The sequence below is a fragment of the Petromyzon marinus genome, chromosome 7 (assembly GCF_048934315.1).
Source record: "Petromyzon marinus isolate PM22_M1 ecotype Great Lakes invasive population chromosome 7, UKy_Petmar_22M1.pri1.0, whole genome shotgun sequence".
NCBI lineage: Eukaryota > Metazoa > Chordata > Hyperoartia > Petromyzontiformes > Petromyzontidae > Petromyzon > Petromyzon marinus.
The window spans coordinates 13,172,161-13,232,231 of record NC_133673.1 but is presented as its reverse complement, the minus strand read 5'-3'; the positions used below and the strand labels follow the sequence as shown (position 1 = coordinate 13,232,231).

The 60,071-nt window shown below is 53.0% G+C and overlaps 2 protein-coding genes and 1 long non-coding RNA gene across 3 annotated transcripts in view; 2 read left to right on the top strand and 1 right to left on the bottom strand.

Annotated features, from left to right (window-relative positions):
* The window catches only part of LOC116940106 (uncharacterized), a 67,387-nt gene extending 64,678 nt beyond the window's left edge, over positions 1–2,709 (top strand). Inside the window, exon 13 of the mRNA XM_076065493.1 lies at positions 2,665–2,709. Within this exon, the coding sequence (XP_075921608.1) occupies positions 2,665–2,709 (45 nt within the window). The remainder of the gene's footprint in view (positions 1–2,664) is intronic.
* Positions 2,710–15,206: 12,497 nt separating this feature from the next.
* LOC142924033 (uncharacterized) lies at positions 15,207–48,384 on the top strand. The gene is made up of 4 exons (XM_076065417.1): positions 15,207–18,482; positions 33,527–33,664; positions 39,646–39,783; positions 48,205–48,384. Exons 1-3 carry the CDS (start codon positions 18,118–18,120, stop codon positions 39,776–39,778), a joined length of 636 nt encoding a protein of 211 aa, XP_075921532.1. The 5' UTR covers positions 15,207–18,117; the 3' UTR covers positions 39,779–39,783; positions 48,205–48,384.
* Positions 48,385–49,469: 1,085 nt separating this feature from the next.
* Positions 49,470–51,983, bottom strand: LOC142924032 (uncharacterized). Its single transcript, XR_012941175.1, has 2 exons — positions 50,248–51,983; positions 49,470–50,029 (listed from the first exon to the last, which is right to left on the bottom strand). It is a non-coding gene; the product is annotated as an uncharacterized LOC142924032 (long non-coding RNA).
* Between the last annotated feature and the right edge of the window lie 8,088 nt (positions 51,984–60,071).

Here is a 60,071-nt window from a genome sequence, read left to right as displayed (position 1 = left end):
ACCTCCCGCGTAAAACGCGAGTAACAGGCCCGCTAAACGTGAGTGAGCCACGTGCCGAGCGATGAACGTCGCCAAGTTACAAAATCCTCGTCCGCCCGTTCAGTTTCAGTTTCTTTCTTTCTTTAGTTTATTTATTTTGGTATAGCCCTGTGAGCCATTCGGCTCTTGATATCGGGTGCAACCACAACAAACAAAAATACGAACAAGAAAAACATCTTAAAGTGACTATGTGTGACTGTGCAAACAGAAAATCCATGAAAAAAAACAGCTAAATATTCCTGAAAAAAGCACCGTACACCAACGCTGTGTGCAAAAAATCCCAGTGGGATGCAAGTCAAACAACAACAACCACAAGAAAACTTAGATTAAGGCCATCAGTCTAACTCCGTACTACAACAAAACAAACATGTCCAAACCAAAAAACGTTTTCGAAATCACCAAAAAATAAAGCCATAATTGCAACGTAACAGTGATCATAGGGACTGTGACCGGATTTTTACAATAAAATACATAACTAACATATAACACCAAATCCTAGAGCCATAGCTGGCTGCATCAGTTACTCCACAACAACAAAAGCATCAGTCGGAGTATAAAAATTTTCAATGCACCTTTAAGATCAGCACGCTAAATCAAAATACAGATAATACTTTGCTGCGTCATCCGGAGCGAAAACATTTTATTTTATTTTACGCCAATGAATAGCAGTGGCAGCTAGGGGTGTACAACTCCTCTAGAGCAGTTTTGAGAGAAGATCTCATTGGTAGCGATTCAAGTTGCAGTTTATTGGCAATAGCATTCCAGACCCTGGGGGCATCAATAGCAAAGGCCCTTCATCCAGTTTTTGTACGGCTATAGGGAATGTGAAGCTGATAAATGAGCGAAGACGTCAGGTCAAATTTGTTCTTTGAAACAGAGAGGAGATCCAGCAGCAGGTAGTCTGCGGATTTTTTTATAAGTACATCGTGAATATAATAAGACCTGGTGCACAAGCCGTCGAACATTAAGAGATGTTAAGTTGACGAAGAGGTAGCAACTGGGTAGACACCCCCCCCTCCCACCTCCTGCCGCTGCCGTGCGGAACTCTCCCATTCCTCGGCGAGTCGAATGAATTCCGCGCGATAATTAAGAGAGGGTGTTATTTATATATTTATGTGTGTGTGTGTGTGAAAAATAACCGAACCACCCCTCCCCCCCGACTTGCAGCAGCAGCAGCGAGCGCGCGCGCACGCACACAGATAGCAATGCAATGATGCAGGGGGCGTGTTTGGTAATTTGCTCAAGGCCATGTCTTTGGCTGATACGAAATGCTGTCAGATATAATAATACCCTCTTTTGTTCACTCGGGTAGAAATCCTCCTCGGCGAGTGTCAAGATTTTTTTTTTTTTTTTCAAATATTACTTCCTTCCCCTCCGAGTTGCTCCTCCTGTTGCCCACTGCCGCCCACACCGGCAAGGTGGACAGTGCCCATTAACGAGCGGTTGGAAAATCCTTCCGGTCAAGGGCCATCAACTTAAACCATTGCCGTCGTCGACGTGATACTCCGCTCGGGATAAAGTCACGACGCACGTCACAAGTCAACTATTAAAAGACCCCCCCCCCCCCCGTAGCAGGAACGTGGAATGCGCTGACGGTAATTCAAGACGATGCCCGATAACAAACAATAAAACAACAACAACCCATGTACCAGCTCGTCCTATGATGTGGGGTGAAATCTTCATCGGCAATGTTTTTTTTTTTAATTTTTGGCCCACGGTCAAATGTCATCGGTCGCAACAGAGCTCGCTCGCCGGCAAATGCTCACGGTCGGTGTAACCGATATTTGCACGCTGGCCAAGGCGTCTTGTAAGGGGTGGGAGAGTTCTCACGAGTCTGGCCCACCACACGCGACCTGCCGTGCCAACTCACCGTGGGCCCAACCCGTTCGTCCTGCTCGATGGACAGAGGCGGTGTGTAGCGGCGATTTTAAGAAACTCGTGCCATCGCCTCTACCGTTCACACCGGGCGACTGAATCGAACTGGCCGACCCCTGGATTGCGCTGCTAACCACCACTCCATTACGACGAGGGATAACAGTAATCGCAAATAACAACAATGACGACGACAAACGAGAGGAGCGCGAGGCGGTAGAGGAGGAGGAGTGGTGGTGGGGCAGCGTGAGACGGATCACCGGCGGTGATAATGAGCACTGCGCTCCCCACGCACGCGACGCCGGTCACGCCCCACCACTCCCGGCCAGAGCCGTGACGGCATGCGACGCTTTACCCTCTCTCCCTGTAGCCCTCGCCACACACACCCCCAGCCCCCACGCCATCCCCGACTCGGGATGCGTGAAGCGTCCCAATGCCGACTTGCTTCTTGAGAAATCGGGGGGGGTGGGGAGGGGTGAAAAACTCAAAAGTAAAAACGCGCCAGGCCGCAGCTGATCATACGATTGCGATAACCGAAGATTGTTTTTGTTGGCGAGAACCCGCCGAAAGACTTGCTGATGATTCTGAGGTTTGGTGGTAGGGAGGGGGGACGGGATCCGGCCTCACGGATCGGTTGCTTTCCCTTTCGAGTCGCGGTTGAAAATGGCCACAGGGTTAACCCGGGTTTTGGGGTGGGGGGAAAGCCTGGCCTGAATCTCAAGGATCCTTCGTTTTCCTGTTTATTTATTTCAGGAGGTAGCTGGGAACCCGCTTGGGAGCCCTCAGGCCAATTTGTGACCGAGCGTCCAGGCCGAGGGCGCGGCGAAGAGGTTTCTATTCTATAGATTATCTTGTTCTATTGGTAAAGTAACTTTGAAGAGGTTTTTATTCCATACTGTCTGATTCTTTTGATAAAGTCACGTGGAAGAGGTTTTTATTCTATACCCTTTGAGTCTTTTGGTAAAGTCACGTAGAAGAGGTTTTTATTCCATACTCTGTGATTCTTTTGGTAAAGTCACGTAGAAGAGGTTTTTATTCCATACCCTATGATTATTTTGGTAAAGTCACGTAGAAGAGGTTTTTTTATTCCATACCCTATGATTCTTTTGGTAAAGTCACGTAGAAGAGGTTTTTTATTCTGCTTTTGGCGCGCCTCGGAGCCCGGCGGGTTAACGGCCGCGTCTCGCCAAGACGTGATGTGTCAATTAACAGGAACGAGACGGCAATGGGTTTTCGTGGCCGTGCCGTCACCGCTGCTGCCGCTGCCGCTGTCGCCGCTATCGCCGCTGCATATTAAGAAACAACAAAATAATGATGCCGGGCCCAAGTCCCCAGTTTGTCGCGCCTCTGTCCCTGAACGGGCCCCCCCCCCTTCCCTTCCGCGCCGAATCCTCCACCCGACACGACCGCCCGCCACGTTCCAGAGCGGCGGCGGAGGGGGAATGCGTTTTGCTCCTGAAGAAAAAAATATATTTTTAATAAAAAAAATTCGCATTGGGTAGAAAACCAATCAGAATGATAAGGCTTTAATGAGACATCACACTGATGTGCCGCGCGGGAGGGTGCGACTCCGGGGAGTTATCCCTCTCAGCCACCACCCTCCCACCTCCTCCGTCTCCTTTCACGAGACTCCCCCCTCCTCCTCATTCTCCTCCTCCTCGTCGTGCTACTAATGTCGCTGCCACTTAATAAATTCGCCCTCTCCTGCGATGTTTATTTCGCTACACGAGGCCGCGAACAGTAATTAATTTGAATCTTCCCCACGCCTGAATTCCACTCCGCTGATAATGGTTCATATGCGTGCGTGTGTATGTGTGTGTTGGTGTGTGCGTGTGTCCGTGTCCGTTCGTGCATGTGTGTGTGTTCGTGCATGTGTGTGTGTGTTCGTGCATGTGTGTGTGTGTGTTCGTGCGTGTGTGTGTTCGTGCATGTGTGTGTGTTCGTGTGTGTGTTGGTGTGTGTGGCTTAGCTGTAGTGTCGCGGTTCGCGCGCCGCACGGCAAACCCGGCGGCCCGAGTTCGACTCCCGCTCATGACCAAGAACAGTGGCGAATATTTTCTACTGACTCAGCCTCCGCTAGGTTGACTCAGCCTCAAATGAGTACCCGGTGCGCTGCGAAGACATCGCCACACCTCCCCCTTGTGTGCGTGCCGGCCTTCATAGGTGCTCGCTAACAGCACTTGCCCCTACAGTCTGTTACAGGCTATAGTGTGTGAATTTGTGAGTTGGCACAGTTGGGATCACAATCATTCCGGTCAGTCAACCCATGGCACCTGGGTCTGTCCCGTGGCCTCTTGCCAGCGAGCATTCGACACGTCACGTGGCCTCAAGGCACAAGCGCTGGGGTGATGTGACCGCTACTTGGTGATGAACAGCGCTTGTTGTGATCGTGCTGCGTGTGTATACCATATCAAACATTGTTGGTGTTGTTGTTAAAGCGCTGCTCTCGTATATAATAGCTATACATCTCATGTATGCTATGTATCATAACTGCGGAGTTTATTTATTTACTAGCCTTTTGCCCGTCCGAGGGCGGAAGCTGTAATATTTACGTAAATAAACGTCTGCGTAGCGTTATTTATTTGAGTAACTTTCAATAAAGAAACGTCAAATTTAAAGCGAATTTGCGTTAAAAAAATGTCTTTCTTATGAAAGTATTGACGGGGAGGGGGGGGGGGGCTCTTTTGCAGTGATGTCACGTACGGATGTGGCACTGTGCTGCGTATATTTATTTTTGAGCGTCACTTTCTGTAAAGAAACGTCGTCATATTTGAAGCGACTTTGCGAAAAAAATATCTTCCCACTCGACCTTCTTCCGCGTGAGTGTAAAAATCCACCCGCTCATGATTATTTTATTATTAATGACGAAGGGGGGGGGGGTGGCATGTGGAGTGACGTCACGCGCGTTACACACATTTCTGGGCCATTATATATTTATTTATTAACGCACTGCTGCACTACGAATCTGATGACCCGAGTTTGATTTCTGGCCAAGGGCAGCATCGGCACCGCCCCCATCAACCCCCTGTGCACTGACCAGCGTGGTGAAGTATGGTCAAACTGACTGGATACGGTGTGGGGCAGACCTTTTAACAGTGGCGTGACAAAAGTATGTACATCAATATTTGACACCCACATTAGCACGACAGGCTATTCATCAGAAAGACATGGAAATCTACATTGGTGTGACATTTAACTATTTTCTGCAAAAGCCATTACTTAATTCAAAGTGCAGCAATTACTTCTCCCTGATTAGAAGAACCCACACATTTAAACTCATCGAGGCTCTTGTCTGCATCAAAGGATCCTGCCAAAGATATAAATTACATCCTTAAAATACGCCCCGAAATCCCTTTAGCCCGCCGTTGCGATAAGTCAGCGAGTCAATTGGGCAGTTTTATCAGCAGCGCGAGGGGCATGTTTGTGCGCGGATATTTCGGGGGTCAGAAAATGAATTTGTGAGGCTCGATAACGGCGGCTGGGCGCCGAACGCGCCGCGGCTACGGTTTATTTACAGCCGATGCCATGGATTCCTATTGCATCTGGACAACAGAAAGAAGGAGTTTGAGGGCCCACTGCGGCCACTGGAGGCGTTACCATTCGTGGAAATGTTAACAAAAAAAAACATCTTAAATTAAATCGGGACAATTCATGGAATCGCTGGGCTGCGGATGGGAGGTGGGGGCTGGGGTGTTTTGATACGGCAGCCGCTGGCAACACACAAATCTGAGATTTTATTTAATTTGTTTTTATTTCTCAACGATGGACAACAATAACGATGCCTGCTCACGTGGCGTCGCGATTACACGCAGCGCCGCGCACACACAAAGAGAGAGAGCAGAGACAAAGAGCACCCGGGCGTAGCCTTCGACGGACTGTTGGCGATAGAGATATTGGCGAGCACCTATTAAGTCCGGCACGGCGCACGGGAGGTGGGGGCGGGCGGGGGTGGTGTTGTCGCCGGAACCACGCCCAGGTGCCTATTTATGGCTGAGCCGACCTAAAGGGAGAGCCAGTACCGGTTTCGGACGAAATCTCTCACCGATGTTGGCCGTGGCCGCGTAATCGAAGTCGGTTTCGCGGTGGTTTCGTAAGCGTTGAGTAAAGCGCTAGCGCGCTAACCGCGATGCCCGGCGCGTGCCCACGTGCACGCGTCTTCACGTACGGCCGTTCGGTCGATGGGCTCGGCCAACCAACGGCCCGCCGACAAAAACCGCCCTCAGCTGCCGTTGCAGCGCATTGCTGCTGCAACAAAAACAAACCAAAAAAACCCACCCCGGGCGGCCAGGCAGGCAGCGAGCAGGCAGGCAGGCAGGCAGCGAGAGTCGCATCATTTGTATGCCGCGTGGCGCGCCCGCGGCCACAACGCGCGTGGTGATATTACACGGAGCAGACATCCGTCAAAACAAACATCTGAACAGGGCCGGTTCCGCAAATTAGGCGACGCCACGGGCTAACATTTATGAATCGCTCTCGGGAGAGGAAACTCCGCACAGGTGGATTCAACGATCTACCGCTGTACCGCCATCTCCCGTGACAACCTCGCGTAGGCCGAATCCTGCAATATCTGCGATTCCCAGGCAGTCTCCCATCCGAGAGATAGCCAGGTTCGAGCTCGCTTAGCTTGCGCGAATGCGATGATATCGGCCAACGGATTCCGGGGCGGTCTGCTCCGTAGGCGGTTCTCGATTCTCTCTGCAGCAGCGAACGGGGGAGGCCTGGGGGGGGGGGGGGGGGGGGTTGGTAAGTGAACATGGAGGGACGGGTTCCAATCACCAATTCAAAACGAGCCTCTTAACACTGACGCGCCAACGTCACTTTGAAACGCAATTATCTGCAGCTTCGGAGTACGTGGCTTATTTACGGGAGACGCTCATGGTTTCACTCGCTGCACGCGAAACGGAGACGGGAGAGGAGAGAGGGGAGACGGGAGAGTGGACATGGGAGATGGAAGAGGGGAGAGTAGATATGGGAGAGTAGATATGGGAGAGTTGATATGGGAGAGGGGAGATGGGAGAGGGGAGATGGGAGAGGGGAGATGGGAGAGGGGAGATGGGAGAGGGGAGATGGGAGAGGGGAGAGGCGAGATGGGAGAGGCGAGATGGGAGAGGGGAAATGGGAGATGGGAGAGAGGAGATGGGAGAGGGGAGATGGGAGATGGGAGAGGCGAGATGGGAGAGGGGAGATGGGAGAGGGGAGAGGCGAGATGGGAGAGGCGAGATGGGAGAGGGGAGATGGGAGAGGGGAGATGGGAGAGGGGAGATGGGGGAGGGGAGATGGGAGAGGGGAGATGGGGGAGGGGAGATGGGAGAGGGGAGATGGGAGAAGGGAGATGGGGGAGGGGAGATGGGAGAGGGGAGATGGGAGAGGCGAGATGGGAGAGGGGAGATGGGAGAGAGGAGATGGGAGAGGGGAGATGGGAGATGGGAGAGGCGAGATGGGAGAGGGGAGATGGGAGAGGGAGAGGCGAGATGGGAGAGGCGAGATGGAAGAGGGGAGATGGGAGAGGGGAGATGGGGGAGGGGAGATGGGAGAGGGGAGATGGGAGAGAGGAGACGGGAGAGGGGAGATGGGAGATGGGAGAGGGGAGATGGGAGAGGGGAGATGGGAGAGAGGAGACGGGAGAGGGGAGACGGGAGAGGGGAGATGGGAGAGGGGAGATGGGAGATGGGAGAGAGGAGACGGGAGAGCGGAGATGGGAGAGGGGAGAGGGGAGATGGGAGAGGGGAGATGGGAGAGAGGAGAGGGGAGACTGGAGAGGGGAGATGGGAGAGAGGAGACGGGAGAGGGGAGATGGGAGAGGAGAGAGGGGAGAGGAGAGAGGGGAGGGTTGAGACACGCAGGTGCACAGAGCTGTCTCCAAGCGCCGCCGCCGCTAATGAGCTCAAACTCATTTCATCGGCCGGGGAGCATCTCACATTTTTTCACAAATAAAAAAAATGTCCCGATGCGGATTCTTAAAAGAGATTCTGCGCCGGAGTAAATTGCGTAGAAAATGAAGCCGGGGACAGGTGAGTGGCAGCAGAGGAAAGGGATATTTTGCCACGTCTGCTGTTGTTTTGTTTCGTCCACACGCAGGACTCTGTATGTGTGTTGGACTTCTTTCGCACCGCACGTAGCCAACCGTGCTAATCGGAGGTGCCGACGAGTGGTGACGTCGCTCACTCGTGGCAGATGAAGCTGCCGTTCATTCCGTCAGGGAACGAGCCACTCGTCTCTTCTCTCTCCACGTGCGTCGGTTTCTTGAGATGAGCCACAGTCGCTCGACGCATCACCCACCGCCACCACCACCACCATCGTTACCACCACCATCGTCACCACCATCATCGTCACCATCACCGTCACCACCGCCACCACCACCACCATCGTCACCACCACCAACACCACCACCACCATCGTCACCACCACCATCACCATCGTCACCATCACCATCATCACCCACCAACACCGCCACCACCGTCACCACCACTACTGGCACTACCACCAAAGACAAAGATCCCCCGCATAGCCTTAACAGGCTGTTGTGGTAAATGCTGTTAGCGAGCAGCACCTATGAAGGTTGACACGGCACACGAGGGGGTGGGTGGCCAACACCGCGCCCGGCCGCCTTTGTCTCCCCCAGTGGCGATGTTTACTACACACCGCACAGGGTACTCATTTGAGGCTGAGTCGGCCTAGGGGAGACCCAGGACCGGTTCAGATAATCCTCACCGGTGGGAATGGAACTCGGGCCTTCAGCTTCGTAGCGTAGCACTAACCGCTACGCCACCGCTCCCCCCACACACACACCACACACACATACTTGGAATCGTTCCCTGTCCTAGCGTGGCTGTTTTTTTTTGTCCCCCGGGTGAGCCCAGTCTTGTTCCTCTCGACACGAAGCCAAACTGTCATTAAAATACATTGTCAAAACACAGAGCGGGAAACCCTCTTTAAAAAATATAAATAAAACAAATTTAAAGGAGGCTTTGGCTCGAATATATTCGCGAGTTGTGCATGGCGCCGTTGCACATAGACGCTTTATAAATCCAAAGCTGCAGCTGCATTATAAATGACACCAACGTTTGCGACTCTGCACAGGCCCAACACGCCTTGCTATATGTTTTGGTAGCGGTTCAGCCGTTTGTAAAACACAGCGAGAGAGACAGAGAGAGCACCAGGGGTTGGCAACCAATATAACAAGAAGAGACATTTGTTTTGGAATTCGTTTAAAAACATTTTTTTTTCAATATCTCAATAGCCGCAGTGAACGTGAGCACGAGTCGGTGGTGGTCCTTAATAAATAAGCGGTCAAATTTTGATTTAAAGCTTTCGTGACTGCAGGGCTTCATATTCTTGGTTCTTTCGGTAAAGTCACGTAGAAGGGAAACAATAAAATTTTATTGTTTGATATTTTTTATTATTTTATTGTTTCCCTTCTACGTGACTTTACCGAAAGAACCAAGAATATAAATAAGCGGTCCTTAAAGAGGGGTGCATGTCCCTCTGGGTTGCCGATCGCTGCTCTCGGCCGCACGCTACACGTTAAGACCTCCACTACCGATACTGTTAATATGAATCGCTATCATCATCATCAGCGGCGGCAGTGGCGGCAGGCAGCAGGCATGATCTATCCACTGCCGGATGAAAGACCATCCGTTGCGACCATCCGTCTGGGCGGCTGCGACAATCCGCACGCGAGCCGATTTCATCTCCTCCGTTGGCGTACGTCACAACAACAATAATAACAGCAATTGCCCACCTGTTGCTCTTTAACGACTTGTCACCTAGCTGAATGAAGGACCACAGGTGATACAACAGGGGAGGTCGTGGGGGAAAGTGTCACGTGCCCGCCCCGTCCCCCTGCCCCTCCCCACAGCTTAGGAGGGTGACCAAAATACTTTGAGCCCCCCACTAAAACCCCTAAAGCCTTCAGGACAGCGGGGGGGGGGGGGGGCTGTGTTAACAATCTGCATTATGAATACGCGCCCGTTTACTGTTCGGATGATAACAAAAAAAAGCATCCCCGTTGCAGATGACGAAGCGCCGCTCAGCAGCGTGGGAGAGACACTGAAGCCGAGGGGCGACTTTGCGGAGCGCAGCGCAGCATTGCGAGCCGTGGCACGAGTCGTCCGCGCGCCAAAGGAAGCTTGCCCTGTGGCCTTCCCCTCGGCTACAGCTCCTCCACGCAGGAGATTGCTTTGCTTTTTTAAAGATTAAATATAATAGCCCCCCCCATCCCCCTCGGCCGGCCCCCTCCCGTGCCTCTCAGCACCCCCTGCAGAATCAGTTTGACCCCCCCCCAGTACTTGTAAACTGGTTGCGTGACCTCTATAAAGGGCAATACTGACAGAAGAAACACTACTAATAGCAACAGCAATAATATACAGCACTTATAATAAGTCTACCGCTTCTTTCTCAATGCCAGAAAATCCCGCTATTGTGTTGGGTTGGCTGCACGGACTTTCTTTCTCCGTGAGCTTCCATTCCGTGCCTCCTTTCTCTTCATGTGCACGCTCCTCGCATCTCAATCCACCGAGTCTGTGGGTCTCTGTGAGAGTCTGTGGGTCTCTGTGCGAGTTCGTGGGCCTCTGTGCGAATCTGTAGGTCTCTGTGCGAGTCTGCGGGTCTCTGTGTGAGTCTGTGGATCTCTGTGCGAGTTCGTGGGCCTCTGTGCGAATCTGTAGGCCTCTGTGCGAATCTGTGAGTCTCTGTGCGAGTCTGTGGGTTCCTGTGCGAGTCTCTGTGCGAGTCTGTGTGTCTCTGTGCGAGTGTCTGTGCGATTATGTGGGCCTCTGTGCGAATCTGTGGGTCTCTGTGCGAGTCTGTGGGTCTTTGTGCGAGTCTGTGGGCCTCTGTGCGAGTCTACGAGTCTCTGTGCGATTCTGTGGGCCTCTGTGCGAATCTGTGGGTCTCTGTGCGATTTCGGTTGGTCTCTGTGCGAGTCTGTGGGTCTCTGTGCGATTCTGTGGGCCTCTGTGTGAATCTGTGTGTCTCTGTGCGAGTCTGCGGGTCTCTGTGCGAGTCTACGAGTCTCTGTTTCGAGTCTGTGGGTCTCTAATCTCCACAGCCCTTCTAATTGCATCGTCGTCGCTTCTCAACGCCTACCCAAACCAGCAAAGCCTCGCCTCCCTTAGCTGCTCGGCAATACGAGTAACTTCCTGCTCCGGCTCTAACCTCCCCACAGTTCCTCCTTTGCCGGAGAGACGTTCCCAACATCCATCTCAGCATGAATGTTTACCTCCGATTAGCACGGCCGGCTACGTACCCTTCTTTCCTCTCTGAGTGCCCACATCTCTGCACCGCATAGCAGTCGAATTGTCGTAAAAAAAAAATCGCGGATCTCAACAATTGTACGGTAACAATGATTCTACTTGACAATAACAATGATGGTGAAGATAATTTCAATTCCAGATATCTAATTCGGAATTCTGACGACAATGCCAGTCACTCTAATAATAAAACGAAGATAATAATAATCGCATGCACACAGGGAAAAAAAAAGAGAGAGAGAGAGACAAATTCGTTCAAATGCAAATTCAACTTTTGGTTCATTTAATCGGTTAATGATCAGCGCCTTGCAGAAATTCGTTCCGTCTGCCGGGAGTGCGTAATTCAATAATTGCCGCTATGCGAGCATGAACATTGGGTCTACCCTAATTAACGCCTAATGCCCCGCGCTTCCAATAATTACGGCTCGCGATCGCCGGCGTCTGGCGACCGCATTTCACGAGACCCCCCCCCACTCCCCTGCCGCCCCCCCCCTCCTCCTCCTCGTCCTCATCCTCCGAGGCATCGGAGCGATCGCCAAACTCGGCATCGCGAGCCAGAGAGTTGGGCCGAGCCGTGCCCCGACATGCATGGGCGAGGGGAGGGGGGTGGGGGAGGGGTCAAAGGTCGAGCCGTAGCAAGGTAACGATTAGACAGGGATAACAGGGAGCGACGCAATACATCTGCCCACGCGACTTCCAATCGCTGGGCAAATAACGTCGGCTCCCAGGCGGGACTTTTCTGAGTATATTTCAGGGTTCCGCTGTTAACGTTAGCTATAATCAGGATCAATCCACTGCTGGATGAAACCCCCCCCCACCCAAGCCAAGCCGTCGGCCTTCTTGTCACGGTCCTGCGATACAATGGCCCATCCCGTGCCCATTGCAAGCTAAGGGAACGGGGTTTTCAACGTCTTCAAGAGGCGGAATTTAGCCAAATGACGTCGAAAGTGAGCGTGACGACCTGTTCCGTGCCACTGTCGGTGTCCGGGCCCGAGGCCACAAAAGTCGCACAATTTGAGAAGCCAGTTTTATCACGGGCGCCTGAAACCCAGATTCCAACGCAGGGTCTCGGCGGTGCCGGCTCGCTTTCTCTGACCCCTGACCCACTCCGTATCTCTGACCCTTTGACCCGCATGGCCAGCTCAATTAGAAACGTCTTTAGCGGGCCCCACCGCCCTGCCCACTCCCTCCCCCCTCCTCCTCTGCCCTCCCCGGCCGTGGGATCCATTCCCACTGCGAAGTGTCGCCGAGCCAATTTTACCGATCTCCCGTTCTTCCCAACGATCGCTGCCCTCCCTGGGGTAAACCTGCTCATGGTGGGGCGGGCGGTGGGTGGGGCGGGGGGGGATGGCCGCAAGGCCAAACAGCGCCGCCCGATCGATGCCGAAAGTTATGGTCGCAGTGATTTACCCATGACCCTTTGCTTCGGTTGGGCGGTCTAAGCAGGCAGAGCCATTGTCCAATCCTCGCCATCTCCCTCAGGTCCCCCCACCCCCCCCCCCCGCAAACATGCTCCGTCTGGTTAAGCAGAACGTTGGGGCAAGTTCTTGTTAGCGAGCACCTATTAAGGCTGGCGTGGCGCGTGACGGGGTGGGTGGCCAGCACCACGCCCGGCCGCCTTTGTCTCCCCTGTGTTTGATGGTGACGCACCACACCGGGTGCTAATTTTGAGGCCGAGTCGACCTAGGGGAGGAGCAATACCGGTTCATAGAATCGTCACCCTCGTGTTGGCCGTGGGCGGGAATCGAACTCGGGTCGCCGGGTTCTGAGGGCACGACCGCTCCCCACATACAAAGACAAAGACCCCCACCCCGTATAGCCTTAACAGACTCGAGGGGCAAGCGCTGTTAGCGAGCACCTACACACACACACACACGTACACTCGTATACAAGACACACACACACACGTACACTCGCATACAAGACAAACACACACACGTACACTCGCATACAAGACACACACACACACGTACACTCGCATACAAGACACACACACACGTACACTCGCATACAAGACACACACACACGTACACTCGCATACAAGACACACACACACACGTACACTCGCATACAAGACAAACACACACACGTACACTCGCATACAAGACACACACACACGTACACTCGCATACAAGACACACACACACACACGCGCATGCACCTTGTTCACACCTCCGGTAACCCGCCCGCGCCCACTGAGGAGGAGGAGGAGAGTGGGTGGGTTGCAAGGGCAGCCCGTGGGAGGCCAGGGAAACTGGATTTATGTCACCCGCCCTGCTCCCAGCTATCAATTATCGGCATTGGGGGACCTCTAAAGAGAGACATTAACGCAAAATGCCTGGACGGAGGCCGCGGGCACGGCTAGCGCGAGGACATTAATGAGCATGAAAAATGTAGAACCCCCCCACCCACACCGCCGTGCCCCCCCCCCTCGCTCCCCACCCCCACAACCCCCCCCCCCCCAGGTCTCATTCCCCCGCCCCGTCTCCCCTCTCTACGAAGTGGCACTTGGTGTGAGCGATCAGTTTGGACCTCGGCTGCGCGGCATGATGACGGCGGTGGTTCTCAACAGTGGCATGGGAAGGGGGAGAGGGGGGGCATGGGGCAAATCACACCACGTGGCCCCAATGCCGGATTAAGCTAATGCGGGGCCTGTAGCAAATGTTATAAAGGGGCCCTAAATAATAAAAAAATATGTAAATATTAAAACACAAATTTTTTACTTGCATAGGAAAGTAATTGTATTTTTGCATTTGCTATACAGCAAGATAATACGACAAATCGCTAACCTTAAACACCCAGTCGTTTGTAAAAGTTGAAGGCGATATAGTACTATAGTAATAGAGCAAGTGCATAATCACCGAACCGGGATTGATAGCTTGAAAGCGTTTGGCGCGGGGCCCTTGAAAGTGTGGGGCCCGTAGCTACGTATGTAGCTACTTTTGCTAACTAGGATAATCCGGCACTGTGTGGCCCCCCTACCCCACCCTCCAGACACCGTCAAACTAAGGGCGCCGCAGTGGCGAGATGTTAGCTTCCTCGCCTGGTATACAGCAGGTCGTGGGTTCGATCCCGGCCCTGACGCCTGCTGTATGTTTGGAGTTTGCACGTTTTCTCTCCCCGTGGCCGCGTGGATTTTTCTCCGGGTCCTCCGGTTTTCCCCTCCACTTGTAGAATCAACGTCACTAAGCGTTTAGAATATTGGCTGCTGTCAATTTCTAAACGATGAGCCCCCTCGTTGAGCTGCCATTTGTGATAGCCAGGCCGCTTCTGAAACAGAGATGTGTCGCTCAATGGGCCTTACCTGGTAAAATAAAACTAGTTTAATTTTAAACCAAATGTATTACATTGAACACCGTGACATCGAAGTGCAGCCCCCCCCCCCTTCCCCCCAAAGCACGGGGCCCGGGGCAGTCGCGCCGATTAACCATACCCAATGGACAGCTCTGCTTGTTGGCCGTGAGCGGGAATCGAACTCGGGTCGCCGGGTTCGTAGCGCAGCGCGCGTGGGCACCCGCACGTGCGCGCGCGTGCGAGCACTTCCACCCAGTGTGGAATCAGAATCTTCATTTGTCCTGGAGAAATCCGATGAGCTATGAAGCTCTTTGCCCGGCACACGCGTACCGGGGGGCCCTGCCGCTAGCGGCTGAAGCAGAACAAACGGACGGCGGCGGGCATCTTACGCTCCATCACGGCCGTGCATCTCCCTAGGCACGTTTGTTATCAGCGTTATTTATTTATTTTGGAAGTAAATAAATATATATTAAAAAAATCTTGGCACGGTCCTGGGATAATGAGCGGAGCGCGGCTCGTTTGCACGGGCGGCTCTGCTCGTCTTGCCGGGGGTCGCCTTGTGCCGCTGGGAGGGTTAATTTGGCCGTGACCCCATCCCTCCCCCACTAACCCCCACCCTCCACCACACCCCAACCACCCCCCCCCCCCCACACGGCCAACGATGTCCTACATTTGCGTGGAGCAGCTTTGCACGTTCCGGATGGAGGTGGGCGAACGAGCGGGCGGGCGGGCAAACGGCGAAGCGAGCGGGCGAGCAAATAGGTGAGCGGGCGGGCGGGCGAGCGGGCGAGCGAACGGGCCGGCAGGCAGGGGAACCTTTGATAATTCCCGCAAGGCGGCCGAGACACTATTATCGCCGTCGCAGCCGTCGCTGCTGCTGCCACCGCTGAGGTGGCCTCTGGGAGTCGGCCACGGCCCCCGTCACATCGCGGACTCCCGTTGGTTCGTGGCACCGCGCTGACGCTTTGCCTCATCGCTCTCAGAGAGGGAGGCCGTCCCTCCCTCCTCACCTCCCCAACGCTGATTTCTGAGAATCTCAAGATCCCCGTCCTGGCTGGCCGAGACAACGGAACGCCATTGAGCAACAGCAATAAGAATAATAAATATATTCTGGTGATAATGTGTTGTGGCATTGTCGCTGAGACAGGGGCTGGGAGCGTTGTCACGTGCTGCCGTGCGGTCACGCGGGCAGTGTACGAGCCGTCACGGGCGTTGTGACTTCCCCTGCCGTTTGTGAGCTACCCCACCCCGTTGGGCCGTGCTGTTAAACTCCGATGCGTTTGGCAGCGGTGCACAAGCACACGCAACGACAGAACAAAAAACACTCAACACAATCCGTCGATATCGTTGCCCGATAGCAGGAAAATGTGTGGGTTTAAATAATGGGCGATGCAATGGCCCTTCTTCATCGTGGGGACATCTCGCTGGTCAGGGTGTCAGTGACTCGCATTTCAAATTTAATTGATGACCAGAAAACTAAAAAAAAACGGATGGTGGCAAGTGACACAAACATTTGATCTCTCTGCTATGAAGAAAGGGGCATGGCCCAAAACTTCACCTGTAATTTATTTTCCTCTTTAGGGCCAGGCTATTGACGGGCGTGCTGATGCTCTGTTGCCACGTGCGCCTCATTGTACCGTCTTGTAAGCCGCGGGAACATTATTGTCATTATTATTGTTGTTGTTGTTATTATTGTCTTGGCTTCGCTGTTGCTTGGGTTGGGCACGAAGGGCACAGCCGATGTCTTGCGCAACAATGCAACGCGACTAAACATTTGGGGCTGGCCTTGCTGGAATGGAAACTAACGAAGGGTGGGCAGGACGGCGGGGGGGGGGGAGATGCAGGCGTGCTTTGTTCCTCTCTTCGGTCACGTGGAATCCACGCGAAGTGCCGGAATAGCCGCAACGCAGCGTGAGCGATAATTACCCCGAACCACGATGCCTCGACCGCCGACTTACACGGTGGCATCAAACGGCTTCAACAAAGATGCGACCGGTAAAAGATGTTTAGATTTTTTTTTTTAAACCCGTGACAAAGCAACGTCCCTTAAAACAAATCTAAATTCTACGGCTATTTGTTTTTCTTTTAAATGGCAATTAAAATTGGGTGGCTTAGGGTACGGATAAAGGAGCAGACCTGCAATTCCTGGCTCATATCGCAGTTGGTGGGAGGAATTCCCACTATAAGAAGCTCAAAGAGACAACCACCTCCTCCCCCCCGGTGACCACTTTCCCTGGGGGGTATTGTTGGTGGCCTCTTCCACGCTGGGCCGACGTCTCGGAAGCGGTGGGAGTAGCTACCAACGCTTTTGGCTGCACCGCACGCGACCGGGCCGATCGCCCGACAGAGGCGAGGTCATCACGGTACCGCTGGGTGGGCCTGGGCGGTGAGAGGGGCGTCTAACAATTGTGCCCAATGATTCAACCGTTGCAAATAATGGGTGGCTTCGTCGAACTGAGCAAAACGGACGAAAGGAAAAAGGCCGAATTTTTCGTCGTTTTAAAAACAGACCGGCCTAATAAATTGCATCCTATATCTCACGTAATATTTCGCTATCATCGTAATGATTTTTTTTTTGCCGTCGCCATCCCTCGAGGTTTTAGTTTTTTTTCTTTTTTGACAAATCAGCCTGCACACGCGCGACGCGAGGCAAAGTGTGCGCAGCATTTCAACGGGACAACTGCACCGAGGCGACAGCCAAATTGTCCCGCGTCGCAGCGGCAGGAAGCAAATAATTGCTCTGCCTGCAAGGTAATTGCGCATCCCCGGATTATCTTTGAAGGCGAGCAGATGCGTTTCTTTATTTACAGATAACGGGGTTGGGCGCGGTGGGAGGGAGGTGGGGAGTGGAGGCGGCCACCGCCGAAGTGCTGCAGATTGGAAAAAAAACCGGTGGGGGTTGGTGGATCTCAAGGAGACTGGGGTGCGCCACCTGCCGAGACAGATTGGCGCTTGACAGGAGGGCAGAAGCGGTGGGGAAAGCGGACGTGTCTTTTGTGATACCGCAGTGGACGGGCGCAAATAAACGAAAACAACAAACGCTGCCCATAAAGGAATACAAGGCAATGTCGAAACAACCGTTGCGCAATTTTGCGTGTACATTGAACTTCTTTCGAACCGTACGTAGTCAACCGTGCTAATTGGAGGTGCGGGGGAAGGACAACAACACTAAACATGAAAAGCAGTTCTAAGGAAATTAGTTTTGAATCTAGATTTAGAAGTGCATGGGAAGGAAGAGCGTTCCAGACGACAGCGTAAGTGCATCTGAAAGCGCGCGATGCAGTGCGACTATCTTAGTTCAATGGTTAGCAAAAAGCCGCCGCTGTTGAGAATTGACCGGAGTTCACGTGATGGTTGATGCTCCTTGACGAGATCAGCACGCGACGCCCAAAACTAACAAAAGGCTTTTTCACCTCTCCACCGCCACTTGGCCCGTGGGTGTGGAGCGGGGGGGGGGAGATGCTGACATACAGACGGTTCGCCACCAAACCTACTTGCTGTCCTGTCTTATATAAGCGCCACCGGTGCTGCTCCAGCAGGCGAATGTGTTCCACGCACGATGGCTCGACACGCGCGTGGCTTGACGTGAGCTCCACCAGACGACGGGTGATGATCGTGACGGTGTGTGGGGAGGATCCATCATCATCATCATCACTGCCACATGAGCAGAGTTGCGGCCACGGCAAACAAAAAACTTTCCGTTGCTTCTCACCGGCAGACGGTGCGCGTGTGGTGCAGCGACACGGGGCAGTGCCTGCACACGTTTCATGCCGGTGCCCCCACCAGCGCCACCGCCGCCGCCGTCGCCGGCAGAGCCTCACTGGACGGCGGCGCAACGGGCAGCGACGCGTCACGCCGGGCAGCGCCGCCGGCGCTCCGGCGGCCCTGGGCGGCGGGGGCGGCGGTGTCTGCCGTGAGCTGCGCCGGAGAGTGGCTGGCGAGCGGTGCCGGCGCGACGCTCCAGGTGCACCACCTGCCCACGCGCCGACTCGTGTGGTCCTCAACTGCCGCCGCGTCGACCAAGCAGTAAGTCGCCCCGGATGAAGTCAAGGTGGCTTCCCGCTCGAACGAGAGAGTGAATGCGGGCCCCGGATAGCGTTGGAAATTGCATGTTTAAAAAAAAACTACAAGCAATTTTTTTTTTATTTGACCCCGCTGAGCGATACAGCTCTCTTCCAGAAGGCGACCTGGCTATCACGGATGACAGCTCGACCAAGTGGCTCATCATCCTGTGGAACATTATAGCAGCCAAATAATCTAAACGCGTGGTGATGTTGACTCTAAATGTGGAGGTAAAAACCGGAGGGCCTGGAGAAAAATCCACGCGACCACAGGGAGAGAGAGACTCGAAAACTCCAACTATACAGCAGCAGGCGTCATGGTTGGGATCGAACCCACGACCTCCTGTATACCAGTCGAGGTTGTCAACATCTCCTAGCCACCGTGACACCCGCACGGTGGTGACAGACAGTGGACAGCCACTGTTGAATTCCCACAAAGTGGTAGTTGTTTTGTGGACCCTGAAAGGATGATGTGTCGAGTCAGAACCCCGACTGAGATTTGAACTCGCGACTTTCTGATTTCTCACTGGGCACTCTAACCAGTGGGAGGTCGCTCATTCTCCTCTGCTGCCCCCTTAGTTTGGAACTGCCTCCCCCCCCACAGCCATCCGTGCTTTCGACTCAAGGCCTTGCCTTTATCTCCTATGCATGTGGAACTTCTTTCATACCGTACATAGCCAACTGTGCTCATCGGACGTGCGGGGGAAAGGGCAACAAACTAAACACAAAACGCAGTTCTAAAGAAACGAGTTTTCAATCTAGATTATTTAAAAATGCACAGCTCCACGGACTTCCTAATATCGGAAGGAGGAACGTTCCAGACGGCCGCACAAGCGCATCTCAAAACGAGCGATGCGGTGACCGTCTTTGGTCGACGGCTAACCAAAAGCCGCTTCTGCGAGAATGTTTTCCGGAGTTCGCTTGCTGATGGTTTATGCTCCGTGACGAGATCAGCGAAGTGCTGCGGGTCATTTGTGGCGAGAACTTAGGCATTTCCCATAGGCATTGCCGCACTGTTATGAGCGCGGCAATGCCTATGGCCGATTGAGCGCCACTCTCTCTCTCTGCCCTACGATTTCTGTCCAGCGTCTAGAGACGCAGTGCCCATTTAAACAGCACATAAATCAATTTTGTATTGTAAAGTACAGAATCGCACAGAGACCCATAGCCTCACAGAGGCCTATGACTGACCGCCCCCCTCTGTGAAATAAATATCCCCGCTGTGTCCGCACGGTGTCTTGAGATTTAGTCGCGTTTGGACGCTACATCAATCCACATTGTAATTGTGTTGTGTAGGCTCGCACGGAGGAGACCCATAGACTCACACAGACTCACATGGAGACACGATGACTGATTGCCTCTCTCCACAATATACAAATGAATATGCCCTCTGTCTTGAAATGAAGCGGTCCCACTTCGACAACTATATCCAAATTGCGATTGTATTGCATGTGAAAAATGTGATTTATGTGTCGCATTGTAATCCATTCATATTCTATTCTTGCTCATGATGGCAGTGTGTTCAGGGGCTAAATACCAATGTCGAGGTCTGCTGGCTGCGACGAGAGGGCTTCAGGAGAGAGAATTATAGTGATTTTAATGTGCCTCCTCCGTTGAAGGAGCGCAGACTCCATGGTTTGGATTGCACGGCCAAAGTCGCATCACTGTGGCTTGCCTTTGTAATCTGCTGATAATACTGATATTATATAAAATAAAACATTACTTCGTTTTTCAAAATACAATAAGGACTGCAATATAATCAGTCACCTGTGCCCCATCACCGTTCGTAAAATTCCCACCGTGCGCCGAAAATCCGCCGTGTCTCGGTGGAAGGGTTCGCGTGGAACATTGTCATCTTCTCCGCGACGTAGCGAGGCACCGTCAAAACACATTAAACGCTCACCAATCTCGTGAATGCACAGCCACACCTTTTGCACTTGGAGCAATTTACCTTCTGACAAAAATAAGCGGCTGTAGATTGGGGTGCGACGTGCATGCGTGCGTGCGTGCTTGCGTGCGGGTGTGTCTGAGCGAGTGTGTGAGCGCGTGTGTGTGTGTCGGTGTGAGCACGTGTGTGTGTGTCGCTATGAGCACGTGTGTGTGTGTCGCTGTGAACACGTGTGTATGTGTGTGTCGGTGGGGAGCGGGAGTGTAGCGGCTAGCGCGCTGCGCTTCGAACCTGGCGACCCGGGTTCGAATCCCGCTCACGGCAAACACCAGTGACGATTATCTGAACCGATACCTGGGCCTCCACTAGGTCGACTCAGCCTCAAATGAGTACCCGGTGTGATGTGAAAACATCGCCACTGGGGAGGCAAAGGCGGCTGGGCGTGGTGTTGGCCACCCATCCCCTCGTGTGCCGTGCCGGCCTTTATAGTTGCTCGCTAATAGCACTTGCCCCAACAGTCTGATGAGGCTATACGGGGGATCTTTGTCTTTGTGTGTCGGTGTGAGCGATGTGGGAAGCGGTAGTGTAGCGGTTAGCGCGCTGGGCTACGAAACTTGGCCACCCAAGTATCGATTCCTGCTCAGGGCCAACAACAGTAACGATTATCTGAACTGGTCCTGGGCCTCCTCCCCTATGTTGACTCAGCCTCAAATGAGTGCGATGGGTGAACATCGCCACTGGGGAGACAAAGGCGGCCGGGCGTGGTGATGGCCACCCACCTCCTCGTGTTCCGTGCCGGCCTTCACAGGTGCTCACTAACAGCACTTGCCCCTACAGTCTGTTACAGGCTATATGGGGGATCTTTGTCTTTGTGTCGATGTGAGTGATGTGGGGAGCGGAAGTGTAAGAGTCAGCGCACCGCACTTCATACCTGGCGACACGAGTTCGATTCCCGCTCACGGCCAACACCAGTGACGATTATTTGAACCGGTCCTGGGCCTCAAACGGGAAACTGGTGTGACATGTAAACATCGCCACGAGGGAGACAAAGGTGGCCGGGCGTGGTGCCGGCCATCAACCCCCTCGTGTTCCGTGTCCGCTGTCATTGGTGCTACTCGCTAACAGCACTTGCCCCAACAGCCTATTCAGGCGATATGGGGGATCTTTGTCTTTGTGTGCATTGTGAGGCAGGGACAGACGGTCACAGTCTCAAGAGTGACGAGTTAAGACCTTTGGAGGTAATGAATCCATTAATTGCTTCAATTAGTTTGATAAGTGTTACGAGCCATTATTACCGAACATTATCACCGAGAGGGGAAAAGCAGAAAATTATATTCTTGCTGGGCCGTCCGGCATGATGAAGGTTATTGTAAAAAAAGAAAATGCACTGCCAATTCTTTATCCTATATCGTTCTACACGCCCGACTGTGTACAGGGCTCGGTCTATGAGTGACCGAGACAGCCATAGGAATGTGGAATTTCCACCCACGACCGGCTTACGAGCGTCAGCCAAGACAATTGGGTGTTACGATGTATAGATTCCAAGAATCAATGTCGGTTCTGAAGAAGGTGATTCACGCATTTAGAGTCGATAATTTTTTTTAAATAGATGTTGTATGTAATGGATTTACAATCGGGGCTCAGTGGTAGAGTGAGCGGCTCGCGATTGGAAGGATATGAGTTCTAATCCTGGCCGTCGGGGGGGTTGACTTTAGCCCATAACCATCATCATTATCCCTACATGGTCGATACATTGAGGACCACTTTGTAGGAAATCAATAGCTATTAAATCTTGACTTAAAGCTTTCGTGATTGCAGGAATTCATATTCTTGGATCTTTCGGTAAAGTCACTTGCGTTGCGATCGAAACGTCGTAGTTTTCTGTTATTTTTTATTATTTACTTTGAACCTATCTACGTGACTTTACCGAAAGACCCAAGAATATCAATAGCTATTGTGAACGGTAGAGTGGACAAGCAGCGGCGGAAACGGAAAAGCCAAATTATCAGTAAAGACCCCCCCCCCACTCCGACACCCACCCACCAGCCCCATCACGTCTCATTTGGCTTCGAACTTCAGGTGGCTAAATTCCAGCTCTGAAAACTGCAAAAAAGTTCAAGAGTAGAAACAAAACAAAAAACAACGGTCCCTCCGTCATGGATCTCGCGCCAGAGCGGGTGGCGAGCACGTGCCCCCCGTTCCTCCCCCCCCCACCACTCCGCTTGTCACGTAGCAGATATAAACACCACTCAGAGAGTTTTCAAGAAGAAGACGTTCGCCACCCTTCTCGGACAAGCGGTGGGCGCAGCTGCTCTGTGCGATTTCCGAATGGATTCCAAAAAAAATCTCGCGGAATGACCAGGCGTACGGGGGGAAAGAGAGGCAAGCGAGAATTTAACAAAAAAATGTTTCATAAAACAACAACAACAACAACAACGACATGTTTAGAGCAGAGTGTTCGGGGCTGATCTCAGAGGTCGCTCGCGTGTCTATCTGACTGTGCAGCGGCTGCGGGGTCTGGCAAAGGTGCGGGGAGACGCGTTGGCGATGAGCTCGCGGCGAGAGGGCATCGGTGGCTATGGGCAGCAGGGGCTCGGCGATTTCGCGCGCGCAAAACAGAAGAACGAACGAACGAAGGAAACTCGTGAATGCGACGCGGGAAAGTTGCAACGAAAGATAAATGACCATGCCAATCAGGAAGAAGGGGGAAAGGAAAAGTGGAAAAAAAAATCCATCTCTTACTGCAAAGGGGACAACCTCCAACCCCTCCCGCCGAAACAAAGCCCCCTGAATACGAAACGCGGCTCGATGGCGTTGAGACGTCTTCCAAGAGCACTTTCGATTAAAGCAGTGGCGCTCTTAACTCTGCCAGGGCCTGTCCTAGCTGTCTCTTTGAGTCTTCCTCTGCCAGCGCGTTTAACGATTATTTTACTTCTGTGTCAATTAGCTTTACATTCTATATTTCAATTGCGTATCACTTTCGGTTCCCGTAATCATTTTTCATTCCACTCAAACCGTAATTACGTTTCCACGCCCTATCGCCTCCGCGTATTTACTCGGCACGACTGCCGCGCGGGTTCAGAGGTTAAGCCGAGCCAATCGAAGCTCACGTGTGCGCGCTGGGACCCGAGTCGGCTGCAGGGTGCCGGCGTGAACGGGATCCCTGGACAACAGAGATTAGGCAGGGGAGCTAATTGTATGCTGTCGCGGTGCAGCGGTCAGCAGCGCACTGGACCTGCAAACCCAGAGGTCGCCGGTTCGCCGGTCCGAATTGTTGTTGGATCAGAATTGTTACAACGGAGGGACCAAGGGACAGGAGGGGGGGGGGGGGGACACGTGGGATCTGAGAACCAGCGCGGGTCGTAGGCAGCGCCGCGTTGGGCTGCTCGGAGAACATCAGAGAGGGGGCTTTGGGCAGAGCGCGCGGCGGGGTGGAATTGACGACAGCGGTCGGACGAGACGGAGCGACGGAGTGAACCAAAGAGGCGAGATGTTAACTACCTCACCTGGTATGCAGGAGGTCGTGGGGTCAATCCCGACCCCCGATGCCTGTATATTTGGAGTTTGCATGTTCTTCCAGTGGTGAGATATTAACTACCTCGCCTGGTATACAGGAGGTCGTGGATTCGATCCCGACCCCGATGCCTGCTGTATATTTGTAGTTTCCATGTCTCTCACTGGATTTTTCTCCGGGTCCTCCGGTTTTCCCATCCACACCTCCGATTAGCACGGTTGGCTCCCGTACGGTTCGAAAGAAGTTCTACATACATACGTTTAGAAACATGCATTTAGAGTATTTGGCTGCTATAAATTTCCATGTGATGAGCCGCATCGTTGAGCTATCACTTGTGGCCAGGTCGCTTTTGAAAACGACCTCTATTTTAGTTTCAGTCGAAAGTGTGTTGCAGGTTTCTTAAGTCCTGCCGCATCTGTCTACCCAGTGGCATAAATGGGGCAGGCCACAAGTTAGTCGATGGGCAGGCGGCATATAGTGGGGCAAAGTGTGGGTGTTTGACAAAACGCTGTGAGTTTGCATTGTATGAATGTTGAACTTCTTTCGCATCTCACATAACCAATCGTGCTAAGCGGAGGCACAGGGGAAGGACAACAAACTAAACACAAAAAGCAGTTTTAAAGACGTAAGTTTTGTAAATGTATACGATTTAAAAGTGCATAGCTCCGGTGGCTTCCTAATATCGGTGGGAAGAGCGTTCCAGACGGCCGCAGTAGCGCACCTGAAAGCGCCGCGCGATGCGGTGAGCGCCGTCTTTGTTCGACGGCCGAGCCAGAACCTGCCGCTGCTGCTGCTGCTGCGAGGATGACGACCGGAGTTCGCGTGACGGTGGTTTACGCTGTGTCCGATCGTGTGCATCTCGGTCAAAGCTCTGTTTTAAGCGGGTGAATTACCCACTCGTACAGTCCGATGCAGCTTGGACGCACGGATTTCACGTGGTGTCTGGCATGCGACTGCATGTCCAGCCGGTGCACGCCATAGTTTGACCTATGCAGCATCAGCAATTGCAGCAGCAGCAGCAATCTCTTTTTGCAAGGGAGCCCCTGGGTAATGCGAGAGAAAATGACCGGTGAACAAGGCTACAGTGACGCGCTCGGGGCTCGGCTTGTGTGGAATGATGCATCACATTGTGGAGATCAAACGAAACTAAACAATTTTATTTACCAGGCAAAGCCCGCTGAGCAATGAGTTCTTTTTTGTGTTTGTACAGGGGGCGACCTGGCCACACATGATAGCTCATCGAAGTGGCCGACGTCACATGTGGGAATTGTAGTAGCTGCTGCAGCAGCAGCCCGATCATCTCAAAGCGTGTTTAATATAAATTCGGAGGGCAAAACCGGTCGCCCCAGAGCACGATGCACGCGCCCACCACGGGGAGAGAGAGAGAACACGCATATACAACAGGCATCGCCAGGGTCGGGGATCGAACCCACAACCTCATGCGTACCATGCGAGGGAGATAAAATCTCCTCGACACCGCGGCGTGCAAGTCGAGTCACGATCAGCGATGAAATTTGTGAATCGATCGTCATAACAGAGAATTATTTGGCGACGCTGCGGCTGCCACTGTGTTGGTAGCAGTGCACAAGCGCAGCCAACAACCAAAACTCAAGACATTCGTCGATAGCCGGCAATAGGCGACGTTTTGGGCAACGGACCTTCTTGAGTCACGCGCTAGACAATAGATACGAGTTAATATGTTGCATATGTATCGGAGGCATGCGTGTCATCTCTGCAGCAACTGCAGAGGCGGTTACCATCCACAGCAAAAATGATACATTTTATGAATAAACACATCTTCCTGGATTCCAGATGTCGAATCGGCAAGGGGACCGAATCGGCTCCATCTTACTTGTGACCAATGCCGTGTCTTCGTAATTTAGTTTAAAAAAAAATCGACATTTAAGAATTTAGCCACGTCGTTTCGCCACGTTAATCACATTTTATTTCGGGGGCAATCTAATTTGAAAATCACCGCATCCGGTCAGTCCGCTCCGTCGGTGTGGATCCTTCCTCGCGCTCGCGCCGTGGGGCTTGTGTCTCCCGCGTGCTGCGGTTTTGCTCCCCAACACGGAAGCCGCAGATCCCCATGGAGCAGCAAACCTCGTTCCGAAAAGAAGTCTCTCTCTTTCTCTCTCTCTCGGGCCTCCGTTGTGTCAACAGAACTACCGGAGGGGCGTCGTGCTGCGGTAGAGCCGACAGCTCAGTGTGTGAGCGGGTTTGCTGCGCTGTGAACTCGGCGAACCCTCGGTTCGATTCCCGGCCACGGCTAACATCGGTGGCGAGTTGATAGCTGAACCGGTCCTCGGGCACCCCCTCCCCCCATCACTGATCCGATGCACGATGCGGGGAGGCCTTCATCCAGCAGTGGATTGACGAAAGGGGCCGTGCAAAACATAAAGGACGTTATTATTTCTGGGCAAATAAAAGATACCGTCATCATTGTTGTGAACGTTACTCTTTCGATACACGTTCGCTTTTCGCGAGCACTTTAATGTAATCCACCACCGATACAGCAGCAGCAACAGCAGAAAAAATCCACACACAAATATAATTTTTTTAAAAAAAATCCAGATCTACATTACAACTATTTATAATGATGGTAACATTTCGGGATAGTCGTATGAAGCTGTGCATGTGCGAGCGTGCCACGGAGTATATATATGCAATAAATTAAGGCACGGGGGGGGGGGGGACACCTGGGCCCCCGCGTAACTGGAGCAACAAGATGGATCACCGGCACGGGCAGCCGTGTCGGAGGCATCGTAGCGCGAATTCTCTCCCTCTCCGGAATGAGACGGAATAAGACGGAATAACAGCGGGTGATGTATGGGGGCGCGCGGCGCTCACCCGCCACTTTAGCCCACTCCCCCCCCCAACCACCCCGGTCGCACCCTCCGAACAATCCCAAAGACAAAGATCCCCCGTGTAGCTTTAACAGACTGTTGGGGGCAAGTGCTGTTAGTTGCAGCTCCTATGGAGGCCGGCACGGCACACGAGGGCGGTGGGTGGCCAGCACCACGCCCGGCCGCCTTTTGAGGCTGAGTCGACATAGGGGAGGCCCAGGACCGGTTTAGATAATTGACATTGGTGTTAGCCGCGAGCGGGAATCGAACTCGGGCGACCGGGTTGCCTCTGCCCATGCACGACCAAACCAGGGGCTCTACCACCCTCGCCGTGCAGGTGAAGCCCTCTGCCATTGGTGACTCGTGTCGTGTCCTGCGGCTGCTGCTGGCGCAAGGGTGTTTTGTTTGAGGTGGGAGGACCCACACCTTACCACGCCACAGGCCGATCGGCCGACTGTGGTGGACCGCTGGGTGGACTGCGGCGGGGAGGGATCTCAGCGATTTGGGTCATCGTCTCTACTGCCGCACCGGGACCCTGGACCGACCGAGATCTCTGTATTGCAAAGTACACCGTGGTTACTCTTGCACCACGGGGGCATCCGTGCACCCAGAGGCTTCATGTGAGCTCTTTGTGTTGACGATCCCAATTATTATATTTTTGTTTACACACGGCAAACCATATCCAGTATACAGCGACTGTTCACTATTCAGGAGGCCACCGATACCACGATCTCCCAGCGTGCCAACATATTTACTTTTGAGTGTTATTTAAAAAAAAAGTTTCCCCCGTATATATGTTTTTATGAACCCTTAACTCCATACGATGTCTCTGTCTCTCTCGCTCTCCCCCTCTGTGACTCAGAACTCCGCGTATCTCTTGACGCTTTCAAGAATGTTTGTCGGTCAGGGCAGTGGCGCGGCGTGCGGCCAATTTAATTTTCAATCAAACAAAAAAGAGGCCGAGTGAAGTATGGGAGAGAGACAGAGAGGAAGAGAGGAAGGAACGTCGACAGAAAAGAACAGAGACACACACACACAGAGAGGAACACAGTGAGACGGAAAGAGACGAACACACAATCAGAATTTGTATTTGGACTGGAGGATAGAACACAGAGACGGGGGAAGGAAAATAGACAGAGGCACAGAGGAAGGGCAAGCAACAGAGACAAGACAGAGGAAGCAGCAGAGACAAGACGGAGGAACAGAGGAATGAAGAGAGCGAGGAACAGAGAGAGACAGCGAAAGAGGAACGCGGGGAGACACGGAGGCACAGAGAGCCAGCTGAGAAACCGGGAGAGAGAGGAAAGAACACAGGGGGAGAGTGAGAGAGAGTTGTGACTGCGGGTGGTGAAGGTGTCTGTGTGTCTGTGTATGTCTGTGTGTGTGTCTGTATGCGCGTGTGCGTGCTCGCTTGCTTACAGACGCTCCGGGAATAATTATACCGCCGCCGAGTGGGCCCGCATGCAATTTGGCTGCGTGCGATATTTAAAGCCGATATGAATACATTTCCTCGTTTTCATTTCCAAGGTGTCTATGCTAATGGCTCTGAGGGTCAATAAAGAAGGGGGGGGGGTGTGGGTCGGAGGGGGCTAGCAGATGGCTCCGCGGCACGCCAGCGGATAGAGACGTGCTCGCTCGGCTGTTTGCGAGCACCTATTTGAGTAGCTGGCGCAGTGGAGGGGGGCGTCTTCGGGAACCATCAGTGGCGCGACACCGACGACCCTCGGGGCGCCGTGTGGACCCGGCGCTCATTTTCTAAGGGGGCGCGTCGCGGTGGCTAGGAGATGTTAACTCCCTCGCCTGGTATTCATGAGGTCGTGGGTTCGATCCCGACCCTTGGCGCCTGCTGTGTATTTGGAGTTTGCGGTGTCTCTCTCTCTCTCTCTCCGTGGTCGTGTGGATGTTTATCCGAGCCCTCCGGTTGTTCCCTCCACGTTTGGAATCAGCGGCACGCGTTTAGAGTATTTGGCCGCTGTAAATGTCGACGTGATGATGAGCCACTTCGATGACCTATCATTTGTGGGGGGGGGGGGGGGTCAGACATTTGTGACGAGGGGGGGGGCGGTTTAGAAATGTGACGTCACATCAAAATGCGCAACTTTAAATAAACAGAGACAACACGTTCTACTTAATTAAATAGACTTTTTAATAAATGTTTTCTCCTAGAACATCAGAGTGCAGCGCCACACTTAATAAGCACTTTAATGACAATAGTTTAAAGCGATTTGAAGCATGTTTTATATTTTTTGTGGGGGGGGGGGGGTCAGAGCTTAATGACGTCATATTTGAGGGGGCGGTCTGACTTTTTGTGACTTCATTTATGGACGGCCCCTAAAATAAAAATAGTGAAAAAAAGTGCATCTCAGCATGGCTGTGACTCCTTGTCAATGTGCCACATAATGCAGTCTACCAGGGAGCTGGAAACATTTACCGCAATAAGTTTTCCATGCAAATAAGCCACTAAGTTGAGCTATCATTGGCGGTCAGGTTGCTTATGAAAGAGCGCTCGGGAGCTCAGTGCGCCTAACCTGCTAAAATAAAAATAGTTCATCGTTTTAGATTTTTTTTTATAGACGGGCAGTCGTAAGCAGACGAAAAGGGTTTCAACGTGAGTCGAAGGCTTTCTATGCGAGTCTATTGGTTTCTGTGTGCATCTATGAGTGTCCGCGTGAGCCTATGGGTATCTCTGTGCGAGTCGATGGTTCTCAGTGTGAGCATACGCGTCTACGAGTCTTTTGGTCTCTAGTTGAAAACATGGGCCTCTATGACAATATAAGGGTAACCCACGTGAGCCACTGAAGTCTCTGCACGAGTCCGTGGGTTGACTGTGGTTGAGAGTTAACGTATGAGTTGAAGGCCAGTGAAGGCCAGTGGAGGTCAGTGAAGGCCAGATAAGTTCAGTGAAGGCCAGTGAAGGCCGGTGAAGGCCAGTGAAGGTCAGTGAAGGCCAGTGAAGGCCAGTGAAGGTCAGTGAAGGCCAGTGAAGGCCAGATAAGTTCAGTGAAGGCCAGTGAAGGTCAGGAAGGCCAGTGACGGCCAGATAAGTTCAGTGAAGGCCAGTGAAGGCCAGTGGCGGTCAGTGAAGGCCAGTGACGGCCAGATAAGTTCAGTGAAGGCCAGAGAAGGTCAGTGAAGGCCAGTGAAGGCCAGTGGAGGTCAGTGAAGGCCAATGAAGGCCAGAGAAGGTCAGCGAAGGCCAGTGAAGGCCAGTGAAGGCCAGCGAAGGGCAGGGTCCAGATAGGACCGATTCAGATATCACTCGCCACCAAGGATTTGGAATATATTTTCCGGAATCGAACGCCGCACGTGGCCGGGTTCCCTGCGCCGCACGCTAACCGCGTCCTCGCCTCGGGGTCGCGCGGGGTCACTCGGGGTGGCTCGGGGGTGTGGTGGTAGGGGTGGGGGTGCTGGACGAGGTGTACGGACGCGTCCTTCCGGCGGTCGTGAGGCTTGATGCACAGCGTGTCGCGCACGCACGCTCATCCCTACAATGGGACCGTTTAATCTCCCGTCCCGTGCTCCGTGATGAATTGCGCCTCATTATTTTAACCCTCGCGCCGACCGCTCTCGTGCAGGGCCACTGCGCTCGCAGCAGCTACGCTTGGCGGTGGTTCATCTGTTGTTGTTGTTGTTATTATTGTTGTTGTTGTTATCGCTGTTGCTTTTGTTCGTTGACCCGGGAAGGCCTCACCGAGTCTCGCGACTCCGTTTTCAGGAGAGTCCTGCCAAACGTTTTTGTTTGGCGTGTGTTTGCAGTTGGAGGCAACGACTGCTCGCTGCGTGTGTTGCAGCCGAGTCGTTTGCGCGGTCATTTCTCAAATGTGGGAAATTTATGACCGTGACCGTGGCAACACAACGGCATATTCTTTAACTAAACAAACTATACAATTTCTTTTTTTTTAACCAGGTAAGGCCCCACTGAGCTGCGATGCAGCTCTTTTTCAGAAGCGACCTGGCTATCACAAATGATAGCTCAATGAAGCGGCTCATCACGTGGAAATTCAGATACAGCTAAATAACTCTGAACGCACGTCGATTTTAAATGTGGACGGAAAAACTGGAGGACCCGGGGAAAATTCCACGCGGCCACGGGGAGAGAGAGAGAGAGAACATGCAAACTCCAAATATACAGCAGACGTCAGTGTCGGGATCGAATTCATTACCTCCTGTATACCAGGCGAGGGAGTTAACATCGCGTCCCCGCAGCGCCCTAGCTACAAACCCAGCGGACCTGGGTTTGATTCCCGGCCACGGCTAACACCAGTGGTGGTTGTATGAACCCGTCCTGGCCCTTCCCAAGGATGACTGATCCTTAAATAAGCACATGGTGCGGTGTGTGTAAACACCAGCACTGGAGAGACAAAGGCGGCCGGGCGTGGTGCTCGCCTTACAACCGCCTCATGCGCCGTGCCGGCCTTAATAGGTACTCGCAAACAGCACTTGCCCCAATAACCCATTAAAGGGTACACGGGGGGGGGGAGGGGGGGGCATCACGCCCATGTCACTCATCGGGGATATTTGACCATGCTTCACCACACTGGTCAGTGCAAGGTTGGTAAAGGGTGGAGGAGGCAGGGCCGGTTCGAATATCACTCGAGACTTAAGTCTGCCGTGGCCGGGAATCAAACTCGCCAAGTCAAGGCTATTGCGCAATGCTCAATCCACTGCTCCACAGCCCCACGTCACGGGCAACAGCCGCCGTTCGCCGCTAAGTGGTGTCGACGTCACCACCGCGGCGCTTGTGCCAGGCTAGGTGCACTTTGAGACCACGGGACAGACCCAGGTGCCACGGCTGATGACTCGAAGACGCACCACCTGTGCTCCCTACTGGCATCGCCAAATAGCAATGCCATTGGGGGGCTGTCGACAGCTGCCCACCTCATGGCGCTCACAGCCAACGGGAGCGCTGGACGGGTGTGGGGGGGGGGGGGGCTGGTAACCCCTCCAACTTCAATTTCATTACCACTCAACCACATGCCCGATGTCACAAAGATCCCCCACCCCTCCCCCCCCCCCCCGTATAGCCTTAACAAACTGTTGGGACAAATGCTGTTAGCGAGTAGCACCAATGAAGGCCGGCACGGCACACGAGGGAGGTGGGTGCCCAGCACCACGCTCCCCGACCGCCTTTGTGTCCCCCAGTGGCGATGTTTTACACACCGTACCAGACACTCATTTGATGCTGATTCGTCCTAGGGGAGGCCCGGCACCGGTTGAGGTTATCATCGCTGGTGCTGGCCGTGAGCAGGCATTGAACTCGGGTCGGCGGGTTCTCGGCGCAGCGCGCAAACCGCTGCGCTACTGCTCCCCGCGTCGCACACACGCGCACATCACAATACACATGACTAGCAGTGCGACTGGAAACGCTCTCACCGAAGGCCATTTTTTTTGTCACGGAACTGAAAGTTCTCAAATGAAAGACGCCCGGGTGTCACGCGCAGTTCACAGGAATTGGCACGGGCACGACGGAGCCCTAATGCACAAAAGGGTTTAAACAATCGCTCGTGACACTCGCGGCGCTGTAGAACATAACTCAAACGCGCGCGGCAGCGTCAGCGCAAAACGCGAGCGAGTCACGGCCGCCACTGAATTCAGGTTGCGAGAAATTCCGTTTTGTGTGTTGTGTGTGTGGGCGCGTGCGCGTGTGTCTGTGTCTGCGCGTGGGGAGCGGTAGTGTAGCGGATATCGCGCTGCGCTACGAACCCGGGCGTGATGTTGGCCACCCACCCCGTCGTGTGCCGTGCCCGGCCTTCATAGGTGCTCGCTAACAGCATTTGCCCCAGCAGTCTGCTAAGGCTATACGGGGGATGTTTTTTCTTTGTACGTGTGTGGATCCCGTGCGTGTGGTGAGTGCAGCCCGTGCGTGTGTGTGTGCGCAGCATGATCCCAATGCTATAAAAAAAAACAGTTTTTTTTTCCCACCCCAATCATATTATACAATAATTATATAAATAAATAACGATGACAGCCTTTTGTCAATCCACTGATGGATGAGGGCCTCCCCCATTCATCGAATAATGGATGGAAGGTCGAGCGGTGGTGGGGCAGTGGTTAGCGCGGTGCACTGTAAATCCGGGCCATGGATACCATCAATTGGCGATTGATATCTCCACCGTGCCTGTGTGCCTCACCCCCCTTCACCAACACGCGGTGACCAGCGGGATGAGGAATGGTCAAACGACATCTGTGACCAACACGGTGTGGGGGGTGTCTTCGTCCGGCAGTGGACTGACAAAGGGCCCGTGAATTATGAACCGTTGTTTTTGCATTTTTAACAACGACGATGTTACTCGCGTGGGATGTTCAAGTACACGGACAAGCTAATGTCAGTCCACTGCTGGATGAAGCCCCACCCTCCCTGCCCCGCCACACCTGGGCAGGTCATGGCGGCTATGGGTGACCATACTTCACCACGCTGGCGGTCGGCGCGGGTTTGGCGAAGGGCTGGGAAGCATAGATGTAGGAGCACGGGAACATCAACGGCTTGTGCTGTAAGTGTGCCGTAACACGACACTGACAGAACAGTTGTAATATAGCGAGGGAAGGGGTTGTGGTGGTAGTGGGGCGCGGCATGGGGGGGGGGTAATACATAAACACGGAATCAAGTGGGGTCCCTATGATAGTGCGCTCATATCTCTGAGTAAGCTCACGTGGGCTCGCGACGGGGATCAACCACAGAAGGTGGGCGCCCACTTCTGCTGGCACGTGGCTCTGCCGCGTCACCCGGTCCCCGTGTGTGCCGCTGTCCGTGGTGCTGAAAGGGTGGCGAGCGTGCTCCTCCTCTGCGGAGCCAGGCCGGGGCCGTGCCAGGATGGGTTCACGTCGCCGTCGCCGTCGCCGCTGCTGGTGAGCGCCTGGTCCGACGGAGAGGTGCGGTGCCACAGCCTCGACCTGGACGGGTGAGCGATGAACCCCCGCCCACCCCCGACCCTCCTCCTCCTCTCCGTTCCCATCACCAGTGGCGACGGTGCCACGGTGATGGACCGACACCAGCGGGGCCACCCGGCTCTGGTAATCGTGCCGTCTTCTCTACGCTCGCGAAATGCGCTTAAGGTCGTGGAACGACGGGAAAATTGTTTCCGGTGTAAGAGAACGTCAGCGTTCATCCCCGCATCTAAGTTGCACCACCTCGTCCCCTCGGGGCCAACAATGCGTGTTAAGAATTTTAATTTCAAATTTCGAATACGGGCATCCCTCCTCATTTGTGTTGCAACAGAGTTATTACCCTCTTCCGTGCGTCGTCAACTAAATCCCTTACGTTTCGGAGCAATGTCCAAGTGCGGGACACTTGCTCAGTTTGCGTTCCGTCTCGTTTCATATTCCCATGACCACCGGCTTGGGTCTAACTCCGTCCCAAACAATGTTGCTCCCTTATCTGTTGTGGGCGGTCGGTGCACGTGCATAATCTACACGGGGCGCCACGGTGGCGAGATGTCAAATGCCTCGACTGATGTGCAGGAGGGCGTGTGTTCAATCCCGACCCTGACACCAGTATTTCTCGAGTTTGCGTGTTCTCCCCGCGGTCGCATGGATTTTTCTCCGGGTCCTTCCGTTTTTGCCTGTACATTTAGAAACGTGCATTTAGAGCATTTTGCTGCGATAAAATGTCCACGCGATAAGCCACTTCGTTGATATATCATTTGTGGCCAGGTCGCTTCTGAAAAAAGAGCTATATAGCTCAGTGGGCCTGACCTCGTAAAATAAAATAAAAATACTTTAATAGTTTACAGTTTCCATGGAATAGGATATGCAACAAACGTGCATAGTCAGTGCCCGCGTTGGGGTCTTCTTCTTTCTTGGTGTCCGTCCACCAAAGTCAAACATTCTTCCCAGTGGCGAGCGCGTCGCATCGCTCGCAGGTTGCCTGCTGCGACGTCTCGCGCCAGTGCAAGAGGCCTTCCTTCATCGGATAAACACGCCGTCCGGGAGTCGGCTTGGCAGGAAGTCCGTCAATCCATGCGACCTGCCTAGCCGAGCTTCCGCAGCTGCTTGCGGTAAAACACGTCGCCAGCGACGACGACTGCTGCCAACGGTTTGCCACGAAGTTGCGATAGTTTATCACGGACTTTAAAAGAGGGTTCTCGTTGGCCGTGAGCCGTGACATTCAGTCCGTCTGCAGCCATTAACTTGACCAAGTGAAGCCCGCTGGGGTCTCTGAGGATGTGCCGCTTGCAATCCATCCTGGGTTCTAACCAGATTAGATTTCGTGGCGGGCTCACGGACACTTGAAAGGTCTGGGACAAGGTTCAATCAGTGGGCTCCGCCGGCAGGCGAGGCTACCGCACATGCAAAGCAGTTTCCGTCTGGCCGAAGGGAGGGGGTTAAACGGGCACGACGTTGGGATAGATAGAAGATGGGCTGTAGCACCGGAGGAGGAATTTAATGGAAGGGAGCGAACCGATGGGACAAGTGGCACAGGCAGTGTTAAGATCGGCCTCTGTGGAGGGGGCTCGTGATAGACGCTACTGGGCAGGTGGCGGCAGTCACCCTCCAGCAACGACAGGAGGCAAGGAGGTGACACATCAATGAGCAGAGTACTGGGCGGCGAAAACACGGCAAGCTGGCATAGCGGGGAGCGCAGGTGGTGCAGCTGTCAGCCACCTCAGTCAAAAAGCTAACACCCAGGTTTGTCCCATGACCTCCTGCCAGCAAGATTTCGACACCACATGGCGTCAAAGTGCTCTTAACCTGGCACAAGTGTCCGTGTACATTAGTATGTGTGCGGATGTGTACGTGTTTGTACGTGCTGCGGTGCATAAACATCAGCATTGGGTAGACAAAGGGAGCTGGACGTGGTGCTGGACTCCCACCCCCTCGTGTGCCATGCTGGCCATAATAGGTACTCGCTAACAGCACTTGCCCCGACAATCAGTTAAAATCTATATGGGGGAACCTTTGTCTTTTTACGTAAGCACATGCGGTACTGTGTATGTATGCATACTTGTTTGTGTGTACTTCTGTGTGTCTGCGTGTGTCAGCGTGTCTACACTCTCACGCTCGTGCATGCACGCGTGCGAGTGCATCGCAAGCGTCTCCGTCTCGATAAGCCCGTGTGTGCGCGTGCGTGCGTGCGTGTGCACGTCTCGTGCGTTTGAGTCGCCACGCTTTCAAACGCGTGCGCGCTTTTTCCCCGGACGTCGGCCTCCCCGGCGCACTCCGAGCGAGCGAGCGAGAGTTTAAAGTGGATAACGAGCGCCCGGACGTGGCGGGCATCGATCGGCCCCGCGGGCCGCGAGACGGACGGTGTTTGGGGGGTCCTCACGGGCTCGGCCGCGGGTCCATCCCAGGCGTAACTAAACGCCGCCGGTGATGGGTGAGCTGGGAGAGAGCGAGAGTGCGGGCGAGCGGGCGGGCGTCCCCGGTTATATGTCAACGATGTATTCCGTGCACTGTGCCGAGCGCGATGGATTACGGCGCACCGATGATTTTACTTAATGGCCACACAATAGGGCACGCAAGTCAAAAGCCTAGCTCGGCGACTAATAGCGCCCTGCCATGCCGAGTCACATCACCGCTGCTGCTGCTGCTGCCGCCCGTCTAGAAATACGTTTGACTCGCACTGCGTGGGTTCTTGTTTATTGTACATTCATATGCGGCGTTATTTGAACCACCGGGATTTCCAGCCGGCGTGGAAGAGGAGGCCAGCAATAGCGGGAGACCCCTACCGCCGGCAGTGGCATGAGCAGGCATTTGCAGGGGTTGCACCTCTTCATCTATTTATTTATCTCTTTAACTTTGCCCGCGAGCACGGCCTGACTGAGCGCGAGTGCCTCGCGGAGTGCCAAGACTCTTCGTGAAGAGAGTCCTGCATTTGGATGTTTGGCTCATCAATCAAGAGTCACGGCCGGCCCCGTCGTGCGGACGGGGCTCAATCTTCTTCTCAACTCAACTTTTTTCTCGAGCGAACTGAAGCCCCGTTAGGCTGTGCCATCCACCACCCCGTCACGTTCGCCCTTGTCGAGTCGAGCAAAAGTACAGCTCGTGTCCATGCGTACGCTTTCGCGACCTATATTATTCACGTTTTTCTTGGGTTAGATCGCGTAAATGTGTGGTAAACCCGCCTCCACCCACCCGAGGCAGCCAATGAGTAAGGTTTGTGACGTGAACAAAACGTATCGCTCATGTTAACTGATTTTTTTTTTATATCCTGCCAACTCAAAACTACAAAATAAATGACAAGAATAGTTTTTGTTTGAGCATGGGGAAAAAAATCCAGTCAGTGTTTATTTTGTCAGGGGTCATAGGTCACAGCATTGCTTTCCATTCACACCACAGTGGCCCTGGGTCATTGGGGTCAGGACGAGCGCTCAACCCTACTTAGTGACGAGGACAGACAGCACTCGAAGGCTGGCGCTGTGACCAACAAGACGGACGCTTTTTCTCACGGCGTAAATTAACATTGAAGATCCGCATAACCACCACCACCACCACGCAGCAGCAGCAGACAGCAGACAGCTCTGCCGCCTCATCTCTGCCTCATCCCAGCAAAGACTACGACCGTAACGGCGCCCCAGCCTGAATGTGCCTGAAAATGTCACCCAGCCACACATTTGCTCTCAAGGCTCGGTGCAGACAAGACAAAGATCCCTGCTCTCCCCCCCCACCGCCGCCACGGAATAGCCTTCATAGACTGTAAGGGCAAGTGCCGGACAAGTAAAGATACATAATTCGTCACCGACGCTTGTCGCGAGTGCGAATCGAACGTGGCTCGCCGGGGTTCCTGGCGCGGCGCGCTAACCACTGCCCCACTGCTCCCCCACTCGCGCGCACACGCACAGAGACAAAGACAAAGACGCGCACGCACACACACACAGACAAAGACGCACACGCACAGACACAGAGATAAAGACGCGCACGCACAGACACAGAGACAAAGACGCACACACACACAGAGACAGAGACGCATACACACACACAGACAAAGACGCACAGACACAGAGATAAAGACGCACACACACACAGACACAAAGACGCACACACACAGACACAGAGATAAAGACGCACACACACACACAAAGACGCATACACACAGACACAGAGATAAAGACGCACAGACACAAACACAGACAAGAGACGGAAAGACTGGCGGGAGGGGGGGGGTGCAAGCCTCAAACGGCCGTGGATTACGGAAGCTGTTGTGTGGAGGAGATAAGTGGCGCAGCCGTGTAAACCCGAGGCCACGGGGGGGCGTGCGTGGGAGGAGGCGAGCGCACCCCCGGGGACCACCTTTTCAAACCCCCTTCCCGTAAAACACGAGAGGGGACGAGGTGGTGGGGGGGGGGGGCTTCCTGTCCAGACGCGTCCCGGTGGGATCACCGCCGCCGAGTCGGGGAATAATGGATCCGCGGCCGAGCACGGACTCCAAATCCCCGCACAAATTGAGCGCCGTGCCGGTGAGGGGAGGGTGAGGAGTGGGGGGGGGGTTCAGGGAGGTATGAAGGAGGCAGCCGGATGGACAATCGGGAGGTGGTGTCGGCAAGGTGAGGGCAGTGAGAAGGAATCGGCCCTTCCGCCACGCAGGTTATTCGCGGGTGGTGCCGGGTGTCATTCGGCGCGACGTCCGACGTTCCGCTCCACGTGCTGCCGGCAACTTATTCCGGAAAACTAAAATTTTGTGACCGGCCAAGCGCGTCGCGGCCCCCCCCCCCCTCATCGCCCCCCCCCCCCACCCCCCCACCCCCCACAGCAGGAGAACGACCGACTTCGTGCGGCGTGTCCAACGTTCTGCTCCTGGCACGTGGAGCGAAACGTCGGGCATCACGTGCGCGCGATTGGCCGTTCTCATCTGTCGCTCATCGGCCACCGATAGTCGGCGCCTTCCCCCTCGCCGAGTCATCTGGTCTGCCGCGCGTGTTTGTGTGCGCGGGCCGCCCTCCTTGCCAATCCACCGCCGGATGAGGGCCTCTCTCGATGGCGTGCGGTTCGTGGGGGTTGTTTGACCGTGGCGAAGATGCGGAGCGCAGGTGTGGCAGCAGAGTGCACCACAGAAATGCTGGACTGACCATCCGCTGTCCACAATGTAGCCCCCGGTCTATGACAACCCGCGCCCAGTGCCGGATTATCCTCGGGTCAAAAGTAGCTACATATGTAGTAGTAGCTACTAGTAGTAGCTACTAGTAGCTGCTACTACATATGTAGTAACTACGGGCCCCGCACTTTCAGAGGCACAGCGCTAAATGCACTTGCTCTATTACTATAGTACTATACCGCCTTCAACTTTTATGAACGACTAGGTGTTTAAGATTAGCGATTTGTCGTATTATCCGGCTGTATAGCAAATTAAAAAATAACAATTACTTTACTGTGCAAGTAAAAAATGTACGTGTTTTAATATTTGCTGTTTTTTTAGGGCCTCTTTATAAGCTATGCTACAGGCCCCGCGCTAGCTTAATCCGGCACTGCCCGTGCCATGGTCTTCGCCCATCAAAACATGGGCCAGCCTCAAACCTGCTGAGCTGAGATCGGATGATGGCGGTGGTGTTGGTGGACGTTGGAATGAAGGTGGTTGATGTGGTGATTATAATGATGACGATGATGATGGTAATGGTGGTGGTGGTGTTGATGGAGATGGTGAGAATGATAATGATGATAGTGGTGATGATGGTGACGGTTACAATGATGATGAACGTGATAATGATGATGGTATATATTATGATGATGGTAGTGGTGATCATGGTGACTGTAACAATGATGATGGTGATGATGATCATGGTGGTAACCGTGATGATGATGATGACGGGGCTAGGGGTGGAGACTGCAAAAGTGACAATGACGTTGACGATGATGATGACGACGATCATCGTGACGACTACGACGATGATCGTGATGACGACGATCGTGACGACGGTGGTGGTGGTGGTGGTGGGTGCGAGGCGAGCAGGCTCTCTCCGCGCGTGCACTCCCTGCGGGGTGACGGAGCGGGAGTGACGAGCGTGGCGGGGCACACGGCGCTGCTGGTGGCCGGGTGCCGCGATGGCACCGTGCGCCTCTGGGACTTCTCCGCACCGCAGTAACCTAGGTGAGGACCTCGCTCCGTCGTCACGCAGAACGTGCAGACCCCCACCACCATCACCACCTTCCCCCCACCGTGTAGTCTACGTAGACTCTTGGGGCAGGCACCCGTGGAGGGTCGGCACGGCGCACGAGGGAGATTGTTTTGGCTGGAGCCACGCTCTCGTCCGCGTCCTCCTGGCCGCTGCAGTCGATAGACCGCACCGGGAAAAATTCATTTGAAGCCGAGTCGGCCTAGGGGAGGCCCATTCACGCTGCGCCGGCGATGACGATGACGGCGATAACGACGATGATGAAGATTACAGCGACGAAGAGGGCGATGACGACGATGACGACGATGCCGATGATGACGACGACGATTACGATGACGATGATGACGGCGATGACGACGACGATGACGACGACGATGATGACGATGATGATGATGACGATGACGGCGATGATGGCGATGACGATGATGACTGCGATGATGACGGCAATGACGACGACGACGATGATGATGACGATGATGACGAAGATGACGATGATGACGATGACGGCGATGATGACGATGATGACTGCAATGATGACTGCGATGATGACGGCGATGACGACGATGATGACGATGACGGCGATGACGACTATGATGACGACGACGATGACGACGGCGACGCCGCGTCTTAATCAGACGCGCCCTCCCTCCGCCACCGCCGCACTTGAGCGGTCCTTCACGCGAGCCCCCGAAAATCAACGCCTATTTATAGGTTCCAAAGAAGCTTCCTGAGCGAGCGAGCGCGCGGTATTAACGGCCAAGTAGGCAGAAACCATTTAAAACGCACGGCAGCCGGACCATGAATCTTTAATGACCAGGAAAAAAAAATGTCAAGGGAACCATAAAAACGGCTGCTGTTACGATAGTAAGCAAGAAAAATAAATATACACGTGTTTTTTTTTGGGTGGGTGGGGGGAGGGAGGTCGGGGGGAGGGAAGAATGCGATACTCTATCAATTAATTACGTCGTTCAAGGGCCCAACGTCGATCCACTGCTGGATGAAGGCCACCTACCACATGCCGCACGTCGGTGATTGCTCCGTGGGTGGAGGTGGGGGTGGGGGGGGGGGGAAGGGGGCATGCGACGTCCAGGATCGGTTCAGATATCGCTCGCCACTGATGTTAGCCGTCGCCGGTAATCGAACCCTGTGGGTCGACTGCGTCCGTGGCTCAGGTTGCACAACAGTGCCGGGAGCACACCCGGGGCAGAGTCGCACCGTCTCACGTCTGCCGTCAAACTACGGTGGCTAGGAGATGTTAACTACCTCGCCTGGTATGCGGGACGTCGTGGGTTCGATCCTGACCCTGACGCCTGTTGTATATTTGGAGTTTGCGGTGTCTCTCATCCCGTGGTCGCGTGGATTTTTCTCCGGGTCCTTCGGGTTTCCCCTCCACATTTAGAATCAACGTCACGCGTTTAGATTGATAATACTGTTTTTTTTGGGTTAAATCGCGTAGGAATGTAAATGTGTCGTTAAAACCCGCCACCACCCGACACAGCCAATTAGTAAGGTTTGTCACGTAAACATAACATGCCAATTCGTTACTAGTACAGCACACCGGCGTGTTGCAGAGCAAAGCCACAACATTTACAATCTGAGTACGACGTTTCGCCAGTAATTACAACTAGCTTCATCAGGCGACATCCAGACTTGTGGAGAAATCCTCCTGTTTCGCTCCTTCGATTATTTGGCTGCTATAAATTTCCCCATTATAAGCCACTGCGTTGAGCTATCATGTGTGGCCAGGTCGTTTCTGAAAAAGAGCTATATAGCTCAGTGGGCCTTAACTGGTAAAATAAAAACATGTTTTTTATAGTTCTGGCAACTGCCACATTTTCCATCAGTTGGGTCCCACAAAGGTCGGCCAAGGTAAGGCCACAATCACGTAAGGCGCCATACATTTAGTACGTACGCGTACTTTTTACACACCCCTATCCACCTGCGTACGCACGCTTGACGCACCCCGCCCCCCCGAATCCTATAGAATGACCGATATTTAATCCACGCAGAAACGATCAAGGATTAATAATATTCACGTGTTTAAGCAAACAGATAGTCCACTGACGGACTATCTAACTCACTTGAAGGCCAATGTAGACAAATTATTATCGAGGCTCCACCCCCCCCCCCCCCGTGTCCTATGCGTATGCACATTGTTAATAGACCCCCCATACGCAAGCGTACGCATTTGGGTTAACTCCCCCTCCCCCCTCCATGCGTACGTACTCCATGGATGGCCCCTAAGTACGCGTGCTGAACTTCTTTAGCGCCGTACATAGCTCACCGTGCTGATCGGAGGACAACAAAAAAATAATGGCAACAACGAGCAGCTCTAAAAGAAATGAGTTTTCGATTTAAAATAAAAATGACACCGGCTGCGCAGGAGGGCGCCGTTCGCAGGCGGTCCCGGGGTTCCGACGATTCCTTTCTTTTCACGGTGAAGGACGCTGGGGCCCTGGGCCTCCACGTCAGAGCAAGTGCGCAGAAAATCACTAATGTACGGCTTGCGTGCGTGCATGTGTGCGATTAACTTCTTTTGCACCATACGCAGCCAGCCGCCGCTGAAGAGGGAAACATGAAGAACCTGGCAATCGTCCACCACGAAATTCCCTGCGAAGGATTATTTCTACACAATCGCTGTGTCAGTGAAAATAAAGGGTGCACTGGAATAAAAAAAAATACATGTACAGTGAGGGAAAAAAGTATTTGATCCCCTGCTGATTTTGTACGTTTGCCCACTCACAAAGAAATGATCAGTCTATAATTTTAATGGTAGGTTTATTTGAACAGTGAGAGACAGAATAACAACAAAAAAATCCATAAAAACGCATGTCAAAAATGTTATAAGTTGATTTGCATTTTAATGAGGAAAATAAATATTTGACCCCCTCTCAATCAGAAAGATTTCTGGCTCCCAGGTGTCTTTTATACAGGTAACGTACTGAGATTAGGAGCACATTCTTAAAAGGAGTGCTCCTAATCTCAGCTTGTTACCTGTATAAAAGGCACCTGTCCACAGGAGCAATCAATCAATCAGATTCCAAACTCTCCACCATGGCCAAGACCAAAGAGCTCTCCAAGGATGTCAGGGACACGATTGTAGACCTACACAAGGCTGGAATGGGCTACAAGACCATTGCCAAGCAGCTTGGTGAGAAGGTCACAACAGTTGGTGCGATTATGCGCAGATGGAAGAAACACAAAATAACTGTCAATCTCCCTCGGCCTGGGGCTCCATGCAAGATCTCACCTCGTGGAGTTGCAATGATCATGAGAACGGTGAGGAATCAGCCCAGAACTACACGGGAGGATCTTGTCAATGATCTCAAGGCAGCTGGGACCATAGTCACCAAGAAAACAATTGGTAACACACTACGCCGTGAAGGACTGAAATCCTGCAGCGCCCGCAAGGTCCCCCTGCTCAAGAAAGCACATATACATACCCGTCTGAAGTTTGCCAATGAACATCTGAATGATTCAGAGGACAACTGGGTGAAAGTGTTGTGGTCAGATGATACCAAAATGGAGCTCTTTGGCATCAACTCAACTCGCCGTGTTTGGAGGAGGAGGAATGCTGCCTATGATCCTAAGAACACCATCCCCACCGTCAAACATGGAGGTGGAAACATTATGCTTTGGGGATGTTTTTCTTCTGAGGGGACAGGACAACTTCACCACATCAAAGGGACGATGGACGGGGCCATGTACCATCAAATATTGGGTGAGAACCTCCTTCCCTCAGCCAGGGCATTGAAAATGGGTTGTGGATGGGTATTCCAGTATGACAATGACCCAAAACACACGGCCAAGGCAACAAAGGAGTGGCTCAAGAAGAAGCACATTAAGGTCCTGGAGTGGCCTAGCCAGTCTCCAGACCTTAATCCCATAGAAAATCTGTGGAGGGAGCTGAAGGTTCGAGTTGCCAATCGTCAGCCTCGAAACCTTAATGACTTGGAGAAGATCTGCAAAGAGGAGTGGGACAAAATCCCTCCTGAGATGTGTGCAAACCTGGTGGCCAACTACAAGAAACGTCTGACCTCTGTGATTGCCAACAAGGATTTTGCCACCAAGTACTAAGTCATGTTTTGCAGAGGGGTCAAATACTTATTTCCCTCATTAAAATGCAAATCAATTTATAACATTTTGACATGCGTTTTTCTGGATTTTGTTGTTGTTATTGTCTCTCACTGTTCAAATAAACCTACCATTAAAATTATAGACTGATCATTTCTTTGTCAGTGGGCAAACGTACAAAATCAGCAGGGGATCAAATACTTTTTTCCCTCACTGTACCATCAGGAGGCATTACTTTTATTGTGTCGCACAAATCTCCCGCACTGCGCTGCTTGCCAGGACCAGAAATCACATCTCGGTCTCTCATGCCAAAACCCGACGGGGGGGGGGGAACCCAATGAAAGGAAATTTAATTCACGGTGCGCACTCACACACGGATAATTAATCTTTAAAATTGTCAATTTTGTTGAATCGCACAGCTGTTAACATGAGTTCGGGGTGACAACGCGAGGTTACCATCACACATCCGCTTTGTTAATCTCTCGCGATAATTAAATAACTTCATTAATATGAAAAGCGCAGAGGGCCAGGACGCGTTACGGGCACTCCGCGGAGACGTCCGGGTGACAGGAGCCACTCCCCCCCCCCCTCCCGGCGATTTACCCTCCAGAGCCACTCGCCGGATCTCACAGCGGCGCCGGATCGTACCGGTCGGAACGCGTGTCGATCTGTGCGACGTTCCGCTACACGTACCATCTGTTGTCCTTCTCCCCGCACCTCCGATGCAGAAGAAGTTGAACGTGCGTACATTGGGGGGGGGGGCGGGGTGGTGAGCGCTGGAGCAGGATGCACGATATACGAAGGCAGATCAAAGCGGAATACTGCTCTGCTTGCCGGAAGCTTCTTCGGCCACCGAATTGTATTGTTTCCCGTGTGCAGCACCCCACCGTCTTAGGGAATGGCCCCGCGGAAGAATATATCGCAGAACTGCTCGTGAAATTCCCCCGAGAGACCTTTGTCATCCATCGCTGGGGTATAATTCTGGAACTCCCTGGCAAAATTCAGCAGCAGGAGCAGCAGCAGGAGCTCAATAAGAAGGCCCCGTTCACCACCAGGGAGGGGTAATATACCCTGGATTACGAAGAATAAAAATAACACACCAGAGGAGCGCATTTTCGCATCCGATGAAATGAAGAAGGGGATCCTGAATTAAGCTCCCGGCACGTGCAGTGAAACTCGGGATGGGCTAGCACATGGGACCAGCGCGAATCCGGAGGTCCGCCAGGCTTGCTCCGGCACGTGCAGCGAAACGTCGGACGTCGCGCCGAGCGACGGCACGCAGGTCACCACGACCACGAGCGAGAACCTGTGCGGTCGCCGGCGCGCCGCCCGCCCGCCCGCCCGCCAGCGACGTGCCGCCAACGCGCGTCTCGGCACGCCGCAAATGAAACGTGCGCACGCCATCTCCTTAGGGGAGCACAGTGGCACGACTTGCGACGGATTTATGCGACGCGTTATTGGCACGTCAGCTTGCGGCGGGTGGGGAGAAGTAAGGGGTGTTGAGTGAAGTCATCCGTGAGCAGAATTGAGAACTCCCCGACCGAGGCACATGTAATTGTTTACTGATATAAAGAAGACTAAAAGTGGTAGTCTATGGATTTGTCAACCCACTGATGGGGTGAAGGCTGCCCGCCCCCCCCCCCCCCCCACCCCCCACCAACGCCGAGTCGATTTGCGCGGTGGTTGCCCGACCATACCTCGGCAAGGCCGGTCGGTGCGGGCCGGTGGCTTGCAGGGCACGGGGCGAGGACCGGTTCGGATTCCATTCGCCACCGACACGCTAGCCGTGGCCGGGCACCGAGCTCCAATTTGCCTCGGTTGGTCTGCAGCGCGCGCGCACCCGGTTCACCGCTGCGCCCATGTACACGTCTATTTGTTCACCTCCCTGTCTCTGCTATTGAAGTTGAAATTCACCGGCGACCCCCTCTCTCGCGTGACAAACGGGACGGCCCCGACGCAGCTCTCGCCAGAGTTAATCACCGACGGCGCGTGCGGGTGGCTGCGTGATGATGAAGCAGCGCACGTGCCTCCCGCGACCGCCGGTGGCGTGAGAGCCGCCGGTGGCAGCCAGAGGCGCGCGAGGCGTCACCCATCGCGGAGTGACGCCTCGCCCCCCTCGCCTCAACCCTCGCCTCCTCCCCCACCTTGCTCCCCCTTGCCCCCCCTCGCCTCAACCCTCGCCTCCTCCCCCCCCCTTGCTCCGCCTCGCCCCCCCCCCTCAAATGCGGCACCGGGGTGTAGGCGGTGAATTGGTCACGCCGGACACGCTACGGTCGGATATGCGACGTTGTAGTGTGTGTATACATATTATTTTGTTTGTTTTTTCACGCCCGAGAGCACGCCAATCGCCGAGATGGAGCGGTGAAATCAGCTCGTGTGCAGGGGCTAGACGGATTGCTGTTTCGCGAGATGATGACACTATCTGCCATCGCCACCCCGAACACTACCTCCACCACCAAATTCTCTGCACCCATGATTCCACCTCACAGTACCATCACCACCTCTGCCTTTCTCGACACACACTCATCCACCTCGACACACACACACCACCTCTACACACACAACCTCTACACACACACCACCTCTACACACACACACCACCTCTACACACACAACCTCTACACACACACCACCTCTACACACACAAACCACCTCTACACACACCACCTCTACACACACACACCACCTCTACACACACCACCTCTGCACACACACCACCTCTACACACATACACACACACCACCTCTACACACACACACCACCTCTACACACACCACCTCTACACACACACCACCTCTACACACACACACACCACCTCTACACACACACCACCTCTATACACACACACACCTCTACACACACCACCTCTACACACACACACACCACCTCTAAACACACACACCCCACCTCTATACACACACACACCACCTCTACACACACACCACCTCTACACACACACACACACCACCTCTACACACACACACACCACCTCTACACACACCACCTCTACACACACACCACCTCTACACACACACCACCTCTATACACACATACACCACCTCTACACACACACCACCTCTACACACACACACACCACCTCTACACACACACACACCACCTCTACACACACACCACCTCTACACACACACACACCACCTCTACACACACACACACCACCTCTACACACACACACACACCACCTCTACACACACACACCACCTCTATACACACACACACCACCTCTACACACACACACCACCTCTACACACACACACCACCTCTACACACACACACCACCTTGGTCACCACTACCACCTCTACACACACACCACCTCTACACACACACACACACCACCTCTACACACACACACAACACCTCTACACACACCACCTCTACACACACACACCACCTCTACACACACACACACCACCTCTACACACACACACATACCACCTCTACACACACACACACACCATCTCTACACACACACCACCTCTACACACACACATACACACCACCTCTACACACACATACCACCTCTACACACACACACACCACCTCGGTCACCACTACCACCTCTATCTACAAAGACAAATATCCCTCGTATAGCATTAACAGGCTGTTGGGGCAAGTGCTGTTAGCGAGTGGCACCTGTGAAATCCGGCACGGCACACGCGGGGGTGGGTGGGCAGCTCCACGCCCGGCCGCCTTTGTCTTCCCGGTGACGATCTTTACACACTGCACCAGGTACTCATTTGAGGCTGAGCCGACCTAGGGGAGGCTCAGAATTGGTTTGGATAATCGTCACTGGTGTTGGCCGTGAGCAGGATTCGAACTCGGGTCGCCCATCTACACACAACGCCACAACCACCACATTTTACAACACCCACTAATTCACCTCAGCCACCATCACCACACCGGGCTGTTTAAATTTCATTCGCTGCCCTCCCCTCCACCACCGTCTCCCCCCACCCCCTTCTCCCAACACGCATGACGCAGGGTCAGAGGTAACTCGCATGTAGCTGGAGGGCCCTCAAAATCCTTATAAGCAGCACGTGGGTTCATTTTCTCCGGGGTTTATTCTACCCGATGCTGTTACAATTACGGGCTCCCCAGGGGTCACTTAATTTCACCTCGAATTCAAACAGTGACGGATCAACGGGGCAATCGAAATCAACTCCAAAATGCGTAACCGCTATCCGGGCTTTGTTTCAGCCAAGCCGCAAATCTAATCGGCGCCACCGCCACCGCCAGCGTTCCCGGCGAGCGTAAAAGGGCGCAGCCGATCATCGCTTTGTGTCCGCGTGTTGTTATTTCCCAGACGCTGATGCTTACGGATGAATCCGTGCCCTGGGCGTCATCGTTCCGCATCAGGCCGCCGCGTTCCCCGCGCGCTCCGCCCGAAATGAGATCGACTAATGGGGGCAGGCCGGCACCAGGTGACGAGTCGTTGGACCTGCGCGGAATCGTAATCAGCGTCCCGTGCGCTGCAGGACGTGGGAGAGGGGGGGGGGGCGGTGGGGGGTGGTGGTGGGGCGGTGGGGGGGGGGCAACCCGTGGCTCCGGAGCCGCATGCGGCCGTGCGAAAAAAAATTACTTTATTCGCTTCTTTACACTCGGAGTGTATTCCATCACCTATGTTGCTTACTTAAGACAAAATGTGCTTGTCACCTGCTGTACATCCTGCTGCGTTTGTGTACGTCGATGCCACCGCCAGCCGTCCAGATGTCGCCGGATCGATTCGATCTTACGGAAACACGGAGGAGAGGTTTCCGTCTGTCCCCGCCCGGCAGTACGAATGGGTTCGCCAGAGTCGGTCGGTCGGTCAGTCAGTCGCTCGGCAGGCAGGCTGGCCCGCCACGTGCGGATTTTCGCAACTCTTGCACGATGTCTGCCCCCCGATGTGGAAAAGTAGGCCAAATACGCTGTAGAAGAGGTCTCTAGAGCCCCCCCCCTTCTCTAGAGCCCCCCCACTTCTGCCAGCAGTGGCATGAGCAATCAAAACGAAGGTCGCCCATATAGCCTTCAGCAGACTTTTTGGGGCGAGTGCTGTTAGCGAGTAGCACCGAGGAAGGCTGGCACCACCACCACCACCACCACAAAGTCTGCCACCACCATCACCGCTAACACAAACATCACGAGGCCACTGTGACCATCACCACCAACAACATCGCCAACCACCGTCACCACGACCATCGCCACGACCATCCCTGCCTCGTGACGGTGCGGGCCCTGCGCTAATGGGCCGTGACGATCGCGTAACGCGTAATTATGTCGGCCCTCCCGTCGCGCGGGAACGGCGCTCACGCGAGACCGGCCCCCCCCTCAACCCCCCCACCCCCCCGCGGGGAACCCCATAGGGGTGGGGGGGGGGGGAGCATCGTGGTAGTGCCAACCCAAAATTTTGATTTTTTTTTCTAATAAACTCCCGGCATTGAGACGACGGAAGAGAGGCAGAGAAAGAGGCTCGTAGATCCGGCGAGGTGAGAAATGTGGAACAAGTCAGGAAGGCGGCGTAGAGACGAGAAGGCAGGTGCGGACGAGACAGCGATCACAGCGATCACAGTGATTGGATTCATTTCAATCGTTACTCCGCTCGTTACGTTTATTCGGATTCGAATTCGTGATGATATTTTATGCACACCTAGCATTTTTTTAAAAATATTTTTTCCTGAACCCGGGGCCTCTTCGTACTTCTGGCGTCCCTAAGCGTTTGCTCGTTTCGCTTTATGCCCTCTGAATTAGCCGAGCTTATGGAGTCCAAAGTTTGGTTGCGGGCGACTCCACATGCCAGTAGACGTTTTGACTTTCTAAAAACATGTTTTCGTTACAACGTTCTCGAGGACAAAGAGCGCTACGACGAATGGGCGTTCTGCGAGGTCGCGCTAAGCGGGGTCTGCCCGTGCAGCACGCGGTTCCCAGAGGACAGGCTCGTGCAGGAGTTGCGCCACCGTTGCCCTGGAGACGGGGAGATGCGACCGGTCGATGTCCGGTCGCCGCGTCGATGGCACTCGTCGTGATTTCTCGCCCAACAACAGAGTGGGGCCCGCGTGAAGGCTTGCGGCCCTGCCGCCCTCCGCTCGTTTGCAGCGGCGAGCGCTGTGGTGACCGCACGGCGTGGACGAGGCCCGATGATGTCGGGGAAACTAAAAAAAGAAAACCCGTCCAGTTTTTGTTTTTGTCTGTCGCTGCATCGCTGCTGCGTCAGTCGGTTGGGTCACATTTGCTCCCATCTATTTTGACGGATGAAGACAAGAGGATTCCAATGATGCACGCAGTTCTTTAGGATATGACGGTGGTTTTGTTGTTGTTGCAGAATGCTTGTTTTTTTTCCCGCGTGTTTGGGTGCCGTTTAAAAACTCACGCTTCAGAGTGCCTCCTCGATGCGGAGGAGGAGGGAGGTGGTAATCTGGCTGCAGTGCAAGACGTGGCTTCAAGTCTGTCTGCGACTTTGGCTGAAATTCCAAAAAAATATATAATTGTTTATACCTGCCAAGTTTGAGTTTTTCTACGTACTTGTAAAACCAATGGATTCAACGTTTTTTTTATCAACCCGATCGTATGTCGCGTATTTGTTTTCATCGCGTTATATACCTCGCATTGCTTGAAAACTGAAAAGCGGAATGGATGTCATGGAGTCATTTTTATATCATGATGATGATAACATTTCACATCGCCGGTCGGGGGCGAAAAAACTCTGCTCGTGTTTCAGGTTGCTCAGTCCAGGCGCTTTTCGTGGGTGTTGGGAATTGCATACGGATTGATGCCGATGCTGATGAAAGAGACACTCAGAAAATCACACACACATGAAGACAAATTTGAAGACAACGAGAAAGCCACCCTCACCACCCACCCATCGCCCAGCCCCCATTGGCCATAACAGACTGTTGGGACAAGTGCTGTTAGCGAGCACCTATGAACACCAACACAAGCTAGGCACGTACAGACATGCACTTGGTTAAATATACATACAGGCAAGAATAGAGATAGGTGGCCATATCGGCAGACAGACAGACAGACACACACCAACGCACACACACACGGCAGTACAAAGACAAACGTGGATACACAAACACAAAGACTAAGCAGATAGGCCAGGTCAACATACAGACAAGAGGTTCACAGACTACGGAAGGGAACACAATGACACACACACACCGACACAGACACATACACACACCGACAGGGACACATACACACACGCACACTGACAGAGACACACAGATACATACACACACACCGACAGGGACACACATAGGCTCGTACATTAACAGGGACACACAGACATACATACAGCGACAGCGACACACATAGACACGTACACCGACAGAAACACGCAGATACACACACACACCGACGGGGACACACAGACACACACACACCTACAGCGACACACATAGACACGTACACCGACAGAAACACACAGATACACACACACACCGACGGGGACACACAGACACACACACACCGACGGGGAACACACAGACACACACACCGACAAGGACACACATAGACACGTACACCGACAGAAACACACAGACACACACACACACCGACGGGGACACACAGACACACACACCGACAGGGACACACATAGACACGTACACCGACAGAAACACACAGACAAACACACACCGACAGAAACACAGACACACACACACCGACAAGGACACACATAGACACGTACACCGACAGAAACACACAGACACACAGACACCGACAGAAACAAACAGACACACACACCGACCATGACACACAGACACACACACACACCGACGGGGACACACACAGACACACACCAAAACGTGACACACACGGACGGGCTGACGGACAGAAAGATGTACACGGGCTGGCTGGGTGCGTGGCAGGGTCCTGCATTATTAACACCCTGCCAGCACACACCGCGACTGCAAAGAGCAGCAGTAGCAGCAGTAGCAGCCTGCACACGCCAACGGCGCTAGCGTGCGGCCGTTGTGTTCGCGTTGCGATCCGCTGCGGTCTCTGTGTGTGAGAGCGAGCGTGCGTGCGTGCGTCTCTCTCTCTCTCTCCACGCCGTTCCCCCCCCCCCAACCACCACGCTCTCTCTCACCCTCCTCCTCCTCTCTCTCTCTGAGAAATGCATTTTGAAAAAAAAAATCTGACGGCGGTTCTCTCTGGCGTGCCGGGCTCACGCGCGCAATCTTTACACGGCGCAAAGCAAATTGAATTGACAGCGGCCTGAAACTGCCGGCACACGCCACCACCCCCCCCCGCCCACTCCCCACCGGAAAATGTGATTTTGTGCTCCAGCATTAATGCCGAGGAGTCATTGGTGGTGGTGGGGGGTGAACATTACATATATATGTATTCGTTTTCTCTCTCCTATTATTGTCCAGCGATACCCCGGGTTACGCCTCCCCCCCCCCCTTCACGTCGTTTCGCAAATGCGTCGTCACTTGGTTGTCGACACCGCGAGCTGATGTGAGTCTCCTCGACCCCGACGCTCAGTCGCTGGCAGCACCGTCCGTCGTATGCTGCCGGTCGGTATTTCTGTGTAGCGCTTAGCTGTGTAGTAGTGGTGAGCTGTGCTAACCACTACACAGAAATACACACAAAAAACACGCGCAGACACACACACACGCACAGATTATACGCGCGCGCGCGCGAGTTAATGCGGGCAGAAGGCCACTATTTAATATGCATTTTCCGATTCAGGAATGGGCCTTAATTAATGCATTTGTGCTGAGGGAGGAGAAAGCCGGTGGCGATTAAAGTGCTTAAAACAGTGACCGGTTCCACGATGATTAAACACGGAGAGTGATAACTCTTCGCATCAATCACCGCGCCGCCACTGACACCCATCGCAGCCTCCCCATTAGGGTCGCGCCCATCACTCACTCCGGCCGACGGAGAGGCGGAGAGGGGCGGAGAGGGAAAGAGGCGAAGAGAGCGGAGGTGAGAGAGGGGGGGAAGGAGAGCGGGAGAGAGCGGGAGAGTACGAGTCGAAAGGAATCAGGAGATGTGGCGAGGGTGGAGAGGGTAGAGAGCGAGTGTGGATAGGAGGAGAGCAGAGAGGGACGGCAGGCACGAGCGAATGTAGAGGAGAGTAAATAGGAAACAGCAGAGAGGAGACAGCAAAGATGAGTGAGCGAGGGGGCAGTGGGTAGGAAACAGGAGGGAGGAGAGAGAAAAGCGTGCAGAGGATAGGGGGGGGAGCGCAGAGAAGAAGGAGAACGAGGAGAATGGAAAGAGGAGAGAGAGAGAGATGAGAGTGAAGATAGAGAAAAGACGAGAGACAACAGCGAGACAGTATGTGTGAATGTTGAACTTCTATCGCACCGGGCGGAGCCGACCGTGCTAATAGGAGGTCCGGGGGTAGGACAACAAACTAGACACAAAAAAAGCAGTTCTAAAGAAATGAGTTTTCAAACGAGACGACGATTTTAAAAGTGCACAGCTCCCAGTGGCTTCCCAATATCGGGAGGAAGAGCGTTCCAGACGGCCGCAGAAGCGCATTTTCACATGCGCCAAGCAAAATGTCGCGTGAGGACAGGACGGACAGCAGAGATGAAGGCGGAGACAGACGCGAGAGAGAAGAGTTGTCGAGCGGAGGTTGCAGATTTTTGTTGGTTCGGCACTGCCCGAGGCAGGGTCACGGAGCATAGGGCCAGGGTTTGTCCGAGGGTCCCCGGTGCTGGAGTTGGTCCAACGTAGCGGCACGCGCTCGGCCCAGAATTCGTCGTCTTCAATCAAAACTGGGAAAAAAATGTATCGACGATGCAAGCCAAGACACGAGCACGTCTTGCAGATTTTGGAACTACCTCCCATCGGCCGGCCCTTTTTTATTATTATTTCTCGGATCAACGCAGCATGACGCTTAGCTGGCTATACCAACTCTCTCCACGGTTATTATCATGATTATATTACGAATTACACCCCTGCCCCCCTCCCCTCTTCCCCTCTTCCTTCCCCGAAGAAAAGACACCTGACGCGCGTACCACGACGCTACGGTCCCACACCTCCGCGTCGGCTGTCTGTCCGAGCCGCATTGTACACCCACACCTCCCCCCCCCCCCGCGCCGTGGTTGGATCAATAAAAATAATTTACGAAAAAAATGACAAAGTTATCCAATGAATCGGGCCCCACTGGATGGGTGGTGGATGGAAAAATAAAAAGCCGAGACGGATTTCCGTCGCCTCGCTCGGACCGGGGAGCCGGGGAGCGACGTCGCAGTCGTCCACACGGCTCAGCGGCCGGCACAATGATCTGCCATCTGCCGCGGCGTGCCACCGGGACCACCTGCGAGAATTTAATTACCGGCTCACGGCTCCGTGCCGCTGTGCCGACAAAAAAAAGCGACCTCGCCAGCCGAGCGTGAAACTTCGCACGCGGCGGTGGCTTGGGGACCGACGCGGCGCTTGCCAGGTTGACTCCGAGCCGGCGTCGTGCGCTGCGTGGGTTCGACTCCGGGTTTCAGCGGCGATTAAAAACCTCAGCGGTTAAACCCGCGTTCTCAAGTGTAGCGAGTTGATGGGCTCACGTAGAGACCCGTGGACTCGCACAGAGACCCACAGACCCACGCAGAGAACCATAGGCTCACACAGAGACCAACAGATTTACACAGAGACCCGTAGACCCCCACAGACCCACAGACTAACACACAGAGACCAATACACTTACACAGAGACCCATAGAATCACACAAGAGACCCTTAGATTCACACAGAGAACCCACAGACTCACATTAACACCCTGGCAGCACACACCGCGACAGGCACATCCCGATTACTAATTAATGCACAGAAATATCCACGGTGTTAAATGTGTGTTTTTTTTGCCAAATACGGCTGAATTCCATCTGCGAGAATGTAACATATGGGTTTGCCTGCCGCGAAATCTGAGAGCATTTCCCTGGAGAAGGGGCGGGGGGGGAGGCGGTGTTGGACAATTCACCCTGCTAGTGTGCGGATGGACACGGTCCCTTTGAAGGCGTCTCAACAGTAGTTCTGCGACATCTCCTTCTGCAAAGTCTCTCTCGAACACGCGGCGGTGCACCGCTCACCGCGAGTACAAAGGCGCGAAGTGGAATAAAAACGTCGAGAAGGGTGATGGTGGACACCTTGAGGGGCCAAACCGGAAAACTGCTAAAAAAATGTAACACGTGGTAGGGCTTTTGCGAACAACATTGTCCATGATAGAGGCATTTTGGGCTAAATAGCGTGAATATACAGTGAGGGAAAAAAGTATTTGATCCCCTGCTGATTTTGCACGTTTGCCCACTGACAAAGAAATGATCAGTCTATAATTTTAATGGTAGGTTTGTTTGAACAACAAAAATCCAGAAAAACGCATGTCAAAAATGTTATACATTTATTTGCATTTTAATGAGGGAAATAAGTATTTGACGCCCTCTCAATCAGAAAAAATTCTAGCTCCCAGGTGTTTTTTATACAGGTAATGAGCTGAGATTAGGAGCACACTCTTAAAGGGAGTGCTCCTAATCTCAGCTTGTTACCTGTATAAAAGACACCTGTCCACAGAAGCAATCAATCAATCAGATTCCAAACTCCCCACCATGGCCAAGACCAAAGAGCTCTCCCAGGATGTCAGGGACAAGATTGTAGACCTACACAAGGCTGGAATGGGCTACAAGACCATTGCCAAGCAGCTTGGTGAGAAGGTGACAACAGTTGGTGCGATTATTCGCAAATAGAAAAAAACACAAAATAACTGTCAATCTCCCTCGGCCTGGGGCTCCATGCAAGATCTCACCTCGTGGAGTTGCAATGATCATGAGAACGGTGAGGAATCAGCCCAGAACTACACGGGAGGATCTTGTCAATGATCTCAAGGCAGCTGGGACCATAGCCACCAAAAAAACAATTGGTAACACACTTCGCCGTGAAGGACTGAAATCCTGCAGCGCCCGCAAGGTCCCCCTGCTCAAGAAAGCACATATACATGCCCGTCTGAAGTTTGCCAATGAACATCTGAATGATTCAGAGGACAACTGGGTGAAAGTGTTGTGGTCAAATGAGACCAAAACGGAGCTCTTTGGCATCAACTCAACTCGCCGTGTTTGGAGGAGGAGGAATGCTGCCTATGACCCAAAGAACACCATCCCCACCGTCAAACATGGAGGTGGAAACATTATGCTTTGGGGGTGTTTTTCTGCTAAGGGGACAGGACAACTTCACCGCATCAAAGGGACGAAGGACGGGGCCATGTACCATCAAATCTTGGGTGAGAACCTCCTTCCCTCAGCCAGGGCATTGAAAATGGGTTGTGGATGGGTATTCCAGCATGACAATGACCCAACACACATGGCCAAGGCAACAAAGGAGTGGCTCAAGAAGAAGCACATTAAGGTCCTGGAGTGGCCTAGTCAGTCTCCAGACCTTAATCCCATCGAAAATCTGTGGAGGGAGCTGAAGGTTCGAGTTGCCAAACGTCAGCCTCGAAACCTTAATGACTTGGAGAAGATCTGCAAAGAGGAGTGGGAAAAAATCCCTCCTGAGATGTGTGCAAACCTGGTGGCCAACTAGAAGAAACGTCTGACCTCTGTGATTGCCAACAAGGGTTTTTGCCACTAAGTACTAAGTCATGTTTTGCAGAGGGGTCAAATACTTATTTCCCTCATTAAAATGCAAATCAATTTATAACATTTTTGACATGCAAATCAATTTATAACATTTTTGACATGCGTTTTTCTGGATTTTGTTGTTGTTATTCTCTCTCACTGTTCAAATAAACCTACCATTAAAATTATAGACTGATCATTTCTTTGTCAGTGGGCAAACGTACAAAATCAGCAGGGGATCAAATACTTTTTTCCCTCACTGTAAATACGTCGTGAAAACCTGCAACCACCCAACACAGCCATACATTAACCCCCCCCCCCCCCGGCCTTCGTACCTGATTGGCTCATCACAAGTGACACGACGTCACATGTATCCCCCTATTTGAGACCGCAGCAGGAGGATTTCTCCACGAATCTGTCTGTCCGCCTGATGATGCTGGTTGTAATTACGTACTGGCGAAAAGTCACACTCAGATTGTAAACGTTGTGGGTTTCACTCTCCAACACACCGGTGGTGCTGAACTCGTGACGAATTGGCAGGTTTTGTTCTCGTGACAAACCTAACCAATTGGCCGTGTTGGGTGGAGGCGGGTTTAAAGAGACGTTTGTACTTACGCCACCTAACACAAAAACCCTCTATTATGCTCAGAAAAAAAATGTATCGTGACAAAACTCACAACGATTGCCAAGAAAATAACGTCGGAGAAGGATTCTTTCATATATTTTTTTTTTAAAAGTCACGCTGCACAGCAGCACGGCCACAGACGGGCGTGCGCGTTCGGAAAGCTAAAAACTAAACTATTGCGAGAGTGTCGGAGCGTGCGCGTATAAATGCATCGTTTATACAAGACACAGATGCCGGTCGCAGGGGGCTTTCTGGGTGTTTAATGACTCTAGCCCATTGTCACATGTATACCGTGCATACATAACGCCCTGAATTCCCAACTGAAACAAGAGGCTCGGTGATTGGCGTGGCTTACCAGCTTGTGATTTCCATGACGCGCGCGCACAGACACCTGGCGTGTCCGGGGGACGGTGGCGGAATCTCCAAAAATTGGAATTTATATTGAACAGAAATAATACGTTGATTTATTTGTACTGTCATTATTATGAATGCAGGGCACTATTACAAAAAAGTTTGACATTTCGGGATCAGCCTGTACTAACACCTCACTCTTGAGACGTTTCTATGATTAACTGTTTTTTATTTTACCAGGTAAGGCCCACTGAGCTATGTAGCTTTTTTTTCATAAGCGACCTGGCCACAAATGAGAGCTCAACGAAGTGGCTTATTATCACGTGGTAATTTATAGCAGCCAAATACTCGAAGCGCATGTTGATTTTAAACCGGACGACCCGGGGAGAAAAATCCAACATGGGGAGAGACGCGCAAACTCCAAATATACAGGCATTGTAAAAGCTGGGATCGAGCCTACAACCTCCTGTATACTAGGCGAGAGAGATAAAATCTCGCCACCACGGCACCCCATTCTAGACTCGCCTCTGGCTGCTCCAGTCAACCAGGAGGTCCGGGGTGGCACAGGGAGAGCTAAATTACTAAATCAGTCGCCCAAAATACAAACGTACCTACGGGCAATACCGGCCAAGCCCACCTATCCCATGTGACTAGTCACGGATTCCCCCTCCGTGCGTCGCCGTCAGTTTATCACGAGGGAAATCAGTCAGACAAAATTGTGGAGATTTGTTTTTTTTTTGATCGTCCGTGCAACAGACGAGATATTACAAAAGTATAATAGAAATATAATGATTAATAATCGTCATAATTATAATCTTTACATGTTAATTTAAGTAATTGATATCAATTACATTCATTGCATACACCTGATATTCTTTGGATGTTATTTTAATCGACCTGACAGTTTTGTTTGAAATTATTTTCACTATAATGAACTAATTCTCCAACATTAACATACAGTGCCTCTATCAACAAGTCTTCCAAGAGGTTTTACAGATTACCGTATCCCAGTAATCATCATCACCATCGTCACGTGTGTACGTTGAACTTCTTTCGCACCGTACGTAGCCAACCGTGCTAATCGGAGGTGCTATGGTCAATCCAATGCTAGATAAATGCCTCTTCCCCACTGCCGCCAAGGTCTTCGCGATCCTTGCGATGCACCGGGGCAGGTTCCCTTCGCGCGTTTGTTTTCACGATAAGCAGAAAGAAAACCTCAGCTGCGAGCCAATTTCACGTCGACTTAACCGCTCTCGCGTCTCATCGGCACGGGAGCACCAGGCGCGCCCCGCCGCTGAAATGCTCCGGTGATTGTTGGCGATTGCGCCGCGGCGAACCGAGGGGGGTTTTGTTTGCGGCGGAGTTTTGTGCAACGGCGGGGATTGGGGAAGCAGCCAGGGGCAACGCCGCGCAGTTTGGCCGAAGATATTTTAAACAAATATGAATTCGTAAAGCGTGCAAAAGGACGCGGGCGGAAATCGAGCGGTCCTTTTTTTGTTGGTTCTGTACGTTGGAATTCTTGTGCGCCGTACGTAGCCAACCGCGTTAAATCGGAGGTGCGGGGGAAGAACAACAAACTAGATGCAAAAAAGCAGTTCTAAGGAAATGAGTTTTCAATCTAGATGATTTAAAGGTGCACAGCTCGCAGTGGCTTCCTAAGATCGGAAAGAAGAGTGTTCCAGACGGCCGCAGAAGCGCATCGGAAAGCGCGCGATGCGGTGACCACCGTCTTTCTGCGATGGCCAGCCAAAAGCCGCCGCTGCGAGGCTGAGCGGAGCTCACGTGGTGATTTATTCTCCTTGTCAACAGTCAGCAAGGTAAAAAAAAGAGAATAAGATAATACGAAGGACGAGGGTAGATTTAGAATAGAATTAACGAACCACGGCGGCATTTAACGTTACTCAAGCAAAGTCAAAAGGAGATTTCCCCCCTCGTATTTGAGCAGGAACGCATTGGTAATGACTGAAAGGATGAGATCGCGGGTTCAAGGGGCCCAAATTAGCTTTCTCCGCGGGGTTGCCGGGCTCACTCTCCGTGATCGGGTGACGAGCTCGGTAATCCACGAGAGCCTCAGAGTGGAGCCGCTGCTCCTCCGGATCGAGAGGGGCCAGTTGAGGTGGTTCGGGCACCCGGTAAGGATGCCCCCCCGGTAGACTCCCCCTGGAACTCTACCGGGCAGCAGCAGCAACAGCAGCAACGTCCCACTGGGCGAAGACCCCGGGGCCGGGCCAGGAGCACGCTGCTGCTGCTGCTGCTGGTGGGACGAGGTCGTTCTCGGCTGGCCTGGGAACACCTGAGAATTCCAGAGGAAGAGCTAGAGTCTGTGTATAGTAGTGTATAGTGTGTTGTAGTGTTGTGTGTAGTTGTGTATAGTGCAGTAGTGTAACGTGTATAGTAGTGTACAGTGTATAGAAGTGTCGTGTTTAGTAGTGTATAGTAGTGTTGTGCGTAGTAGTGTATAGTGTAGTAGTGTAACGTGTATAGTAGTGTAGTGTATAGTAGTGTATAATAGTGTAGTGTATAGTAATGTATAGTGTAATAGTGTATAGTAATGTAGAGCTAGAGTCTGTGTATAGTAGTGTATAGTAGTGTCGTGTATAGTGGTGTGTAGTAGTGTATAGTGTATAGTAGTGTATAGTGTAGTCGTGTAACG

Coding starts and splice junctions, on each gene's coding strand:
- LOC142924033 (XM_076065417.1), top strand. CDS start 18,118: ATGAGCAGAGTTGCGGCCACGGCAAACAAAAAACTTTCCGTTGCTTCT. Junction 18,483..33,526: donor GCCGCCGCGTCGACCAAGCA/GTAAGTCGCCCC, acceptor TGGTGCTGAAAG/GGTGGCGAGCGTGCTCCTCC. Junction 33,665..39,645: donor CACAGCCTCGACCTGGACGG/GTGAGCGATGAA, acceptor CGAGGCGAGCAG/GCTCTCTCCGCGCGTGCACT.